At 46.4% G+C, this 70,181-nt stretch overlaps 3 protein-coding genes, 1 long non-coding RNA gene and 11 other non-coding genes across 17 annotated transcripts; 13 read left to right on the top strand and 2 right to left on the bottom strand.

Moving 5' to 3' along the window:
* The first annotated feature begins 39,519 nt into the window (after positions 1-39,519).
* On the top strand, positions 39,520-44,002 carry LOC123065328 (putative aminoacrylate hydrolase RutD). 2 transcript variants are annotated; one of them, XM_044488658.1, is made up of 10 exons: positions 39,520-40,194; positions 40,302-40,545; positions 40,902-41,085; positions 41,213-41,308; positions 41,415-41,468; positions 41,851-41,999; positions 42,107-42,224; positions 43,077-43,164; positions 43,372-43,458; positions 43,554-44,002. In XM_044488658.1, the coding sequence occupies exons 1-9, from the start codon at positions 40,086-40,088 to the stop codon at positions 43,455-43,457; spliced, it is 1,128 nt and encodes a 375-aa protein (XP_044344593.1). In that variant the 5' UTR covers positions 39,520-40,085; the 3' UTR covers position 43,458; positions 43,554-44,002. The 2 variants fall into 2 exon arrangements, with proteins under 2 accessions (XP_044344593.1, XP_044344590.1); XM_044488655.1 differs by having other exon boundaries at positions 39,524-40,194; positions 43,246-43,458.
* LOC123065373 (uncharacterized) lies at positions 42,978-45,287 on the bottom strand. The gene is made up of 2 exons (XR_006431004.1): positions 44,929-45,287; positions 42,978-44,449 (listed from the first exon to the last, which is right to left on the bottom strand). It is a non-coding gene; the product is annotated as an uncharacterized lncRNA (long non-coding RNA).
* Positions 45,288-45,384: 97 nt separating this feature from the next.
* LOC123065360 (60S ribosomal protein L28-1) lies at positions 45,385-51,974 on the top strand. Its single transcript, XM_044488673.1, has 5 exons — positions 45,385-45,570; positions 48,843-48,903; positions 49,357-49,514; positions 49,610-49,776; positions 51,629-51,974. The coding sequence occupies exons 1-5, from the start codon at positions 45,492-45,494 to the stop codon at positions 51,755-51,757; spliced, it is 594 nt and encodes a 197-aa protein (XP_044344608.1). The 5' UTR covers positions 45,385-45,491; the 3' UTR covers positions 51,758-51,974.
* Positions 49,939-50,026, top strand: LOC123072471 (small nucleolar RNA R24). Its single transcript, XR_006435169.1, has one exon. It is a non-coding gene; the product is annotated as a small nucleolar RNA R24 (small nucleolar RNA).
* On the top strand, positions 50,078-50,167 carry LOC123072475 (small nucleolar RNA R24). The gene has a single exon (XR_006435179.1). It is a non-coding gene; the product is annotated as a small nucleolar RNA R24 (small nucleolar RNA).
* Positions 50,222-50,311, top strand: LOC123072479 (small nucleolar RNA R24). Its single transcript, XR_006435187.1, has one exon. It is a non-coding gene; the product is annotated as a small nucleolar RNA R24 (small nucleolar RNA).
* On the top strand, positions 50,364-50,454 carry LOC123072431 (small nucleolar RNA R24). The gene has a single exon (XR_006435143.1). It is a non-coding gene; the product is annotated as a small nucleolar RNA R24 (small nucleolar RNA).
* LOC123072427 (small nucleolar RNA R24) lies at positions 50,509-50,599 on the top strand. Its single transcript, XR_006435142.1, has one exon. It is a non-coding gene; the product is annotated as a small nucleolar RNA R24 (small nucleolar RNA).
* LOC123072459 (small nucleolar RNA R24) lies at positions 50,654-50,745 on the top strand. The gene has a single exon (XR_006435158.1). It is a non-coding gene; the product is annotated as a small nucleolar RNA R24 (small nucleolar RNA).
* LOC123072442 (small nucleolar RNA R24) lies at positions 50,804-50,895 on the top strand. Its single transcript, XR_006435146.1, has one exon. It is a non-coding gene; the product is annotated as a small nucleolar RNA R24 (small nucleolar RNA).
* On the top strand, positions 50,954-51,045 carry LOC123072450 (small nucleolar RNA R24). Its single transcript, XR_006435150.1, has one exon. It is a non-coding gene; the product is annotated as a small nucleolar RNA R24 (small nucleolar RNA).
* On the top strand, positions 51,104-51,195 carry LOC123072456 (small nucleolar RNA R24). Its single transcript, XR_006435152.1, has one exon. It is a non-coding gene; the product is annotated as a small nucleolar RNA R24 (small nucleolar RNA).
* LOC123072466 (small nucleolar RNA R24) lies at positions 51,252-51,344 on the top strand. Its single transcript, XR_006435161.1, has one exon. It is a non-coding gene; the product is annotated as a small nucleolar RNA R24 (small nucleolar RNA).
* Positions 51,387-51,477, top strand: LOC123072423 (small nucleolar RNA R24). The gene has a single exon (XR_006435133.1). It is a non-coding gene; the product is annotated as a small nucleolar RNA R24 (small nucleolar RNA).
* A 2,814-nt stretch (positions 51,975-54,788) lies between the features above and the next one.
* LOC123065343 (jacalin-related lectin 19) lies at positions 54,789-56,171 on the bottom strand. 2 transcript variants are annotated; one of them, XM_044488669.1, is made up of 3 exons: positions 56,025-56,163; positions 55,541-55,780; positions 54,789-55,444 (listed from the first exon to the last, which is right to left on the bottom strand). In XM_044488669.1, exons 1-3 carry the CDS (start codon positions 56,025-56,027, stop codon positions 55,028-55,030), a joined length of 660 nt encoding a protein of 219 aa, XP_044344604.1. In that variant the 5' UTR covers positions 56,028-56,163; the 3' UTR covers positions 54,789-55,027. The 2 variants fall into 2 exon arrangements, with proteins under 2 accessions (XP_044344604.1, XP_044344599.1); XM_044488664.1 differs by having other exon boundaries at positions 54,790-55,444; positions 55,541-55,783; positions 56,025-56,171.
* Between the last annotated feature and the right edge of the window lie 14,010 nt (positions 56,172-70,181).

Below are 70,181 nucleotides of genomic sequence, written 5' to 3'. Positions count from 1 at the left end.
AGGAGGTCGGCTGGGCCAAGGGAAGGTGGACCGGGCCGGCTTGACAGGCCGGGCGCGCTGGGCCTTGCCAAGGCCCGCGAGGTAGTGGCCCACGCGAGCGCCAACGCGGGCGGGCACGGAGCCTATCGTCCTCCCTGATGGGAGCGGCAGAAGAGGGGCGACGCGCCGGAGCGCGACGGGCGGCGGAGATTGGGAGGCCAGAAGGCGGCCGGGGCAGCGGGAATGGGCGGATCCGGCCGGCGGCTCGCCGGATCTGGGGCCGGCGGGATCGGGGCGCACGCCGGGGTCGAAGACGGCGGCGGGAGCTCCGGGCGGCGGTGGCTGCTGTTCATGGCAGCAGAGGAGAGAGTGGGTCAGCGGGAGGGAGAGATGAGGAGAGGGAGGCCATGGGAAGGCGGCGACCTAGCGGAGGTGGCGGCCGCGGACTCCGGCGAGGTCGGCGAGGTGGCGACGCAGACCGGGCGGCGGCGTGTGATGCGGGACGAGCCCGCCTGGCTCGGGCGCCGGGCTCCAGGGAGGTTCCGGGCGGGCATATCACTACTAGGGAAAACCCTATGCATAGAACATTAGCAGTAGCGCGAGATAAAAACGCACGCTGGTGGTAATTAGCAGCAACGCGGTATTTAAAATCGCGCTGCAGATACAGTTATAGCAGTAGCGCGCCTGAGTACAAAAGTGCTACTACTAAAATTTGTTGGGTAACGTAGCAATAATTCAAAGTTTTCCTACGTGTCACCAAGATCAATCTATGGAGTCATCTAGCAATGAGGGAGGAGTGGATCTACATACCCTTGTAGATCGCGTGCGGAAGCGTTCAAGAGAACGGGGTTGATGGAGTCGTACTCGTCGTGATCCAAATCACCGATGATCCTAGCGCCGAACGGACGGCACCTCCGCGTTCAACACACGTACGGAGCAGCGACGTCTCCTCCTTCTTGATCCAGCAAGGGGGGAGGAGAGGTTGATGGAGATCCAGCAGCACGACGGCATGGTGGAAGTAGCGGGATTCCAACAGGGCTTCGCCAAGCGCTGTGGGAGGAGGAAGATGTGTCATGGGAGGGAGAGGGAGGCGCCAGGGCTTGGGTATGGTTTCCCTCCCTTCCCCCCACTATATATAGGGCCAAGGGAGAGGGGGAGGGCGCAGCCTTGCCCCTTCCTCCAAGGAAGGGTGCGGCCAAGGGGGGGAGGAGTCCATCCTCCCCAAGACACCTCGGAGGTGCCTTCCCCTTTTAGGACTCTCCCCTCCTCTTGTCCCTTTGGCGCATGGGCCTCTAGGGGCTGGTTCCCTTGGCCCATGTAGGCCAAGGCGCACCCCCTACAGCCCATGTGCCCCCCCGGGACAGGTGGCCCCACCCGGTGGACCCCCGGGACCCTTCCGGTGGTCCCGGTACAATACTAGTGATCCCGAAACTTGTCCCGATGGCCGAAATAGCACTTCCTATATATAATTCTTTACCTCCGGACCATTCCGGAACTCCTCGTGACGTCCGGGATCTCATCTGGGACTCCGAACAACTTTCGGGTTACCGCATACTAATATCTCTATAATCCTAGCGTCACCGAACCTTAAGTGTGTAGACCCTACGGGTTCGGGAGACATGCAGACATGACCGAGAAGACTCTCCAGTCAATAACCAACAGCGGGATCTGGATACCCATGTTGGCTCCCACATGTTCCACGATAATCTCATCGGATGAACAATGATGTCAAGGACTTAATCAATCCCGTATACAATTCCCTTTGTCTAGCGGTATTGTACTTGCCCGAGATTCGATCATCGGTATCCCTATACCTTGTTCAATCTCGTTACCGACAAGTCTCTTTACTCATTCCGTAACACATCATCCCGTGATCAACTCCTTGATCACATTGTGCACATTATGATGATGTCCTACCGAGTAGGCCCAGAGATACCTCTCCGCTTACACGGAGTGACAAATCCCAGTCTCGATTCGTGCTAACCCAACAGACACTTTCGGAGACACCTGTAGTGCACCTTTATAGTCACCCAGTTACGTTGTGACGTTTGGTACACCCAAAGCATTCCTACAGTATCCGGGAGTTGCACAATCTCATGGTCTAAGGAAATGATACTTGACATTAGAAAAGCTTTAGCATACGAACTACACGATCTTTGTGCTAGGCTTAGGATTGGGTCTTGTCCATCACATCATTCTCCTAATGATGTGATCCCGTTATCAATGACATCCAATGTCCATGGTCAGGAAACCGTAACCATCTATTGATCAACGAGCTAGTCAACTAGAGGCTTACTAGGGACATGGTGTTGTCTATGTATCCACACATGTATCTGAGTTTCCTATCAATACAATTATAGCATGGATAATAAAAGATTATCATGAACAAGGAAATATAATAATAACTAATTTATTATTGCCTCTAGGGCATATTTCCAACAGTCTCCCACTTGCACTAGAGTCAATAATCTAGTTCACATCGCCATGTGATTAACACTCACAGGTCACATCGCCATGTAACCAACATCCAAAGAGTTTACTAGAGTCAATAATCTAGTTCACATCACTATGTGATTAACACTCAATGAGTTCTGGGTTTGATCATGTTGCTTGTGAGAGAGGTTTTAGTCAACGGGTCTGAACCTTTCAGATCCGTGTGTGCTTTACAAATCTTTATGTCATCTCCTAGATGCAGCTACCATGCTCTATTTGGAGATATTCCAAATAACTGCTCTACTTGGAGCTATTCTAAATTGTTGCTCCATTATACGTATCCACTATCTCTACTCCGAGCTATCCGGATAGGTGTTAAGCTTGCATCGACGTAACCCTTTATGACGAACTCTTTTACCACCTCCATAATCGAGAAAATTCCTTAGTCCACTAGTTACTAAGGATAACTTTGACCGCTGTCCTGTGATCCATTCTTGGATCACTCTTGTACCCCTTGACTGACTCATGGCGAGGCACACTTCAGGTGCGGTACACAGCATAACAAACTGTAGAGCCTATGTCTTAAGCATAGGGGACGATCTTCGTCCTTTCTCTCTCTTCGGCCGTGGTCGAGCTTTAAGTCTTAACTTCATACCTTACAACTCAGGCAAGAACTCCTTCTTTGACTGATCCATCTTGAACACCTTCAAGATCATGTCAAGGTATGTGCTCATTTGAAAGTACCATTAAGCGTTTTGATCTATCCTTATAGATCTTGATGCTCAATGTTCAAGTAGCTTAATCCAGGCTTTCCATTGAAAAACACTTTTCAAATAACCCTATATGCTTTCTAGAAATTCTACGTCGTTTCTGATCAACAATATGTCAACAACATATACTCATCAGAAATTCTATAGTGCTCCCACTCACTTCTTTGGAAATACAAGTTTCTCATAAACTTTGTATAAACCCAAAATCTTTGATCATCTTATCAAAGCATACATTCCAACTCCGAGATGCTTACTCCAGTCCTTAGAAGGATTGCTGGAGCTTTGCATACTTATTAGCATCTTTCAGGATTGACAAAAACCTTCCGGTTGTATCACATACAACCTTTCCTCAAGAAAATCGTCGAGGAAACAATGTTTTGACATCCTATCTGCAAGATTTCATAAATAATGCAGTAATCGCTAATATAATTCCAACAGACTCTTAGCATCGCTATGAGTGAGAAAGTCTCATCGTAGTCAACTCCTTGAACTTGTCGGAAAACATCTTAACGACAAGTCGAGCTTTCTTAATGGTGATACTTACCATCATTGTCTGTCTTCCTTTTAAAATCCATATGTACCTAACAGCCTTACGACCATCAAGTAGTTCTTCCAAAGTCTACACTTTGTTTTCATATATGGATCCTCTCTCGGATTATATGGCCTCGAGCCATTTATCGGAATCCAGGCCCACCACCGCTTCTCCATAGCTCATAGGTTCATTGTTGTCTAGCAACATGACTTCCAAGACAGGATTACGTACCACTCTGAAGTAGTACGCATCCTTGTCATCCCACGAGGTTTGTTTGTGACTTGATCTGAAGTTTCATGATCACTATCATAAGCTTCCACTTCAATTGGTGTAGTTGCCACAGGAACAACTCCCTGTGCTCTGCCACACACTAGTTGAAGAGACGGTTCAATAACCTCATCAAGTCTCCACCATCCTCCCACTCAATTCTTTCGAGAGAAACTTTTCCTCGTGAAAGGACCCGATTCTAGAAACAATCCCTTATTGCTTTTGGATCTGAGACAGGAGGTATACCCAACTGTTTTGGGTGTCCTATGAAGATGCATTTATCCGCTTTGGGTTCGAGCTTATCAGCCTGAAACTTTTTCGCATAAGCGTCGCAGCCCCAAACTTCTAAGAAATGACAGCTTAGGTTTCTCTAAACCATAGTTCATACGGTGTCATCTCATCGGAATTACGTGGTGCCTTATTTAAAGTGAATGTGGTTGTCTCTAATGCCTAACCCATAAACTATTGTGGTAATTCGATAAGAGACATCATGGTATGCATCATATCCAATAGGGTGCAGTTATGATGTTCGGACACACCATCACACTATGGTGTTCCAGGCTGTATCAGTTGTGAAACAATTTCCACAATGTCTTAATTCTGTGCCAAACTCGTAATTCAGATATTCATCTCTATGATCATATCATAGATATCTTATCCTCTTTCACGACGATCTTTCAACTTCACCCTGAAATTACTTGAACCTTTCAATAATTCAGACTTGTGATTCATCAAGTAAATGTACTCAACATCTACTCAAATCATCTGTGAAGTAAGAACATAACGATATCCACTACACGCCTCAGCACTCATTGGACTGCACACATCAAAATGTATTTCTTCCAACAAGTTGCTTTCTAGTTCCATTTTACTGAAAATGAGGCTTTCAGTCATCTTGCCCATGTGGTATGTTTTGCATGTCTCAAGTGATTCAAAAAATCAAGTGAGTCCAAACGGTCCATTTGCATGGAGTTTCTTCATGCATAAACACCAATAGACATGGTTCGCATGTCTCAAACTTTTCAAAACCGAGTGAGCCCAAAGATCCATCAACATGGAGCTTCTTCATGCGTTTTATACCGATATGACTTAAGTGGCAGTGCCACAAGTAGGTGGTACTATCATTACTATCTTATATCTTTTGGCATGAACATGTGTATCACTACGATCGAGATTCAACAAACAATTCATTTCAGGTGTAAGACCATTGAAGGTATTATTCAAATAAACAGAGTAACCATTATTCTCCTTAAATGAATAACCGTATTGCGATAGACATAATCCAATTATGTCTATGCTCAACGCAAACACCAATCTTGATGGTAGAGGGAGCGTACGATATTTGATCAACCATGGAAATACTTCCAACACATATCGTCATCTCACCTTTCAGCTAGTCTCCATTTATTCCGTAGCTTTTATTTCGAGTTACTAACAATTAGCAACCGAACCGGTATCTAATACCCTGGTGCTACTAGGAGTACTAGTAAAGTACACATTAACATAATGTATATCCAATATACTTCTATCGACCTTGCCAGCCTTCTTATCTACCAAGTATCTAGGGTAATTCTGCTCCAGTGGTTGTTCCCCTTATTACAGAAACATTCAGTCTCGGGTTTGGGTTCAACCTTGGGTTTCTTCACTAGAGGAGCAGCTGAATTGCCGTTTCATGAAGTATCCCTTCGTGCCCTTGCCCTTCTTGAAACTAGTGGTTTCACCAACCATCAACAATTGATGCTCCTTCTTGATCTCTACTTTTGTGGTGTCAAACATCGCGAATATCTCAAGGATCATCATATATGTCCCTGATATATCATAGTTCATCACGAAGCTCTAGCAGCTTGGTGGTAATGACTTCAGAGAACCATCACTATTTCATCTGGAAGATCAACTCCCACTCGATTCAAGCGATTGTTGTACTCAGACAATCTGAGCACAAGTTCAACAATTGAGCTTTTCTCCCTTAGTTTGCAGGCTAAGAAAATCGTCGGAGGTCTTATACCTCTTGACGTGGGCACGAGCCTGAAATCCCAATTTCAGCCCTCAAAACATCTCATATGTTTTGCGACGTTTCAAAACCGTCTTCGGTGCCTCAATTCTAAACCGTTTAACTGAACTATCATGTAGTTATCAAAATGTGTATGTCAGATGTTCGCAACATCCACAGACAACGTTCGACGTTCAGCACACTGAGCGGTGCATTAAGGACATAAGCCTTTTATGAAGCAATGAGGACAATCCTCAGTTTACGGACCTAGTCCGCATAATTGCTACTATCAACTTTCAACTAAATTTTCTCTAGGAACATATCTAAACAGTAGAACTGAAGCGCGAGCTACGACATAATTTGCGAAGACCTTTTGACTATGTTCAGGATAATTAAGTTCATCTTATGAACTCCCACTCAGATAGACATCCCTCTAGTCATCTAAGTGATTACATGATCCGAGTCAACTAGGCCGTGTCCGATCATCACGTGAGACGGACTAGTCAACATCGGTGAACATCTTCATGCTGATCGTATCTACCATACGACTCATGCTCGACCTTTCGGTCTTCTGTGTTCCGAGGCCATGTCTATGCACATGCTAGGCTCGTCAAGTCAACCCTAAGTGTTTTGCATGTGTAAAACTGTCTTACACCCGTTGTATGTGAACGTAAGGATCTATCACACCCGATCATCACGTGGTGCTTCAAAAGGACGAACTTTAGCAACGGTGCACAGTTAGGGGAGAACACATTCTTGAAATTGTAATGGGGGATCATCTTATTTACTACTGTCGTTCTAAGCAAATAAGATGTATAAACATGATAAACATCACATGCAATCAAATAATAGTGACATGATATGGCCAATATCATATAGCTCCTTTGATCTCCATCTTGGGGCTCCATGATCATCTATTACAAGAACATGATCAATCTCATACATCACATATATCATTCATCACATCCTTTTGGCCATATCACATAACATAGCATACCCTGCAAAAACAAGTTAGACGTCCTCTAATTGTTGTTTGCATGTTTTACGTGGCTGCTATGGGTTTCTAGCAAGAACATTTCTTACCTACGCAAAGACCACAACGTGATATGCCAATTGCTATTTACCCTTCATAAGGACCCTTTTCATCGAATCCGATCCGACTAAAGTAGGAGAGACAGACACCCGCTAGCCACCTTATGCAACTAGTGCATGTCAGTCGATGGAACCAGTCTCACGTAAGAGTACGTGTAAGGTCGGTCCGGGCCGCTTCATCCCACGGTGCCATCGAATCAAGATAAGACTAGTAACGGCAAGCATATTGAACAAAATCAACGCCCACAACTATTTTGTGTTCTACTCGTGCATAGAAACTACGCATAGACCTAGCTCTGATACCACTGTTGGGTAACATAGCAATAATTCAAAATTTTCCTACGTGTCACCAAGATCAATCTATGGAGTCATCTAGCAACGAGGGAGGAGTGGATCTACATACCCTTGTAGATCGCGTGCGGAAGCGTTCAAGAGAACGGGGTTGATGGAGTCGTACTCGTCATGATCCAAATCACCGATGATCCTAGCGCCGAACGGACGGCACCTCCGCGTTCAACACACGTACGGAGCAGCGACGTCTCCTCCTTGTTGATCCAGCAAGGGGGGAGGAGAGGTTGATGGAGATCCAGCAGCATGACGGCATGGTGGAAGTAGCGGGATTCCAACAGGGCTTCGCCAAGCGCTGTGGGAGGAGGGAGATGTGTCGTGGGAGGGAGAGGGAGGCGCCAGGGCTTGGGTATGGTTTCCCTCCCTTCCCCCCACTATATATAGGGCCAAGGGAGAGGGGGAGGGCGCAGCCTTGCCCCTTCCTCCAAGGAAGGGTGCGGCCAAGGGGGGGAGGAGTCCATCCTCCCCAAGGCACCTCGGAGGTGCCTTCCCCTTTTAGGACTCTCCCCTCCTCTTGTCCCTTTGGCGCATGGGCCTCTAGGGGCTGGTGCCCATGGCCCATGTAGGCCAAGGCGCACCCCCTACAGCCCATGTGGCCCCCCAGGGCAGGTGGCCCCACCCGGTGGACCCCCGGGACCCTTCCGGTGGTCCCGGTACAATACTAGTGATCCCGAAACTTGTCCCGATGGCCGAAATAGCACTTCCTATATATAATTATTTACCTCCGGACCATTCCGGAACTCCTCGTGACGTCCGGGATCTCATCCGGGACTCCGAACAACTTTCGGGTTACCGCATACTAATATCTCTATAACCCTAGCGTCACCGAACCTTAAGTGTGCAGACCATACGGGTTCGGGAGACATGCAGACATGACCGAGATGACTCTCCAGTCAATAACCAACAGCGGGATCTGGATAGCCATGTTGGCTCCCACATGTTCCACGATGATCTCATCGGATGAACCACGACGTCAAGGACTTAATCAATCCCGTATACAATTCCCTTTGTCTAGCGGTATTGTACTTGCCCGAGATTCGATCGTCGGTATCCCTATACCTTGTTCAATCTCGTTACCGACAAGTCTCTTTACTCGTTCCGTAACACATCATCCCGTGATCAACTCCTTGATCACATTGTGCACATTATGATGATGTCCTACCGAGTGGGCCCAGAGATACCTCTCCGCTTACACGGAGTGACAAATCCCAGTCTCGATTCATGCTAACCCAACAGACACTTTCGGAGACACCTGTAGTGCACCTTTATAGTCACCCAGTTACGTTGTGACGTTTGATACACCCAAAGCATTCCTACGGTATCCGGGAGTTGCACAATCTCATGGTCTAAGGAAATGATACTTGACATTAGAAAAGCTTTAGCATACGAACTACACGATCTTTGTGCTAGGCTTAGGATTGGGTCTTGTCCATCACATCATTCTCTTAATGTTGTGATCCCGTTATCAATGACATCCAATGTCCATGGTCAGGAAACCGTAACCATCTATTGATCAACGAGCTAGTCAACTAGAGGCTTACTAGGGACATGGTGTTGTCTATGTATCCACACATGTATCTGAATTTCCTATCAATACAATTATAGCATGGATAATAAACGATTATCATGAACAAGGTAATATAATAAGAACTAATTTATTATTGCCTCTAGGGCATATTTCCAACAAAATTTCCACGGCTTAGCCGATAGGCTACACATAGTAGTACCGATCTACATGGAACCGCGCTACCGCTACTTGTTTTGTAGCAGCGTGTTTACGGACAAAGGCGCTGCTGCTAATGAAAATAAAATTAAATGGAAAGCAAATAAAAAAGAGAAGGAATAGCAGTAGCGCTTGTTAGGAAATGCGCTATAGCTACCGTAGCAGCAGCGCACTTCCTGGAACGCGCTACTGCTACTTTTAACTTAATTAACTTCGTTCTTCCCCACGACCACTTCCCCCAAATCCCTACTCCTCCGCTGTCGCCGCCCTACATCATCGTCGGCCGCCGCGCGTGACCCGTTGCTCTCCGCACACCTTCGACGCCACCCCCGCTCCCGATCGCGACCTCGACGCCACCCCGACCCCGACCTCGACACCCTCCCCCTACATCGCCGCCCTCCGCCGTGCACCCGCCGCCCCGACCCCATCCCCAACCTCGACGCCACGTGCCCCTCTCCCTAACTCCGCCGGCGCCAGAGGTGAGCACGCCCTCCTCCTCCTCCTCCCCTACCTCTGCCTAGCTAGGGTTCTTAGGGTTAAATTTCAGAGTTCATCTAATTAGTTAGGGTTCATCAAATTAGATGCTAATTATGACAGTAGTTGTTAAGTAGAATTAGTTTTAGAATTCATTGAATTAGTTAGGATTAAATTTTAGAGTTCAGTAAATTAGTTAGGGTTAAATTTTAGTAAGTGTTTAATAGAATTAGTAAGAAAATTAATATAACTAGTTGAACTAGTTTATTTTTAGTAAAAACTAGTTTATTTTTATTCATAGTAAGTGCTTAATTGAACTAGTTGAGTTAATACAACTATTTTATTTTTGGTACGAAAATTAATAGAACTAGTTTATTTTTTTAGTTAAAGCAACTATTTTATTTTTAGTAAGTAAATTAATAAACTAGTTGAACTACTTTAGTTGTAGTTGAACTAGTTTAGTAAGTAAATTAATAAACTAGTTGAACTAGTTCAATTAATAGAACTAACGTATTTTTAGTAGGATAATTAATGTAACTAGTTGAACTACTTTACTTAAGAACTAGTTTTTTTCTATTTATAGTAAGTTTATATTTAGTAAGAACTAGTTGAATTAATAAAACTAGTTGAACATGTCATATTTGCTCAAATAGGATATGTTGTTGCTCAAGTGGCCGTTCATATTCAGTTTACACCTCCGAGTGGCCTATGTTTTGCCGGAGTGTTGATTAATTTCCGTTCCGGTAAATTTCAGGCGCTCGATTTGTCCTTTTTTAGCAAAAGTCATGCCGGATTTTTCCGTGAATTCTGGCATGACTTGTGCTAGAATATGTAGGAAATATCGAGTGGCCTGGATTTTTTCGAAAAATAATGATCTAATTTAGGTTTTTTAGTACATATATTTAATTGTACAAGTTTAATCTTTGAATTATGAACGTAGGAAATGTCGTACTCGGACGACGACAGTCTCCCGGGGGAGTGCAGCTGGTGCCACGACGATCGAGGTATGTGCGACATGTTCGTTGAGCTGAACGAAGATCAACGCTTCTACATTAAGCTCGAGGAGACCTTCGATGTTGAAACGGTACGCAACAACGACAAGTGTTTTTTTCATAATTAAGCATGATTTCAACTATTTCAACGTCTAATTTTCATCTTTTACAATTCGACTAGCTTATCACATGCCATGCAAGACGCTATGTCTTGGAGATGATGGGTTTTGAAGAGCATGAAAATTTTCAAACAAAGAAAATACACCTAAGGACCCATCATGATATCGATTTTGAAGTAAATCTGTACAATTCTTAGAGTGTAACCCATTTTTGTTGCCAAAATTGGGAAGCACTTTGCAAAATGTATGGTTTTTATGAGGGTATGATTATCACCATGGATCTTGATGATCCTGACATCAAGCAAAACAATATGAACATTTGGGTCCTTGTTGACACGCTTCCAATTCTACCGCAATGTGAGTTTCTCAAACATAGTTATTAACTAATTTATATTATTTATTTCAAAATAGTTGACAGCTTATTTTGAATCTTCAAAGAATGTGCAGAAGATGGTAGACAAAACCCACTACACTAATGGCTCTGAATTAACTTATAAGGAGAAAAATCATCTGATCGCATTTTGTACTTTCTTTGAGAATTACAATACCTATTATCGAACTCCTCCAAATTATGGTGAATACGTGCCACTAGTGCATGTGTTGAACCATGATAACTTCTATGGAGATACCCTGGTAAGATTTTTTACTATTACGACATCCGTTCATCTTTTGCATACTTCTAAAACTAGTACATCATTGCTAACTACGAAGTTATTACTATGTTTTTCAACAGAAAATCCCGATGGATTGTGTGCCTCATCTGATGTATTACAATGGTCGCCTTGAAGTTCTGAACCTACAGCCAGGTCATCCTACGGATTTCACCTGTGCATATCGGATTTCTGAAACCGGTGAACACATGCTAATCAAAGAGTGGAAAAAATGTTTGGACATTCGTAAGGAGGTTCTTAGAAGCAACATTAAGCGAAAGGCAAGAATTGGAGACATGATAATCTGCATTCTCTATAATGGAGAGCCAGGGGCTATCTTGTTTTTTGCTATTTTACCTTAGAGAATATAGTAGGTCCTAAAAGAATGTGGTAGGTCCTATGAGGTACAATAGGTTTATTATGTGGTACAATGTGTTAGAGTTGATGATGAGGAGTAGTTGTGATTATGACTAGTGACCAACTTGCTATGTGATGTCTCATCGATCAAAACGATGATCATGAGGAGGTGTTATATGAAAATGATGTATTATGATGATAAGTTATTAATGATATGATGATGATATTTATTATATCACTGCGTGAAAGAATCGCGGATTAGTTTCAAGTGGATGTCCATCCACTTGAAACTAGTCCATGGTTCTTTCACCCAATGATGTAATAACTCATTATGATGTAAAAACAATCTCTAAATTGCTGTTGTATGAAAACTTGTATAGAGGTGTATGAATACAACATGAAATACAAAAGAAATAAAATACAGAACAATAGTAGTAGCGCGGGCTGGGAGAAGCGCTACTAGTAATTACCAGTAGCGCTCCTCCGGGAAGTCGCTACTACTAAGTCGATTTAGCAGTAGCGTGGGCGGAGGCACGCTACTGCTATACGTTAGCTATAGCGCCTTATCAGTAGCGCATCGCCCCGCGCTACTGATAGGCCTAAAACCCGCGCTGCTACTAGGATTTTCCCTAGTAGTGTATGTTAACTCTCTGTGTTATATAAATAGACTTGTGGCGATAGCATCTCAAAGTGTAACAAAGAAGTTGGGTCATTTAAATATGATCGTGAGAATTGTTCTAACGTCATATTTTCAATGTTGTTTTGGGACTATCATTACACTTAACAATATCTCAAGATCCGGAAAGCATGATCACAAACAACACTTAAGCTAATCCTGGAGCAAGATTAGGAATCTGGTCCTTCCACATGTGCTAATGAACTTTCCATTGAATCGCATATTTTAGGATCATAACATTTATAGCATAGAATTTAAACTCTTAATATAAACATGGAAATAAATAATACAACATTATTGCCTAGGCATATTTCGAACATATGTTGCATGAGATTGTATGGGTATGAGGATTTGCATATAAGGAGGACAATTGTGAAGGCGGACAATTGAGGGAGGACCAGACACCAGACACATCCTCAGATGTATAGGGAGTCAAATTAGACAAGTTTGATTATAGGTACTCTTATAACTCATGGCTTCTGAATATAAAATAAAGACAATGCATGCAGATGCCTCACCCGCTCATCACCGGTATGTCGGCTAGATCCTGCCTCGAAGGGGATAAGATCACTAAGAGCATCTTCAACACGGACTCTCAAACAGCCCGCTCAACCGAGCTCTCATGACACACTTTGTCATTCAATGCGGACCCGTATTTATCCGGGGACATATCTGCGTGTCCTCTTTTTGTAAACTGAATGCAAATCAAGAGAGCTTTATGAGAATTCGGATATCCGTCTGACCAATCAAAACCCCCACATATCCCTGTCCACTTTGTCCGTCCAGGATTTGGTGGAGGCTTTTGTTGTTTGACGGAAGAAGGATGATTAATATGTATTTGATGCATATATTTGACGCCAGGCGCATTAGCATGTATTTGATGGAAGGAAGGCTAGACTGTTTAGCATGTTATATGTTTGGCTGAAAGCTGCTAGAAGTTTGGCCGAACCCCCGCTAATTTATTTCTTTTTTTTTTCTTCAAGTGCTTCTAGCGTATTTGTTTTGCGGCAGGCTACTAATTGTGGTGGTGTAAACTAAAAGATTTGGTGGAAGGCTACTAGTATGAATTAGTTAACTAATCATTTTTTTTCGAAACGGAGGCAAAAGATTTGCCTCATCTATTAAATAAAGAGGACAATAGAGTTTAAGTCGGTTACAGGACCCCACCCCACACGGCATGGCAATTACTCGCTTAATACAATTTTCCCTAGTTTCTTAGCACCGCCAATAACCCAAAGGCTAGCCTCATCGGTAACTATTTTAAGGAGGATCGGGGGCGGCACGCTCTTGTGGTGAGGGAAGCCATAGCTCTCTTGTTAGGATTTGTCATGTCGGTTCTTCTATCCCACCAATCGAAGAGCAACTCATGAAGATGCCAAACGGTGGTGTTCATGTGCACGAGCCCATATTTTGCGATGACCATGTTCTAAAGCCTCCTGGTGAAACAACATTTGACGAAGAGGGGGCTGCCTTTTTCTTGTTCTCTTTTGCAAAGAGGGCATAGGCCACAATTTGGCCAACCTCGGCACTCCAAGCGACCGATGGTCCAAATCCGGCCTTGCAAGGCTAGCCATGCGAAGAACTTAACCTTTGGGGACGTCCAAACCTTCCAAACCATGAAATCCATGGGGGAAAGAGCAAACCGAGGAACTGTGCCTTGTAGGCAGTGGCCGCGGAGTATATCCCGTCCAAGGAGTGCTTCCAAACAATGTCATCTTCGGTAAACTCTTTTTTTTGCGGGAAATAGAAATTCTCATTACTCAAGGTGGCAATTCAGCCATCACCAAGTTTACAACGGCATCCGTTCCTGAATGGAACCATACAGCAGTACGGGGGGTGCGACGACCATAAGACGCAAGTTCATGACTCACTTTATTCTAAGAACGACTACAATGGAAAAAAAAAGGACCTTCCGTCCCTCTGTCATCGCCAGTCTTTTGATATCTTGCACGAGGTTGCGATGGACAGAGCGATCAATCGAAGCGGCCGTGCACATGGCCGCCGCCTCCAAAGAGTCCATCTCGACGACGATCGGCCGGTCGGTCCTGTGCAGTGCCAAGTCTAGCCCCTCCTTACACGCCTCAAGTTCAGCTGCAAGGGCGTTATCACATGCTCAGAACTCCCTGCATGCCGTGAAGATGATCTGCCCAAGAACATCACGGAGGATCATCCCTCCACCTGCTGCGCCTGTCGCCGGGACATGGCTCTCGTCGGTGTTTAGTTTGGTGCTCGCCCTCCCAGGTGGTATCCATCTCCTGTCCTCCTTCGGAGCCGCACGAGCAGCAGATCGCTGCTGAGGCCCTAGGACGACCATCTCCCCCTTCTCCATGTCAGCTTTAGGGTGTTTCTTGATGCACAGCAAGGAGTTGATGTAGCCTGGAGGAATCGCCTAGATGCTTCGGTTGGTGGAGGCTTCTTCTCGTGGGTGATCTCGTTGCGGACGTGCCATACACGCCACAACGTCATCAGGACAATCATGCGTGTGTCCTCATCAAGCGGCTCCAGGAGTGAGAAGAGCCACTCCGGCCCCGTGTTCACCACCTCCTCCACTCTTGGGATATTCCAGTCCCTAGCCATGGCATGCCACAACTCCTTCGCCAGGGTGCACCTACACAGAGCATGGAAGCAATCCTCTCGTTCCATACCACATAGGGGACAAATATCAGTCACCTCAAGTCGTCTAGAGCACTTGTTGGCCCAAGTGGCAAGGGAGTTGGTAACAATTCTCCACGCAAACACACGTACCTTCGGGCGAGCAGAGCACCCCCATATGGTCTTCCAGATGGCGCGACGACCATTCGGTGCCCTGCTCATGTTGGTCGCCGATGGGCACTCGCGCTCATCCATGGCGAACCGGTAGGCGGATCGAACGGTAAATATGCCGTTCTTCTCCGGAGCCCAGGCAATGACATCTTCAATCTCCCGGGCCGTCGTGTGGATGGTGGTGATGGCATGTACGTCCGCCAAAAGGAAGTATCTCTGCAGAAGATCCATGCGCCAGGAACCGTCCTCAGCGATGAGGTCCACCACTCTCCGGAGATGGCATGTCCCCTGTTGGGTGATCGGCTGGCAAGACGGTGGCCGGGGTATCCACCTGTCCTGCCAGATGCGAATTTGGCTACCATCTCCCACACGCCAGATGATACCCTTCTTTAGGAGCTCCAGACCATGTTGAATGGCCTGCCATGTTGGGGACGCATTTCCGGTGAACACCGTATCCTACAATCTGCCATCATGATAGTACCGAGCTTTCAACACCTGCGCACATAAACTGTCCGGTTTCGTTAGGAGTCGCCAAGCCTGCCTCGCGAGGAGGGCTTGGTTGAAGGTGCGAAAATCTCTAAAGCCCAGCCCGCCCTTGGATTTCTGCTCTAAAATCTTGGGCCACGCCAACCAGTGAGTCTTCCTCTTCCCCTTCGCGGATCCCCACCAAAAGTTCCGGACCATTCGGTTCAGATCATCACAAACAGACATGGGGAGCTTGAACACCCCCATAATGTATGTGGGAATGGCCTGTGCAATCGCTTTTATCATCGTTTCCTTGCCAGCAAGGGATAGAGTGTCTCCCCATGCTATGATGCGCTTCAATAACCTAGACTGTAGATTTTGAAACTTGCCTCGCCCCATCCTTCCCTCCGGCGTGGGGAGGCCGAGGTACTTGTCCTCAAAGATGTCCGTGACCACCTGCAGGACCGCACGGATCCTTTCTTGCTCGACCTCGGGGCAAGAGGGGCCGAACATAATACTGCACTTGGCCGGGTTAACACTCTGCCCCGTGGCCCTCTCATAAGTATGCAGAATGTGTTGGACCCTTCTCGCTTGCTCCTCCTCCGCTTTCAAAAACAATAGCGTCTCATCCGCAAAGAGGAGGTGAGATATGCCTGGCGCTCGACGGCATACTTTCAGAGGTGTGAAATCTCCCCTTGCTTCACCATCTTTCAACAAAGCAGAGAGACCGTCAGCGATTAAGAGAAACAAAAACGGGGAGAGCGGGTCACCTTGCCGAAGCCCACGCGACGGTGCAAACGAATCCAAGAGGGTTCCATTAAATTTCACTGTATATCTCACCGAGGTGACACAAGCCATAATCCAGTCCACCCACCGGCGAGCAAAACCCATCTTTTGCATCATTCACTCCAAGAAGATCCAATCAACCCTATCATAAGCTTTAGACAGATCCAATTTATAGGCGCAAAAACTCCGCTCCGGGTCCTTCTCCTGCTGAATAGAGTGGAAGCACTCGAATGCTATAAGAGCATTGTCTGTAATCATCCGACCAGGCACAAATGCACTCTTCTCAGGCGAGATAATCTCATCTAGTAGAGGACGTAGCCGGTTTACCAAGCACTTCGAAACCACCTTATATATGACATTGCAGAGGCTAATGGGACGAAAATCAGTCATCCTTCCCGGTTTGTCCACCTTTGGGATGAGAACAATGGTGGTATCATTCACCCCCTCCGGCATTACTCCAGTCCGAAAGAATTCATTCATGCCTGCAATCACCTGGTCCCTCATAACCGCCCAGTTGCGTTGGAAAAACCTTGCGGGGAACCCATCTGGTCCCGGCGCCTTCAGCGGCCCGATCTGAAATAGTGCATCTGCAATTTCCTTGTTAGAAAATTCTGCACACAAACCATCATTCATGTGGTCAGTAACACGAGGATTTATTAGATTGAGCACGGGGTCCTGGCATAATGATGTATCCGCCATGAACAGCTCCGCGAAGTAGTTTGTGACCAAGGTCGCCATCGCTGAGTGATCCGTATGCACCACTCTGTTGATATCCGCCAATGCCTTGATACGATTCTTCCTTGCACGCCACACCGCTTTCCTGTGAAAAAATTGCGTGTTCCGATCCCCCTCTTTCAGCCAAGCAACACGGGATCGCTGCATCCACATCATCTCCTCCCGGTATAGGAGTTCGTTAAGCCGGTCTGTCTCCTGGCGTATCTCCCTTCTATGTGCATTCATAGACATGAGTTCCTCCAAGCGGGACCGGGATTTGTTAATATCTTTCAGAAGATTACCAAACTTCTTCCGGCTCCAACTTTGCAATTGTTTCATAACAGTGCTGAGACCAACAGAAAACTCACCAAGATTAAGCATAGCTCCCAAATCTTTCCAAGCATTCAGGATTACCTCCGGAAGCGTGGGATCCCTCTCCCACATGACCTCATATTGGCGACATCTTCTGCCCACGTCTCTTCCCCGATCCCCCATTGCACACCGGAGCAAGATGGGAAGGTGGTCCGAGCTTGGGGCGACTAGATGGTCCACCTTCGCGTGCTCAACTGTCCCGCCATGAATTGTTGGTGACCGCCCTGTCGAGGCGGACTTTGACATTACCCGACCACTCCGCTTGTTATCATATGTATATGGCAGTCCTTCAAAACCAAGGTCACCCAATCCACAGACCTCTAACACATCACGGAAATCAATCATCTGACCTGCCGAACGAGGAGTTGCCGAGAAATGTTCGAAGCTCCACATAGCCTCATTAAAGTCGCCGATCACCACCCAAGGCATGTCAGCTTGTTGGTGGAGGTTCCGAAGGATGGACCACATGTTATGTCGATCCTTAGTCCGCGGTTCTCCATAGACACAAGTGAGCCTCCAAGGCGCCTCACCCTCCTTACTCGTCACGCACGCATCAATATATCTTTCATTCATATTCTTTACAACCAACTGCACAGACTCATGCCAAAACAACGTGAGACCTCCGCTGAGACCGACACTATCAAAACCATCAAAACCCTTGAGCCCTAACCGATCACGGTACTTACTCATTTTATTCTTGGATTGCCTCGTTTCACATAGAAAAACGATACTAGGGGAGTGAGTCTGCACGAGACTCACAAGATCACGAACTGTTCGAGGACTCCCCCCTCCTCGGCAGTTCCAGCTTAGGATATTCATTGCTCCTGACGGGGCACCGCCGGCCCCGTCAGTTCTTCGGCGGCCCCTAGGCCGACTGCCTCCAATTCAGCATCCTCCTCCGACATATCCTGGTCATGGACCCCTCCTGGCAAGTGCGATGGCTGCCCCTCCAGCGTCGCCGTGGTTCTGCGTTTCTTTGGAGTACCTGAGATCTCAGAAGTAGCTAGCGCCACCTGAATACTTCGCTGAGGCCCGATGGCCAGATCCTGCGCACTAGGAGTAGCGGCCGAGGTATCCACAACATCCCTAGCAGAGGGCTTCGGGCGGGTAGCATCCACAGAGGGAACCCCATGATCGCCCCCACCGACTGCTAGGTACTCCGTAGGCATCGGCTTAGATCCGTTTCCCGGTGCGCTTGAGCCCACCATCTTCTCCAGTACTGACGGCGGCGCCGACAACAGCGCGTCCAGTGGCGGCGGCGGCGAAGCAGCTAGCAGCGGCCGATCTGGTGGTTCTCCGTGTTTGATTTCCAGCGTCTTCCCCTCCTTTAGATTTAAAGAGAGGAGGCCGAGCCATTCCTTGCATGAGGGATCAGGAAACCTTAAGCTTTCCGGACGTGCAGTCTCCGGAGACCTGATGGCCGAGTCCACTTGGGGGACGACGAGATCGACGGGCGATTGCTGTGAGGACGAGGCCGCAGCGCGTCCAGCCGCCTGCGCCTGCAGGGGACCAGAGGTATTGTCGCACACGGCCGGCGCGGAGGCCGGCGGTGGCGGCAGCGTGGGGGTCGCCCCCGAGTCGCCCGCCCTGGGAAACCCTAGACGAGACATCCGATCAAAAAGCTATTCTGTTTGTTTCACCATATCTTCGGTAAACTCGTCAAGATGAAAATCATGAACAAGCATCAAAAGTGTGAAGAATTCACGAACGTGGTTTCTGGTGATGACGGTGTCTCACTTGATCTTTAGCATCCAATCATTCCCAGTCAGAGCCTCACGCACTTTCCAGATTTTTTTCTCCTCTTGACCTCAAAATTAGTGGGGCAATATCTTTGGGCTTCCGACCAAGCAACCAAGGAGAGTCCCAAAAAGTTGTTTTTGCACCATTGCCCAAGATGATCGTCGTAGAGGCATAGAAAAAATCATGGTCCTCCACGGTGCATGGGTTTCCCAAACCCACCCACAATTTGCTCGGCTATTTCCATTCATACCAAAGCCATCTCAATCGCAAGGCGCGGGCAAACTTGTCGGTGTTGAACTTTGCACTTTGCACTAGTTGTCTTGTCCGATCCCGATCAAAGAAAGACCCTCTCAATCTTGTTTAGATTGTGCAGCGTCCCTTGCGGGACAATAAGGGGCGTGATGGAGTACACGGCTTGGGAGGGGATGACTGTTCTGACTAGGAATTAGGACAGGGTTGAATGACCGGCTCCCGTAGCCAGGTTCACCGACAAGTCCAGACCAATCTATGGACAAATATTGTATTCGTTTGAGGGTCGGCGTTGCCGTAACTCATAGCACGGCAGCTGAAAAATCTCGACGCCTAAACTCAAGACAGTCCTCCCGCAACCCCTTTTGGTGGCTCTACTGGTCACTGCATCTTCAGGTACACTATTCCTTCCCTTTTGCTGGGCCTTCGGTTGTTCTTTCAACAGTTTATCCCCGTGGAACGACATTCATTAGTTTATCTGATTCCAGGGCAGGAAAAACTTCAACGGTAGGAAGTAGTCATGACAGGGATACTTCGACTTCAAAAGTGATAAAGGTGCGTACAAGTTAATCCGGAAAGAATTGGTTTCTGTGAGAACTATTACTTTTTTCTTTGTTCCTGGTTATTAAGAAGCTTTGCTTGGTCTGCCAGAGAGAGATGAATTAATGACAGAGCCGGCCAGTGGTGTTCTGTACACTCTTGCATTGTGTCACACATTCATGATAACTGAGGTCTGAGGGCTAGTGCTGACCAGGCGATTGACTTGAGAGGGTACACTGCAAACGTAGTATATGTTTTCAGATGTAGTGCTGGCTATACTGTGTACTGGTACGTTTGTTTACTTCAGAGTCACACTTGTCTTTACCCTCTCGAGATGCAGAGTCACATACTATACTACACAGCAGGACAGGGGTGGTAGTGACAGGCAGCAGCAATGCTACACGTACAAACAGTTTACAGGCTTTTACAGATGGGTAAGTTTTTATTGGTCAACAAGTGAGCGGGACGGCCCACCTTCCTGAAAATCAGAAGAAGAGAGATTTGTGATTGGTTGTTAGATGAGCTACGACCACGGAGTGGCCCAAACGGACAGGCAGAGGTTATTGACTACAACCACTCCGGACACGACCAGCTGGGCCCGATTCGGGAAGGAACATCTGAGAACCAACCAGCTCTACCCGACGCACCGCACCGCACCTTCTAAAATTCTGCAAGCAACCAGTTTGTAACGGCTTGTGCGACTGCAGCCACATATATTGTCTTAGGCATACGCAGGAGTATCTGAATTTTCTTGAGTGACATGTGATTCTTTGGACTGTGTATCCTCTCCTTGCCTCACCCAGCCCGACGTCTCGCTCGGATCGTTGCGTGGTCAGATAAGAAGTCCAACTTGGCTCGCGATAATCTAGTCTGTGGTTTTCTTGAGGTATGGCTTCATTCATTTTCTGGGGGAGAGGAAAAGAATGCCGTCCCACGCTCTGAGACTTGTGCTGTGCAAAGAAAAGATAGGCGCCGCAGGTCATGGTCAGACGAGATGGCTTGGCTAGGTCGCTGTGCAAATGATGATGGGCCACTCCCGCTCATGGCTGAGCTTTTTGGTTGACGCCTCCTAATTATAATTAATTAAGCAGCGCTGTTAGCCGTCGCTAATCTAATCTGATTCATTTGCTCCGGTTAACCCCGCCGACAAAGAAAAGGTCCAGAGGCTTCCCACCGCCCACGTCGTTGAATTTGCCGGGCTCTCCGGAAACAAGATATCCTCGAAGAATTGATTAAAAAAAGAATTAATTGGTGGATGGATGGAAGTGAAAGGTTGAAGGCTGAAGTGCCGGAGCGTGCATGTCTGGTCGACTCGACCATTCCACTTCCCTCACCCATACGTTTGTGGATCGGATATCTCGCTCGATTTTGTTGCCATCCTTCATGCATGCGTGGCGTGGTTAGCCTGCAGCTTGGACACCTCATGAGGCTGGTTGAAGAGTAACTTATACTAGTGTCATGCATATGACAGTAGTTTAAGGTGGTGTTTGGTTTAGAAGTTCTAGGACTTTTTCATTGTATGTCGAAAAAGTCCCTCCTATTTGGTTTGTAGTGACTTTTTAGAAATTTTTTCTAGTTTCTGGGACTAAAAAGTCCCTCAACCAAAAGTACTACTTCCGTTTCAGTTTACAAGTCCTACGCGTATACCTAGGTTATCAATTTTATCACCCTAATATAAACTATATAACATAAAAATTATATCGTTTGAAAATAGAACATCTAAAGTTTAGGTTGGTCAAATTGACGACCTAGGGGTACGCGCACGCCCTATAAACTGAGAGAGAGGTAGTAACATAATAGTAGTGTCATAGATGACTTCATTTATTAGCCTATAGACTTATCCTTTCTCGGGAAGCGCTATATTACAGTAACATATTATGTTACTCTAAACATCTCTCTTCCTATTAACTACATGCCACATAAGCAAAAAAAAATTAGAGTGCGCTATGTTACTACCTAAGTTATTCCCACTATGACTAGCCTGAATGGGCGGAGCAAAAGCCGGTGGACCACGATTTTGTGCCGCCGGGCACGAGATCGTATTGTTTTATTTGAGCTCGTGCTGCAGTAGGTCGGCCATTAAGATGTGCAATAACTAGACACATCCGAAAACACTTAAGAAAAGGATACGGCGACATGGATGCAACAACTCCATTTTTCTTGGTGCCGAGCGAGCATGCACTGTTGTTAGCTCGTCTTATTCTCACCTACAAATTATTGTCAGTGGACTATAAATGTAGGCACGTCCTTCATGAGAAACGGGGAAGATGAAGAGAAGAAGCGGGTCACTGTCACTTGAACACTTCTCGCGTACACTCAATTGGATTCCTTGGCCATTGGAAGCTTCAGAAATGGCTTCCCGAAAGAGAGAGAAAAAATCTCTAAAGGAAGCTGTTGAGGATATTACCGCTAGGCGTAAACCGATTTATTTGGGCTGGGTTAACTTTATTAGTGGTATAAGCAGATAAAGGCCCAAGGCCTGTAGTCGGTTAGAACATGTAGCCGTAAACCGGCCGGATGTATGACTTGTATTTTACGTTAGGAATAGAGAGATACCAACCGGAATACGAGTATGAACCGGTTGGGACTCTATGGACCGACGGGCGTCACCCGTGTATATAAGGGGACGACCCGGCGGCGGTTCAGAAAAAAGGACAGACAACAACTCGAGTCTATGCGAAACTTGTTTGCTCCCTAGCCATCGAGACCACATCAATTCCACCACAAGTAGACGTAGGCTTTTACCTTCATCGAAGGGGCCGAACTAGTATAAACCCCTCGTGTCTTTGTGTCCGCTTTAACCCCTTCAAGTAAACTCGTAGCGATGGCTCCACGACTAAGTCCTTTCGCTAGGACATCTGCCGTGACAAATCCACGACAGTTGGCGCCCACCGTGGGGCTATCGCACGATGGTTTGACGATCTTGGAGGGCAAGCTCAAAGGAATCGAAGGCTATGCTGTGGGCCAGATGACCAAGAGTCGTCGTGGCAAGATCTACATCGACGATGCAGGATGGGGTCCCGAGGCCGATTCGATTGAGTACGGGTACCGGGTCCCCTTCGGCGGCATACACGTTTTCATTGGCAAGATCGGTGAGCCAGGGCCTGAGCCGGACATCTGCACCGACCTCGTCGAGATGGCTCAGCGTGCGAGATCTACCCAGGCTAAACCGGCCGTGAAGCGTGCCTTCGTCGGAGTCATCCACGGAGGAGGGCGTGAGGACGAGTCAGAACATGGTAGCGAGGCCGTCATCTATTCCGGCGACGAGTCCTCGACCGGAGAGACCGAATCACTATACCAGTTACAAGACGACCAGGTTAGGGGCTGTTCCGATGGCGACAGTATTCCGGACCCCCCAGGCCAGGTCAACCGGGTTGGAATATTCATGGCCGGCACACAGGCGGCGAATCACTCTTCGACCGCCGCAGCAATGCTCTCCGGATCAGCAGGGGTAGGAGGCCTTGTGCGCCCGCCGGTTCAAGTTCTATCTGATCTATTTGATACACTAGCCGCGCTCATGGCAGAGGACAATCCAGCGGATCAGGAGGCCCATAATACAGAAATTGCAAAGGTGAGAGAGCAGATCGTGCAAGCCAAAGCGGATCTGGCCGCAGAAAAAGACAGGATGACCGCAGAGCGGGCCGCTTTGGACGCCCAGGCTTATAAACTCATGCTTGACCAAAACGCATCACAGGAGGTCTTAAGGCGGAAGCACAGATCACGCCTGCCGTTAGGGTTTGATCCCCGGAGTCTCTTTCACACTCCAGGAGCTGGACCCAGTAATCCGCCGCAGCACCTGGAGGCAAACCGGATTGAGGCACCAGGACCAGGGAGGACGGTCCAACCTCGCCTGATGGAACCTCCTCAGCAGAACATTGTGAATTTTCCGCCGGTCCAGACGCCCCCAGGTCATTATTCTAATCCTATGGACAACCTTGTTGCAGCTGCCGCGCGATTAGAGGCTATCCCAGTTGAAGGGGACTCTCCGCAAGCGATAGAGATGCGCCGGGTTAAGGAGCTTCTCCGGACCGCGTTGATTCAGCAGGAAGCATATTCATACAGCCGTGATCGGATTCACTCTACGCCCCGTCCAAGCCGGAGCTATAGCAGGCGCATGGATGAACCGGCCATATCGAGCAACGTGCGAGGCCGTGAAGCAGCCTATGGCAATAGCCCGGCAGGCGGTGTTCGCGGTGCTCAGGATGTGGTGGACCGGGCCCGGGCACGAAGGGAAGCCGAGTTAGCAGCGCAGGATGATGCGGATCAACTTACACCGGTTCGCCCTACCACCTTCACCGGACCAGGAGTCGCATCCACTTTGGGAGTGCCTTGTTTAATTCCCGCTTTACGCAATGTGCGCCTGCCCAAAGATTTCAAGGGTCCACGCAAGGTGCCGAGTTACACCGCTGATTTATCCCCTGAAGCGTGGATAGAGAGTTATGAGATGGCCATGGAGATGTTAGACGTGGATGAGGCCGCCTGTGCAAAATACTTCACCATGATGCTTGAAGGCATGGCGCGTACCTGGTTGAAGAGCTTACCGCCCAATTCTATCGACTCATGGGCCCAGTTGCGGGCCCGGTTTATCCAGAATTTCAAGGATACGTGTAAGCAGCCCAAATCCATAGTAGACCTGGCGGCTTGTGTCCAGGGGGAAGGAGAATCAACGACCCATTGGGTGCGCCGCGTTTCGGAAATTTTGCACTCGTCCGACAGGATTAATGCTGACTGCGGTCTTAACCCTGGAAGGCAACTGCCGGTTTGAGCCCTTAAAAATTGAAATTGGGACGCATGAAGCGGTTCTGTAATGACATGGGAACCCTCATGGCCGCTCTAGTGAAGTATGCTGATTCGGACAATACCAAGGATCCCGAGACTGATGATGATGAAGCAGGGAAGGGAAGGAAGAATAGCAACTCCAAACAGTAGCAGTACAAACCGGCGGGTCACAGAAACGGGGGCAAGCGCAAGGCAGATGGCAGCATGGACTTTGTGGCCAACACTAATGCACAGGACAGGGGGCAGCGGCGCAGAGGTAAAGCAGCAAATCGTAATGAGGCTCCCAATCCTAACGCAAGCCGTTTGAATTATTTGCTGAATCAGCCTTGCCCGAAGCACGGGACGAAGGAGGCGCCGGCTAACCACCTTTGGAAAGATTGTTATATCATGCAGGAGTTCAAAAACTCTAATGCCTTCCGGTATGATCACGGATCAGGTGGCGGTTCAGGATCCGGTTTCCACGGGCCGGATCACGATGGAGCTTCCAGTTCAGGTCGCATTCAGGGCGGTCACAATCACCAGAATAATCAGAACAGCCAGCAGCAGCAGCAGCAGCAGCAGCAGTCGGGTTATCAGAGCCAGCCAAAACAGTTGAACAATGGGCAATATCATGTTTTCACAACTAGTTTGGATAAACGCGACCGAAAACTCCGCAAGCGGGCAGTGAATTCTGTTGAACCGGCCTTACCACGTTACTTGCGCTGGTCGGAGCAGCCTATCGTGTGGAGCAGAGAGGATCACCCGCCCCGGGTTGATAATCCGGGCCAGCTAGCATTAGTGGTAGACCCTCAAGTGGGGGGTTATAAATTCACCAAGGTACTCATGGATGGAGGAAGCAGTATTAACATACTGTACTATGAGACACCGTATTCGACGGTCTGAGATCTTTGTCTGTTAAACCCATGCGGCGGAATGTCTCATAGTAAAAGGGGGCAGCCCCAGTGCATGTAGCTCCCGCTTGCGCAGGGTCAAGTGGTCGGACCCTTCCCCAGACCCTGCGCAAGCGGGAGCTACATGCACTGGGGCTGCCCCCTTTTACTATGAGACATTCCGCCGCATGGGTTTAACAGACAAAGATCTCAGACCGTCGAATACGGTGTTCCATGGTGTGGTGCCTGGCAAATCTGCATATCCCGTTGGTAAGATAGCCCTGGATGTGGCTTTTGGGGACGAGCACGACTCCCGGTCGGAAAAACTAACATTTGAGGTGGTGAAGATCCGGAGCCCGTATCATGCCTTGTTTGGCCGGCCGGCTTACGCCAAGTTCATGGCGCGGCCTTGTTATATCTACTTGCAGCTCAAGATGTCGGGTTACAAGGGGACAATAACGGTTCATGGGAGCCGTAGGATCGCTTTGGAATGTGAGGAAGGTGATGCGGCTTATGCAAAGTCGGTCTGTGCCACGGAGGAGTTAAAGTATTATAAGGACAATGTCGATCCGGCGGATATGACTCCTTTGAAGAAGCCAACTACAGAGCATGATTCAGATCTGAAGTTCAAATCGGCAGCTGAGACCAAGCTTGTTGACTTCGTGCCCGGCGATTCATCCAAGCAGTTCACTGTCAGTACTAATTTGGATCCCAAATAGGAAAGCGCGCTCATCGAGTTCATCCGTGAGAATCGGGATATCTTCGCATGGAAGCCATCCGACATGCCAGGTGTACCGAGGGAACTCGCTGAGCACACTCTTAATGTGGATCCTAAGTATAAACCGGTGAAACAATTTCTCCGCCGGTTTAACGAAGAAAGGCGAAAGGCCATTGGAGAGGAAGTGGCCAGGCTTTTGGCAGCTGGCTTTATCATTGAGGTGTTCCATCCAGAGTGGCTTGCTAATCCGGTGCTGGTTCTTAAGAAAAATGGCACTTGGCGTATGTGTGTGGATTACACAGATCTTAACAGGGCCTGTCCAGCGGATCCTTTTGCCCTCCCCCGCATTGACCAGATCATTGATGCCACGGCAGGTTGTGAGCGTTTGAGTTTTTTGGATGCATACTCTGGATATCATCAGATCAAAATGGCGGTTAAGGACCAGGAGAAAACAACGTTTATTACTCCCTTTGGAGCCTTCTGCTATGTGTCTATGCCCTTCGGACTCAAGAGTGCCCAAGCCACCTACCAACGGTATGTACAGAATTGCCTGCATAAACAGATCGGCCGCAATGTGCATGCTTATGTGGATGATATTGTAGTAAAGTCAAGGCAGAAGGAGACGCTGGTGGATGACTTGAAGGAAACCTTTGACAACTTGCGGGTTTACAAGATGATGCTTAATCCAGCCAAGTGTGTCTTTGGTGTTCCGGCAGGCAAGTTACTTGGTTTCCTGATGTCTAATAGAGGAATTGAGGCTAATCCGGAGAAGATTGCAGCCATCACCTCCTTGGCTAAGCCGAAGTGCATCAATGATGTTCAGCGTTTGGTGGGCCGAATCGCCGCACTAAGCCGGTTTATCAGCCGCCTCGGAGAGAAGGCCATTCCTTTGTACCAAATGTTGAGGAAGACAGACCATTTCATTTGGAGTCCAGCTGCTAATGAAGCATTTGAGGACCTGAAGCGGCAGTTAGCCAATCCGCCTGTTCTTGCAGCTCCGGTCGACAAGGAGCCACTGTTATTATACGTAGCGGCCAATGCTCGGGCAGTTAGCGTGGCTATTATGGTGGAATGCAAAGAGGCGGGCAAGGAATATCCGGTTCAGCGACCGGTTTATTATATCAGCGAGGTGCTTATTGAATCGAAACAAAGATATCCGCATTGGCAGAAGCTGGTCTATGGTGTTTTTATGGCCAGTCGGAAGTTGAAGCAGTATTTTCAAGGGCACCCCATCACAGTGGTCAGTTCAGCTCCCTTGGGTGATATTATACAGAACCGGGAGGCGACTGGCCGGATTGCCAAGTGGGCTATAGAGCTTGGGCCACACGGACTGAAGTATGTGCCTCGGACGGCAGTGAAGTCTCAAGCACTTGTTGATTTCATCAATGACTGGACGGAGTTACAAGCACCAGAGGAGAAGCCGGATCACACATATTGGACTATTCATTTTGACGGATCCAGGCAATTGGAAGGCTCGTGGGCTGGAGTCGTATTAACTTCCCCACGAGGTGATAAGTTTTGTTATGTTCTCCGCTTAATGTTCCCTTGTACTAATAATGCAGCTGAGTACGAAGCCTTGCTCCATGGTCTCCGGATGGCCAAAGAGATGAATTTAAGCCGGGTTAAGTGCTTTGGTGACTCGGACCTAGTGGCTCAATAGGTGTCTGGCACTTGGGATTCTAAGGACCCGCTCATGGCTGCATATCGTCGGGAAGTGGATAATATTGCGGGTTGTTTCAAGGGTTATCAAGTGGATCATGTGGACCGTCGGAAGAATGAAGCGGCGGATGCTTTAAGCCGGTTGGGCTCTCAGCGTAAACCGGTCCCGCCTAACGTCTTTTTGGACGTGTTGCACAACCCGTCAGTCAAGCTCCCAGGTGAAGCGGATTTGGCTATTCCTGATCCGGAGGCTCAATTGGTGGCAGCCCTGCATGTTATTCCGGATTGGACAGTTCCTTATCTTGCGTACATGAGCCGGGGGGAGTTACCAGAGGATGAGATTCTATCCAGGCAGATAGTCCGGCGATCCAAGTCTATGACGATTGTCAATGGTGAATTACATCATTGCAGTGTATCAGGGGCGTTTCAACGTTGTGTTTCTCCTGAGGAAGGCTGTGAAATCTTAAGAGAAATCCATGTAGGGGATTGTGGACACCACGCCGGTTCAAAGTCTCTGGTGGCAAAGGCGTTTCGTCACGGGTTCTACTGGTTGACATCGCATGCTGACGCGGAGGACTTGGTTAAACGGTGTGATGGATGTCAGAAATTTTCAAGGCGTGCTCATGTGCCGGCTCAAGAATTAAGGATGATCCCAATAACATGGCCGTTTGCAACTTGGGGGCTGGATATGGTTGGGCCTTTTAAAAGATCCAAGGATAAGAAAACCCACCTTTTGGTGGCAGTTGACAAATTTACCAAGTGGGTTGAAGCGGAGCCTGTCAGCAAGTGTGATGCAGCAACAGCGGTGCAGTTCATCAAGAAGGTGATTTTCCGGTTTGGTTTTCCACACAGCATCATTACTGACAATGGTACCAATTTATCTAAGGGCGCTATGAGGGAGTTCTGTGAACATGAGCATATCCGGCTTGACGTGTCGTCAGTGGCACACCCCCAGTCCAATGGACAAGCAGAACGAGCTAATCAAGAGATCTTGCGAGGCATCAAACCCCGGCTTATGGTCCCATTGCAAAGAACACCAGGATGTTGGGTTGAAGAGCTACCATCTGTGCTATGGAGTATCAATACTACGCCAAACCGATCCACATGATACACGCCATTTTTTATGGTCTACGGAGCGGAGGCAGTTCTCCCTAGTGATATCCGGCATGATTCGCCTCGAGTGGCAGCTTATGTCGAAGCGGACAATGAGACAGCCCGGCAAGACGCTTTGGACCTATTGGACGAGGAGCGTGATGTAGCAGCTGCCCGTTTGGCAATTTACCAACAAGATCTTCGTCGCTATCACAGTCGCCGGGTTAGAACCAGAACTTTTCAAGAAGGAGATTTGGTGCTTCGGCTCATCCAAGACCAAACAGATATGCACAAGTTATCCCCACCTTGGGAGGGACCTTTCGTGGTCAGCAAGAATCTGCACAACGGGTCATATTATCTGATTGATATTCGAGAGCATAAAGACTCACGTACATCAGACGAGGAGACCAACAGGCCGTGGAATATAGCTCACCTTTGGCCTTACTACACTTGAGCCATCGGCTCTATCTATGTACATATCATGACAGTGTATATATTATCTTTGATATAATAAAACTGGAGCCCCAGCTAAAGCGGGGTCTCTGTCTTTCTCATCATGTGAGGTTACACGGAGTGGTTCTGTTTAAAGCGGCCTCCGGTTTACCCCTTGACATTTGTTTTTTATATATCACTGGGGGCCTTGGTCGTGTCCGAACCAACGCGACACCCTTTGATAGGCGACAGCCACCAGATCATTGGGGACATGGTCAAGTCTGAACCAGTCACGCCTCTTGGTCGGCCTAAGGCCACAAAATCACTTGGGGGCATGGTCAAACCCGAACCATTGCCACGCCTCTTGATCTGGCATATATGCCACGAATCATTTGGGGACCTGGCTGACTTGAATCATTGTCACTCCTATTGGGGGCCTTGATCCTGTCCGACCATGGTAATACCATCTGATCAGCTCAGTATAGCATATTTTTGTAAATGGTTTTTTATCATTGCCTTTGTTTCCATGTTATTTTCATGGTTTGTTTTTTCTTTGCTTTTGTCGGATTTCTTTTATGTCGACAAACACCTTTTTTCCGATTCAGCCGATGGGTTTGATTCCCCTTTAATCCGGAGGAGTATGCCCGGTTTACCTTTTTTCCTGTTAACATCATGGAATAACAAGGGGGCTCGTATTGATTCAGTACGATTTATACGGGAGCTATTTTCTCCCACCTTTTTTCTTTTGACGGTAATGGTTTATAAAACCGCCGCTTCAGGCTCGGCTAAGCCAGCTTCATACCCAAACATGGCAGTTCAAATTTTTCTGATTGCAGGAAATATGAATTGGAGTTCTTCAAACGAAAGCTTCAGTACTTATGCACGAAGGCATATTCCAGTTAGAAGCATTAACTATCCTATTACAGGGCAGCACGGTACCCAAATAAGATCATTGTTCTTTTCGGAAGATATCACAAACAGCTCTCCAAACCGGCTTCTGGTTCAAGCTTGCTCCTCATCCTCCGCCGCTTCAGCTTCCTCGTCTCTACCCATTGGCTGGAAATCAACAGTGGTCCAGTCGATTCCCATTAAAGCTTGGAAAACAGCCTCTTCATGGATCAGGGAAGACGGTTCAATATCAGGGGCATAAGTGTGCTTACGGATTGGAGGGATCAGATTCTCCGCTTCAATAGTTGGGGCAGGCACTCGCTTGTTTTGCTCGTTATATTGCGCTTGGTAATGCGTCAAATCTGCCTCTTCAGCTAGCTGGCAAGCCAGAGGGTGCACTGCACGGTTTATTGCCCTTAAATCCTCTTCGTTGAATTCAGAGCCATCTTCTTTCAGGCTGGGATAGCCTTGAGCTGCTTCCACAGGATCAAAATCTGGCACCCATGCCTTTGCCCGGATTAAGGCATTGATGGCTCCGGTTCGGGCAGCGGATTTTTTCAGCTCCTCAATCCGGGCTGGAAGCATTGACAACTTGCTAAGAGTGTCCTGGATTAAAGAGGGTGCCGGGTTGTTGTGAGAAGCTGTGGTGATGATCCGTTGGGCTCCGGTATACAATTGTTCCACCAAGGTGTAGGCAGCTTTCAATTTCTTCCGCACATCATTTCCTAAGTGCCCAATACGTGTTCCTACAACAAGATTGGAATGGTCTCAAACCGGATTTACGCTACAGCGGGTTCAAATTATTACAGAAGTTACAAGGAGCTTACCAAAGATTGCAGCAGTCATGGAGTGTATTTGCCGCTGTACGGCCGTCAGTTCATCCACCACCGGTTTAAGGGCAGCTTCAGCATTTTCAGCTCTTTTGGTTAAACCGGCCTTCTCAGTGGCCCAGTCAGCCCGCTCTTTCTTGAAGCCTTCTTTCAGCCGTTCAGCAGTGCTCAAAGCGCTGGTTAATTCTTGCTTTGCCTTATCTGTTTCAGCCTGCTGGGTTTTCAAGGCCTCCTGCAAATCGGCAACTCGATCCTCCTTGATTTTCACCTCAGCCTGCACACAGACAGCGTTTAAGCTTTGCACAGGCGATCCAAGGAGTTGAAGTATCAACCACATAACAAAGTTATATGCCTGACACTTGGGGGCTAATGTACCTTCAATTTTTATATATTACTCGATCACAAAGTCCCAAGCTCAATACAAGTATTCAACTGGCACTTGGGGGCTAATGGCTATTTGATCAAGTTATGTTCTAAGGACAGTTCTCTATTGGAGCCCCGGTTTACTTATGCTAAGTTAGACCGGTTCTTGCGGGCTATACCGATCGGTTTCAAGAATGTTCAGGATCAAGTCACGGTTTGACCAACGTTACAAACCGGCCCTTGGGGGCTAGAAGGATGGAGGTAATGGCAGCAAGGAAAGAAGTAAGTTACCTCAAATTTATCCCTCATCATTTTGACCAGGCCAGCTTCACAGTCACGGCTAGTGTAAAGCCGGTTTAAATAGCCAGAGTGAAGATCTTGGGCACTCAGAGCAGCATATGTCTCTAGTTCAACATCCCATTTTCCTTTGTTCAAAGCGGAAAAATCCTCTTTGATGGTATGCTTGGTAAGGGTGACAGGATTCCCGGGTTCAGAGCGGCCCACACCGGTAATCACAACATCATCATCTTTGGACTCGCCAGTTTGTGTTGGTGCGGCCGTTTGGTCAGCAGGAGTGTGGGATTTCTCAATTTGGATGGAGCTGGCAGGCGGATCGGCAGAGGCTGGAGTATTAACAAACCCTTCTTCAGGAATAACATCGTCTTGCAAAGGAGGATCATTGGGGATATCTTCAGAAGTAAACATTTCACGATCCGGCGCTTGGTCATGTTCTGGGGCCACATCTTCTTCAGCCGCTTTATCCAGGCGGGCCTTCTCGCTTGGTTTCGGTTTAGCCCTGAAAGAAAAACAAAAAGTCAAGGAAAAGCATAAGCCATTATGCGGTATACTGGAAGTATATGTTCAGTTTAACTTACCCAGCAACTGTTTTCAAAGGTGGTAGCTGAGTGGCTGACGATTCACCAGACGATGAATGAGAAGTGACCTGATAATCGGAGTCGGATGGATTAAGAGGTTGACGGAAGAAACCCGCTTTAGGATTTAAATCAATAAAAAGGTCGGAGACCTCAGAGCAGCGTTTTCGAACTGGACTGTTCGGTAAACCGGCAGAGGTAACTACCTGGCCACTGTGCCGGGTTGTGCGGCGAGCTTCGTGTTGCTGGGTCTTCATAAGAAATTGGGAATCCAGATAAGCAAGAGGATGAGAAAATTTAACTTTCCGGTTTGCCCGGCGAAATTTTGGCAAAGGCAAGATTTCTGAATCGGAAGAGAGAATGATTACCTCAACGAATCCCGCATTGCTGGCTTCAGCGTCATCCTGACAAGCATCATCATCAATAAGGCGTGTAAAAAGCAAGCCAAGTGAATCAAGTTCTACCTCAAGATCTGGATTACCCACATCATCATCAATGGCTGGGTCAGATGAAGCGGTGGTTTTTCTCTTATGAGCTGGTTTCTTGATAACCTTGGTCTTGGGCCGGGTTGGCCGTCCTGCCTTCTCCGTTTTATCTTGCGAAAGCTTCTTGCTCCAAAACGGATTATCACTCTGAGTCAGCAATAATTAAAGGTCAGGCAGATAAAGCAGTAACAGGTTCAATAATAGAGCAATTAAAATCTTACCGCTGGCGGTTTGTTGGTGATGCAGTAAGGAAGCAGACCGGTTTGGGCACAGAGGTGCTCCGGTTCATTCAACATCTTCTTTACAGATTCGGTGACTTCGTCGTCGGAGATTTGAATTTTGATATGTCGGAGTGGGTCATCAACGCTGCCAGTGTATGTGCACATCAAACCGGGGCGCCGACTTAGAGGCAGAATGCTCCATGATATCCAGCAGCGTGCAAGGTCTATTCCTGTTGAACCATTGGCCATGAAGGCCCGGAGCTTGGACAATTGAGGAGCATATTTAATTCTCTCCTTGGCGCTTAGCCTTTGTGGAAAAGGGTGAGTGTTCCTGAGCCGTTCCGGACGGAAGCCAGGCAAGGGATTTTCATTGTCAGGGGAGGTATCCTTGCAATAAAACCAAGTTGCGTTCCACTCCTTGGGGTGAGTATGGAGTTTGACGTGGGGATAGGTGATTTCCTTCCTCTTCTGAATGGCCATACCGCCCAGTTCGGTGTTAGGGCCGTCGGTGAATTCGGTACGGCGGTTCAGATGAAAGAGATCTCTAAATAACTCGACTGAAAGCTCATCTTGAAGGTATGCCTCAGAAAGTACTTGAAAGTGACATAGATTGGTGACGGAGTTGGGGCTAATATCCTGTGGACGGAGTTGAAAGTTGGCTAACACATCCCGATAAAATTTAGAGCCGGGCGGTTTGAAGCCCCAGGCCATATGATCAGCGAAGACCACAACCTCTCCTTCCTGGGGCGTGGGAGGACATTCATCTCTAGGAACCCTCCAGTGGATCGTATCTTTACTATCCAAAGCACCGATCAGGACTAGATCGTCCAACTGTGATTCTGTGACGCGAGAGGGAACCCAGTTGCACTCATACACTTGTTTTGCCATAATGAGATCTACAAGAAATAGGTAATCCGGTTCAAGGACATGCCGGATAAAAAGGTGTTAATCTAACTACGATAAACCGGCGGCCGTGCCTATAAACCGGTTTTCTACAATGCGGCGTCAAATGGATTCTGGCGGTTCAACCAGGGGACTAATGATATATACCGGTTTAGCAATTTTTCTATGGTAAAGTTAAACCGCCTGACCTACGCGTCGGAAGCAATTGAAGCTATGGATAATTATGTATGCAGAAACAAGTTTCACAAAATCTTGTTACAGCCGCGGATCTACAGCAAGCTCACAAAACAGGAAATCTCTCGAAGAGTAAGACGGAAACAGAAGTGAACCATTGAGCGGATATGTGCGGGAGATCTATGGGATTAGATGAGAAGTTGCAAGCGGAGGCGTAGGGATCGCTACTGAATACAGCAAGAGTTCGCGGATTCATTCAAGATCAGAGAACAAATATGAAGCGCGTGATGAACACAGCACGAACACGGAACCCTAAGAACGGATCTAGGTTAAGAAGAGGAGAAAGCTTACCGGGAACGGAGAAGATGCGGGAAGGTGCCGCAATACTCTGGTACGTTCAGGTTGATGCAGCGGCCTGAGGCGAGGCAGAGGTCGACGGCGGTGGCGGAGCTCCAAAGCCGGCGACGTGAGGAAGAAGAAGAAGAAGGGACGAAGGGGAAAGGAAAGAAATGACCCTTCGGTCTTATTTATAAGGCAACTGAGCTAGGTCAAGCGCGCGGACCCAGGAGCTGTTATTAAGAGGACGTTATAAATTTCATGATGACGTCATGCCGGTTTACAGCAACCAAAAATGATGACGACATGAAGGTTTACCAATTACCAGAAGATATCCAAGATGCAAGGTTGTGTGAAGGATTGACATGAACCAGTTCAAATCAATCTGGGGGCTAATGTTGGGGATATTACCACTAGGCGTAAACCGGTCTACTTGGGCCGGGTTAACTTCATTAGTGGTATAAGCAGATAAAGGCCCAAGGCCTGTAGTCGGTTAGAACATGTAGCCGTAAACCGGCCGGATGTATGACTTGTATTGTAAGTTAGGAATAGAGAGATACCAACCGGAATACGAGTATGAACCGGTTGGGACTCTATGGACCGACGGGCGTCACCCGTGTATATAAGGGGACGACCCGGCGGCGGTTCAGAAAAAAGGACAGACAACAACTCGAGTCTAGGCGAAGCTTGTTTGCTCCCTAGCCATCGAGACCACATCAATTCCACCACAAATAGACGTAGGCTTTTACCTTCATCGAAGGGGCCGAACTAGTATAAACCCCTCGTGTCTTTGTGTCCGCTTTAACCCCTTCAAGTAAACTCGTAGCGATGGCTCCACGACTAAGTCCTTTCGCTAGGACATCTGCCGTGACAAATCCACGACAGAAGCCGTAGATTTCGAGTGCTGGGGAGAAACCCCGACCGACAATGCGCGGCGACGCAATGTCGAACGGCACGAGAAAAGGATCACTGCCACTGGGATCGGCCGGTGGCTGGTCGTAGCGCCGGTAGCGGCATCGCGGCGAACCCGGCCGCCACCGACGCAGACGCACGTACGGCAGCGAACGCGTGGAGACGGAGGAGCGGCGGCACCGCCCGGCCCCAGCCTGTGGCACCGGTGGGTGGACGGACGGATAGGGAGATAGCGACGGTGAGCGGGGCGGGGGGCAGCAAGTGGACGGCGACGCCTCGTCAGCGCCCGCGGTGCGCGGCCGTGTGAGTCCACCGCTCGTGCGCGTTCGTTCCGCTTTTCGTGGCCCCGCCCGGCGCACGCACGCGGTCATCGTGTCGTGTCGACCGATAGCCAGAAGCTGGAGATCTCTGAGTGATGGACGACTGGGCAGGATGACTCAATCTTGTCTCTCCGCGGGTGAATGCTTTTTTTCCCGTCACTTGAGCAGTCGAATGCTTTGGGACACCAAATTCGCTTCCCTATTTTGCCATCTATTAAACGAGAAATGACTAATCCGTATTTCTAAGAGCATCTACAGCCGACATGTTGCAAATTTGGGCACGCGCCCGCAGACAGTGACCGAGCCGGCCTTAAAATTTATCATTTGTAACTATATACCCTATTTCCAGAATATCTATTACATGCAGGGTCATGCATGCACGACCATCATCTTGTCCGTCTTGAGCCGGCTAGGCTGTCAAAACACACCCAAAAAAATGCTCATCCTAAGATTTTCACATCTGTGTTAGTCCCACCTCGCCACGTGATGAGCTAGTCGACCGGCTTAAATAGTTGGGTCATCATCCGCAAAAAGAAATAGCTGGGTCATCCAAAAGTATATAGCGATAAGCTTTTGACACCATTGCATCCTTTGTTAAGAAGATGGACTGTCACTGTGAATCTCCTATGTTTACCACACACTTATTTGTGGACGGGGGAGTAGATGATACATAATCAGCTTCTATTCCTTGACAAGGGAAACATTCATGTTAGTATTGCTTTTTATGAATCACAATGTGTTGATAAAAATCGATGAACAAAATAAAAATCTACTATCACTGTAGTAGGGGTATCAACGTACATGAACGAGACGAACTTGACACTCGATGAACAACCATCAGTTGATGAAATGCAGTCTAGTGTCAAGTTATCTCGTTTACGCAGCGAGATTTGATAGACACGATGAAAGGATTCCAAACATAACGAGACTTTTTGACGATTTTTTCTAGACATTGATGGCCCGAGAATTTGTGATGTTTTAGTAGTGATTTTTGCTCGGTTTCACTACAATTCTTCTTACACTTTGGATATTTCTAACGCTAATCCCTCAAAATAGAAAAAAAATCCACCTGTCAATGTCTAACGCTAATTCTTCTAACTGACATCAATCGCATTCGTAACTTGTCAACCAAGAATGCTTTTGTTCCTCCTGAAGCATGTCGCCAAGCTTGGAAGAGCCTCACATTGATGTGCTCTGAAGATGATCTTGAAGTTGATGGCTTCACTAAAAAATTCAAGTTCTGCTCCACATCGCCTTCCAATGCTAAATGGCGTGAGACGCCATCCAATGAGGCCTCTGACTACTCTTCATCCTACAATTCATGCACATGTTATTGATGATGAAGATGATGTTACCTCACCAGTTTCTCCTGCATTGCTTCAAGATTTAGCGCCAGGCCCTTCTGCTCCGCCCATCAACAATGTCGACCCGACTGCACCAACACCTTCACCACCTCCCGGAAAAGTTTAGACACTCTGTGTCTTCAACCCCTTTTGGTCATTTGATGACACGGGGGGAGAAGTATACGGGTTGATAGTCTTCGAGCGGGCATATTGGGTTGGGTTGTCTATATTTTGTTAAGTTTGCAACTCCCGTTCTACTCATTTGATGTTTTGGGTTATAAACTTAAGTCTTGATGGACATCGGCTACATTTGCTACTTTGGTTTCTTTGTGCGCTGCTTGAATTTGATCTTATGCGCGTGGAGTCATTCTGCAGATTCCCATATGTCATTGTGCATTTCATTATCTTCAAATTATCTGGTATGCACTATGATTGGATTCCATGATATAGGGGGAGTTCTCCACAATCAAAACCTACCATGTGCATTTGCCTTCAAAGCAAAATCTTCATATGTTCAGGGGGAGTTCTCTCGATATCATGAAATCATAATCTCCATGTCCTTACTCCTTACCTTCGTGTTTTTATATCTCTGTTGAAAACTTCAACTAGATTGTCATCAATCACCAAAAAGGGAGAGATTGTAAGTGCATCTAATGTCACCCCTTTGTTGGTTTGGGAGTATTAATGACAAACCTTGTTGAGGGACTAATGTGTTTGTGAGATTCACAAGATAACATAGGTAGAAGTCCCTGGAGATTCGGTTTAACTGTCGTAGACGATCCCTAAAAATGTCTGAGGACATTGAAGTCAATGGTTGCCCATGAAGATAATGGAATGCGAAGAGTTAGCTTCTTTGTAGGTTTCATTTTCTTTTTATCGAGTCATAGGAACCACTGCACTATTAAGTGTGGTCGAGGTGGAACAAAGACAACTGTTGAAGTAATTACTCAACCAAAAGCCTACATCTTCCGTGTGAAAATAATGAGAGAAAATCTTCTTCAGAGTTGGATGAGTCAGCTTTGCTTGTAGTCCAAGCCAAGCTATCGCGTGTGTTTGAAATCCGACTGTTGGACACGTGTCGGTTGGCCACTGACCCAAGGTCGGTTCGGTCATATCATGTTGGGTTGCCTACTGACTACAAATAGCCCGCCCCTCCACCATCGAAGACTTTGAGTATTGCACAACTTTTATCTTTTGAGAGCAACCCACCTCCAAAGCCTTTGAGAGAAATTTTCTGCCAGAAAAAACCCAAACATCCAAAGCCCAAAGTGATTGAGCATCACTGAAGACATTCTGTTATGCGTGAACTGAATACTTGTTACCCTTGAAGACTACGATCTTCCAGTCGGTTAAGCGTCGCATTCTGAGCCCGAAAGTCATTGTGGATTGCCGATGAACAAAGTATGTGAAGGTTTAGAAGTCTACCTTTGAAGACTTACTTGAGTGATTGGGTGAGGTCTACAGTGACCTTAGCTCAAGGGGAATAAGTTGAAGACACGGTATTTTAAGTTTAATCTTAGCCTTCTAACTAGACGTACAACTGTTACACCATGTGGAACTAGTCCAACAAATCACTTGTCTTCTCTGGGCAACTAGTTCTATCACTCCAATTCCCCGCTTACTGTTTTGCATTGTGAAGGCTTCGCTTGCTCATTCTGTTTGAAGTCATTGTGTAGGATAATCTCTTTGATTACATCTTTGTCTTCACATTAACTGTTTCTGTATATTGTTCTCTGCTACCTAGTTTGCTGTTTGCATTCACGTCACACATCTTATGTCAACATGTCTAGCGTAGTTATTGTTTTGCTTCCGCGTCTTCGAAGACATTGCCTGTTCCGAAGACAGTCATAAAAATCGCCTATTCACCCTCCTCTGGTAGATAAATAGCACTTTTAGTTCTCCTCTTTAGAAAGTGTAACATTTCATAAGCCAATATTGTATTATCAGAGATAAGCCTACTCGGAACAAAGGCGCTTTGGTTACCCAAAATGATCTCCCCCCGAGATGCACTTCAACCGGTTTGCGATGTTGTTGGAACAAGTTTGTACATAATAATAGTACAAAGGCTAATTGGGTGTAGGTCTTTTGGACTTTGAGGGTTCTTCACCTTTAGGATAAGGACCATGATGGTGTCATTCCATCCCTCCTGGATACAGCCGCCACACAATATGTGTAACACTTTTTTTTTTTGAACGTTCGTATGTGTAACACTTCATGCACCACACCACCACCTTCTCTTGTCTTTATTATGGAATCGCACAGCACAACCAGACAATCCACCGCCGCTTCCCCATCGATCGATCATCATCACGAGTTCGTCCGTCCACCCAGAAAAGCAAAACAAAATAGCACAGCGCTACTCCCTGCCGCCGAGCACCACTCGCCAGCACGCTCGCAAAAAAGAATCGCCACCCAAAAATCGTGGACCTCAATCCCCACACCCCCATCTTCCCGCGAGCGCGGCGTCCCCTTTGACTCAGCAGACGGCGACACGCCGACGTGTCCCCGCCGGCGCGCCGCGCAGGTCGTATCCATCCATCCACGTGTTCCAGGGGCGGGCGGGAGGGAATCCGTCTCCCCCTCCTCCCTCCTCCACACCCGTTTCCCTCGCGGCCCCGACTCGGCCACCGGCCCGGCTGTACGACTCCGGCTCGCGGGCGGCTATAAATCGCCCGCCCTTCCCCTCCCGAGCTCCACTCCGTTTCCCCCTCGTTTTTAATCCGATTCGGCAACCAAACCCACCTGTTACTTCTAACCAGAAGCTAAATAAATCCATAAATCCGCCGGAAGAGAGACAGAGAAGAGAGAACCCACCGAACAATCGCGGCGGCGGCGAGAGGCAGGCGACCGGCGGAGCAATGCCTTACTGCGAGGTGGATCGGTACCAGGCCGGCGACAAGTGGGAGGGCGTCCGCCTCTTCTACCGCCGCTACGGCCGCGGCGCCACCAAGGTGCTCCTCGTCATCGGTAAGCACGCCGCCCCGCCCAATCCGATAGGAAAATTCAATCCTTTTTCTGGTTCGGAGGAACTCTTCTCTGAGAAATGGTTCTTCGCTCTCTTGATTGATGCGCAGGTTTGGCGGGGACGCACGACTCGTGGGGCCCGCAGATACGGGGGCTGACCGGGTCCATGGAGCCGGCCGACGGCGGCGACGAGCTCACCGCCGCGCGGACGGACGAGGAGGCCGGCGCCCCCGCCGCCGCGCCGGCGACGGCGACGGTGGAGGAGGAGGACGTCGGCGAGGGCATCGAGGTCTGCTGCTTCGACAACCGCGGCGTCGGCCGCAGCTCCATCCCCCCGCACAAATCCTACTACTCGTGAGTCTCTCTTTCTCTCCACCGTCGTCTCCTAGATCCAATTTTCCGTCGGTTCCGATCATCGGCGGGCAGAGTTAGGTTAGGTGGACGACATCGACATTGTTGGTCTCCCAAGATCTGCAAGGAAGATTGTAGCTTTCGGCGAGAATAAATGCACGTTTTACTCGATTCATCCTCCCTTCCTTCGCGATTGCTTTCATTCATGAGAAAATAATACTCTACTAGTAGTACCACGCGTGCGGCCGAGAGGAAGAAACAGAGGGCGACATCTAGCTCCATGAAACGCGTTGAAAAGTCAACGGCCGATGGTTCTCTGTACTGACCGTGTGAATGAACGACCTTCTCTTCTCTTTCAGGACATCGATCATGGCGAGGGACGCGCTGGCCTTGATGGACCATCTGGGGTGGAAGAAAGCCCACGTCTTCGGCCACTCCATGGGCGCGATGATTTCCTGCAAGCTTGCAGCGATGGCGCCTCACCGGATGTCCTCGCTGGCGTTGCTCAACGTCACCGGCGGTGGGATGGAGTGTTTCCCCAAGGTACTGCGATGTTGCAACCTGCTTGTTCATTTGGGGAGCTCTGAGTACCTGAGAACAGGCCAAGGGGTTACTTTGTTTGAGATGTGGAACTTTGCCTGTGCTGACTGATATGCTGCCAATTTTTCAGGTAGATGCACAGATGCTATCTCTCGCATTCCGGTTCTTAAGGGCGAGAACTCCGGAGCAAAGAGCTCTTGTGGACTTGGAAACCCACTATACCAAGGTGAGAAATTGAGGATGCACTGTTTGTCATTGCCTGAATAATGTGCAAACTAGTTTTTCTGTGCATGCTTTTTGTTCCAGTGGTAACATGTGTCACTCAAATGCAGGAATACCTTGATGAGGAAGTTGGATCCTGCACAAGGAGAGCAATCCTGTACAAGGTGAATGCCATATACTTGCACGGAGTATTCATTATTCTTCCTGCTAGTTTTACCGTGTGCATCAGACTAATTTTTTTGGATTATATTTGTTGATTATCATGCTGTTTGCTGGGGGTTGTCCTGTTAAGGAGGTCATTCAAGAATTCTGTTAAAGCATCTTGTAGGTGTCTGGCTAGGCCTTCTTTTTGTGGAAGTTTGGCATTATGCTTTTGCATTTCCTGCTTTAGAATATAAAGACAATGCACCGCATAGGGATAAACTGTTGGATCTTTTGTTTGGATGAAAGGAAGCTTTTGTTGTATCCACTTTGGAACATTGTCTGCATATATTTGGCTCCTTTTGTTATGGAAATTTCATCTGTACTTGTACATTGAACTTTCAGGAATATGTGAAGGGCATATCATCTTCAGGGATGCAATCTAATTGCGGGTTTGAAGGTCAAATTAACGCATGCTGGACTCACAAAGTGACAACTAAAGAACTGGATACAATACGTGCTGCTGGTTTTCTAGTTTCAGTTATTCATGGAAGGTTAGTCTTGAAATATCCAGAGCAATATGCATCCGTTTCTCAGAATCTGCACGCTTAATGTGTGTTCCTCTTTTTTCTACGTATACCTTGCTTTACAAATAATACAGGCATGATATTATTGCGCAAGTATGCCATGCGAGATGGCTTGCACAAAGGCTTCTTCCTGCTGCTAGAATGGTGGATCTTCATGGTGCACATCTAGTCAGCCATGAAAGACCAGAAGAGGTAAGCATCAAGTTTGGTAAAGTAGTAGAGCTGGGTAGATCGAATCATTGAAATACTCACAACTGTCGTAAACCGAGCAAATAATTTCAATAGAGTTTGCATATAAATGATCATGATGGAGCTTTTTAGGATGTGCATTCGTCTGGTAGGCTGAGTTTCACGATTTAAAGCTGCATTTTCCGCTGAGATGTGAATCATGGGATCACATTTAAATTAGACATAGAAGAGTACGCATCCTGAACTTATGCGAAATGAGAATCTTATTGCTTGATGCTGCAACCTGGATGAAGAATTCCAAAGATGATCTCTGAGAGCATCGTTGGAACATGCTACTTTTGAAGATATTTTTTATCTGTCTTTAAAATGGCCTGTGTGCCCATTGCCCAGTAGAAGTGTTAATGAGGACCAGATTTTAATTTTTAACTTAAACTATGAGTACATCTCATAATTCCTTAAGCGATGTAAGCAGACATACAAACCTACAAAGTGAGACAATTGCCCCTTTCAGACACCAGTATGTTTGAGAAAGTTGTACACATTGACTTAACTATTTAAGTTGCCAGACATATATGGTTACAGTAAGACATCTTAATAGACTGACCGTCAAGACTCTCCTCAGACCTTGACCTGTAAGAACGGCTTCTTTTTGTTCCAAAGAGAGCCTTACGAAGTTACAATAAAGCATATGAATGAAATACTGATACAACTAGGTCGTCGTCAAATTCATGTTCCAAAGAAAAACAAGAAACACAATTGTGATAATGAGCATTGATTTCTCCTCTCATTCATCTTTACAAGTGACCGTAGAGCATAAGAAAGTAAGGAACTGATGTGATTATCAATCTATGACAGGTCAACAACGCCCTAATGGATCTGATAAAGGCCACAAAGTATGCGATGGCACCTCAAGAGTGGTCGTCCCAGCCGGAGAACACATCAGGTATGCTTAACCGGCTGACGGTCACAAAATTCATTCGAAGGCTTTGGAAGGCACACCTCTTACGCTGATCTTTACAACCAGAAACCGGGGCCCTTATTTCTGCGAGGCCTGTAACCCTCACGATACGAACAGGCGAAGCTGGCAACGCTGCCGTAGCAGCGTATAACCTACTTGCAAAGTTGCAACTAAGCTTTCTTTATGTCATAGGCCTGATAGTGATGGCGTTTGAGCATGTGAGGAACATTGTAAGAGTAACGAAGCCCGTGAGGGTCGTGGCGATCCAGTCATCATAAGGTAAACAAACTCTTCCTCCACTACATACATAAGTCGTCGTATTTCCTAATTCCTGGCAGATTCGCTTACCGCAGTTGGTGTGTTTGATTTTGCAGAAACAAAAGACATGTAAATTATACCCCCGAAGCCGGCGAGGAGATCATATTTCATGTCTCCTCCGTATACCATCTGTGGAGATGAGACGAATTTAGAGTAGCATCTCCGCAAGAATTGAACCTATTTTTCCTCCTCCCTTGAGAAAGGCCCTCTGCTCTCGGCAGAAACAACGTTTCAAGACTGAAGAACAGAGGAGCTATACCTGCATTGCGCGCACCTGGGCAGAAGCGTCGCAGGGCGTGGTGATTGAGATGTGCTGCCATACATTGTACTATTACTGTAGCTCGGAGAGAGCAAATGGATGTACCTTGTGTGATGAGTGTAATTAAGCTGTGACCAATATGTACACGGCCGCATGTTGCGTTGCGTTGTTGATGTCGGCGTTGTTGTGTACTCCATTGTTGTGCTGTGATCATCCCTTTGAATAAATCGACTCGATCTTCACTTCTCTGCACCCTTCTGGGGTAGGTGAATATTTTCTTACCTGTGCAATGTTAGTTGCGGATGTACTCGTATACAACAGTGGCACATACTCCATCCATTTCTAAATATAAGATTTTTTTAGAGATTTCAATACGAACTATATAAGATGTATACAGACGCATTTTAGAGTGTAGACTCGCTCATTTTAGAGCAATGGCAAATTGGAAGCCGGTATATACAAGAAAATGAAAATCACAGGTTGAAGAACACACGCACGGCGTCATAGTTGAAGAAGGGGCGGATTGATGGAAAGGAATGTTCAAAAGCTTGAGCAAGTAAAATAAATCCTTAGGAAATCACGGATAAGATGATTTGATCTTACCTCAGCAAGCGAAAGAGCAGCGACCTTTTTCTTCCTGGTGCAATGCAATACGAGCTCGAATGTTGCGCCGAAAGGCCCCCTTCCCCGCTCCTGCTGATGATACATGCGACAGAATGAAGGTGTCCTGGTTAGAAGGATGATGATACAAATACATGCACACTCTCTTTGCATCCTGCTTGCTTCATCAATCTGTGTCTGCCATCAAATGCTCCCTTAGGTCAGTGCCGTCTTCCGACATCAGTGCTCTCAATCTTCATAACTGAACAGGTTATCATTTCCAGCCATTCTGTCAAGATGTAGCTCGAGTCTCTCAACAAACTGAACAATGATGGCAAGATGCGGAAAGCCGATTTTTTTTTTTTTTTTTTTTTTTTTTTGCGGGGAGATGCGGAAAGCCGATTAGCCGAGGACACAAACTAATCTTAAGGACGATGCGAGGTTCTCTCCAGACACACGACCCACCAACCAAAACAGCAGTCTTGAAAGGCCGGAACTGGCTTGACATGTCGCAGAGGACAGGACACGACATGGCACGGAGATAACAAGCTGCTACTAGCAGATAAGCTGACCTGGTGAAGCGGTGATCGGCGGCGACGCGGGGATGACCGGCGGCGAGGGCACGGGCGAATGAAACGAGCTTGGAGAGGGGCGCACGCGCGGCAGGGACGGACGAAGAAGAGGACTGCGGGTGGCCGTGCGTGCACTGCAAGCAAGGCAAAAGCAGCGACAGAGAGAGAAAGCGGACGGTACATTCGCTGGATCTTCTCGCCCAAATATTCGCACTCGCGGTCGCGGGAGCGGATATTCGCCGGCGCGCACGGAATAATCCCGAGTACGCCTCCTCCTTTTTTTTTGAGACAAGAGTACGCCTCCTCCAGTCGAAGGCGCCTCCACCCACCACACCGTTCGACCCAAGTTGGGCTTTGGGCCTCTCGCTGTTACAGCGGGCGGGCGGGCGGCCCGGGTGGTGGTGGAAGGAAGGAAGTTGGGCCTACGAGGTACGCATCTCTCTCTCACTCAGCCCCTCCCTCTCCCATTCTGCCCAGTCCACCCACCCACCCGTGTCTGCGTCCGGCGACGACGGCGAGGAACCAAGGAAAGGAAAGGGGATCGCGGAGCAGCAGCAGCAGCCATGGGCGTGATGGGCAGGCTCAAGATCTTCGTCGTCAAGGAGCCCGTCGTCGCCGCCTCCTGCCTCATCGCCGGATTCGGTACCCCCTCTCCCGCCCCAACCCTAGCATCCTATGCCCACCAACCCGTACGCGCCCCCGCGCGCATCGCTAGCCTCCATTTCTCCTCGCGTGCGTTCCTCCTGAGCACCCCCGCCCGGCCAGGTCCCCAGGATTTCGCAGGACGGGGATCGGTCCTCCGGTTGGACGGACGGATGGATGGATGGGGCGGGCCCTGAGCGCTTCCATGTGGTTTTCGCCTGCTAAACTCTGTTGGATCTATACACCTTAGACCTTGCATCGCAGTTTTGCCGCTCGATCCGTGACTCATGATTCATGAGCTATACACCTTAGACCTTGCATACATTTGCCCCTATCATCAGTATAATGATTCAACCATTGCTACCCATCCATTCCATTCCAGCCAAAGGAAGAGTACTAGTATGCATTTCTTGTGGTCATATAAGTATTGTTGATTGATGATTCGACTGTATTCTTCCTGCTAGATTTGGTCAGAACAGGTGCGGGCTGATAAGGGTTGCTCGGGGTTAATGCCAAAAACGTAGTCGTGTGCTGAGTTGCGCTACACTTTTCTGTTTTTATTTACCAATACATGTCCCCAAAGATTTACTCCATCACCCTTATGCCTGTGTACCTATAGGCTACAGCCACAAGGCCCGCCTGTTGTTATGCCTATCCATTCATGAAACTGAAATGTGACTACAGATTGGCACATACGAGCTGACTACCTAGCGTTGGGTGCTGACTTAGCTAGACCATGTGCGTTCATTTCCTTGGAAACTGAATCACACTTTCTCACAGCTTAAACTTTGTTTACTGCTTAAGAAAACCAGATTGTGTCTTTAACTGTTTAAGATATGAAACACATTTGGACTAGCTGCAAACAAGATTGGCTTAATGTCTCGAATTCAATGTTATTTCCTAGACCATATTACTATCAGTGTACACCCGATGTACTTCATTGATTATTTGTATCCTCTATACTTCTTGACATTCATGATTGCTGTTCATTCATCAAAGTTCAGAAGTAGTGTGAGTTACCTCTGTATTTTAGCCATGTCATGATTTCCTTAGTTATACTTGTCAGTTGATCTTAAGCAGAATTTTTCCAGCAATCTGTGTGTTAAATTGAACAACCATAGTGAAGGGTTTTACTGGAACTTAGTTGGAGGTGTACGGTAATATCAATTGCATTTTCTTCCAAGTGTTTGCTTAGTTTCTCCTTCATTGAAGTGTTTATGACCGCATGACAGCCATTATTGCATATACTCTATGTGTCTGTTCTTTTTTCCCCTTTGCAATAGGATTCATTTTGTTTACAACTAGTGTGGTCAAATTTAGTGTGAAACATCACAAACAGTGGGCAGCAATTATTTTGTATTCTACTTTTCAACCAAAAAACTAAGTGCATAAATTGTCGAAACCAAAAACATTTCGTCTGTTGTGCCACAACTAGTGTTTAATCAAACTGCATGCTTTGGTGGTGTAGTATAGCTGTTGGATGGGCATAACCATTCTGAGCAGTGGGCAGTTGTAGCCTTTTAAGGTCATGAACCAACCGTTTGCATGTTTCTCTGACAGTGCAAATTTAGTGCATGGTTTGTAAGATCTTCTGATTTGGCTGTGATAGCTTATGTGATCATATCTGATGCTATGATATGCAATTTCAGGTCTATTTCTTCCAGCGGTTGTTAGGCCAATGTTGGATTCTTGGGAGACTGAGAAAAATGCCAAAACCCCGGTTGAACTAAAAGATGTATGTTGATCCCCTACAATTTTTATTCGTTTCTGTGTGCTACCACTTCATATAATTATGAAAATCGCTTTTATCACTTAGCCCTCTCAAATGTTCTAGCCACACCATTTATCATTTCCCAGTTTTATCATGTTCTTTGTGCACTAACCAAGATATTGGCGAGTCAGTAAACTTACAAATTAAAGTTTGTATTGTAATGAGTTACAAACTCCTGGAAAAGAGTACCAAGGTCTCCTTTGTAAATGTGGAATCCTCTGGTTGGAATTGAGCTCTTTCCCATGAAAATCCTGCTTTCCAGACATGCCTTAAATAGCTGATTCACAGATTTGGCTGAATTGCACAGGGTATCTTTTGAAACCCTGCATCACACCTTTTGTTGTCAGTCACATGATTTGTCATGGTCCATCGGACCATTTCCAGGTTCTCATGCTTCTGAATAATCAGGCTGAAATATTGGATCATTACCCCTGTCTTTCCTCCAAACTGTGCCTTTTTATTTACTGAGATGAGTTCGTGTATGAGTGAGCGTTATCGACTAAGACAAGGTTTAACTTTTGTTCTCTTGGTACTTCCTCAGGTGGTCGCAGGGGTCACTGGCAAGAAAGCTTAGTGATCAACGTCTCTTCACTCTGCTGATGTTGTCTACACATTTTGTTCCGCCTGTTTTTGGTGCCCAGACGAGGGGGCTCTCTTCTGGGATGTAGTCGGATCTCGGCCAAAATAATCATTGTGTCTGAACCTATTTTTACCATAGTGCAATGAGATGGACTTGTTGTTTCAGTGATTCCAAGTTGTAAGAAAGTGAATGCATGGAAGGCCGTTGTTACCCTTTTGATCGAATGCGTGCCATTGTCACTTGTTCTTGATTTGTCTGGCCAAGGCAAAGAATGCTTGGCACCATGACTCCACCCCTGTTCCGTTTAGGCGGCGGCGATGAACTTGGTGGACGTTGGTCCTCCTTCCATAGCCATTGCCTATTCCTCCGCAGGTAGCAGCAGCTGGTGATTGTCTCGTCGTTAATCTCCCATTTTTATACACTCTTATGATTGACGTGCTGGAACCACTTTGACAGAGAGGTTGTAGAGGGAAAAAAAAAAGAGTTGCTTTGTTGCCTTTCATGAGACCCTTGTTTTTTTTTTCTTTTGATGGGACCCTGTTTGACGGAGAAGATGTAGGGAAAAAGATGACGTTGTATTTTTATTTTCTTTTTGAAGGGAGGAAGATGAGGTTACATTTTTTTAGGGATGGAAGACGAGGTTGCATTTTATTAGTCAAGAAAGACGATGTTACATTTTTTTTTTGAGTTGGAAAGACGAGCTTACATGAATGGCTCCACTTCGTTTTGGGCTGTGCCAATCGCATTGCGATGTGTATGGGCCAGTATTTAGTTCGGGCCGATGTGTACTGGGTTCAAAGCTAAAATGGGCTAGAGGCCTCCGGCCCAACTGACCACACAAAGCGTGCACCCAACCTAGGGTTTTATGAGCCGCCGCCGAGTATAAAGCGCCGAGCTCCGGGCTGTTCCAACCTTCCGCAGCCACCACCACCCCCAACCCACCGGAGCAGACCAAGGCGGCGCCGCGGCGACCTCACCTCCGGTAAGCGGTGGATCTCTTTCTCCCCTCACGTCCCTCGTGTACAGATCTAGGTGCTCGAATCGCTGCCTGCTTAGATTCGTCGCCGCATCACCCCGTCGAACCCTTGCTGGTTCTAGGTTCCGCGGTTCATGATCTCGTCCGCTGTTACAGCATCTCCGCTGGAAGTGTTTGGAGTAGCTCTTTTGCGTAGGCGGTTCGTCCTTAGGCTAGATCCAAACCCGCGTTAGAACCGCGCACTATGATTTCCTCTTGTCAGTAGTCGTTGGGACGCTCAAGCTTCACTGATGCTTGTGCGGTATATTTTTTGTAACCCATGTTTCCCCTTGTAAATCAGCGTCCATTTTTGCGTCAAATGGTCGAATGGTGCCTTGATTCTGTAGGATTATTGTCTCCTGTTGCTTGTTGCTAGCTGTATGATCTGACTGACGTTTGGGTGTTGTTTTGGTGATGTAGGCCAAGGGAAATGACTACCGTTCCGGGGTCTCTGGTCTGGGAGCTGGTGAAGAAGAACAACTGCTTCTTGATCAAGCAGTTCGGCAACAGCAACGCCAAGGTGCAGTTCAGCAAGGAGCCCAACAACCTCTACAATGTCCACTCCTACAAGTTCTCCGGTCCGTAGCTCTTTGCTCTGTTTTTTACCCAATTGATGTGTTTGTGAGTGTGTCTGCAAGGAGCTAACTTGTTGTTGTGTTGATGTGGTTTTCAGGCTTGGCGAACAGCAAGACCGTGGCGGTCCAGCCCTCTGCAGGAGAGGACAAGGCTGTCGTCCTGTCCACGACCAAGACCAAGAAGCAGAACACCCCTGCCAAGCTCCAGCACAAGACTCTGATGCGCAAGGAGTTCCGCAAGATGGCCAAGTCCGTCAAGAACCAGGTATTAACTCCAGCTTTTTGTACTTGAATTCCACTTATGCTTGGATTCTAAGCTACAACTCTTGTCTGTTCACATGCTTTACACATGTACCGTAAGATTTAAGATGTATCTCTGTCAAGTTAAGTCTGTTTTGGTCTTTGGGTTTCATTGGTGAGCCAATGTATTGCTGTGATGAGCCGTAACAATAAGAATACCAAGTGATCAATTGGTTATTCGATGAAATATCATTAACGCTTGGCTTCTGAGCTGAACCTGCTAGGTTTTTTTTTGTATGTTTGTGTTTAATTAGCCACCCTATGATTTTGCTGTGATGAGGCGTAAACATTAGAAAACCAACTGATCAATTGGTTCTTCAGTGAATACTATTTTATATACTTGGCTTCTTAGCTAACTTGTTAAAGAATCTATTTTATTTTTGTGTTTGTGTTTTGTTGCCAACAAGTTTTTTGCTTTGGTGAGTCGTAACTCATAATAAGCCCAACCGTTCAATTGGTCCTTCAGTGAAATACTAATTTACGCATGGCTTCTCATCTGTACTGTTGGAGAATCTGTTTTATTTGTGTTTGTATTTTGTTGCTGAACAAAATTTTGCTGTGATGAGCCGTAACACTTCAGAAGTCCCAACCGATCAATTGGCCCTTCAATGAAATACTAATTTACGCTTGGCTTCTGAGCTGAACTGGTAGAGAATCTGTTTTATTTGTGTGTTTGTATTTTGTTGCTGAATATTTTTTTGCTGTGATGAGCCGTAACACTTCAGAAGTCCCAACCGATCAATTGGCCCTTCAATGAAATACTAATTTACGCTTGGCTTCTGAGCTGAACTGGTAGAGAATCTCTTTTATTTGTGTGTTTGTATTTTGTTGCTGAACATTTTTTTGCTTTGATGAGCCGTAACACTTCAGAAGTCCCAACCGATCAATTGGGTCCTTCAGTGAAATATTCTTTTACGCTTGGCTTCTGAGCTTTACTTGTTAAAGGATCTGTTTTATTTGTGTGTTTGTGTTTTGATTTTGCTGACCAAATATTTGCTGTGATGAGCCGTAACACTTCAGAAGACCCAGCTGATCAATTGGGTTCTTCAGTGAAATATTCTTTTACGCTTGGCTTCTGAGCTTTACTTGTTAAAGGATCTGTTTTATTTGTGTGTTTGTGTTCTGATTTTGCTGACCAAATATTTGCTGTGATGAGCTGTAACACTTCAGAAGACCCAGCTGATCAATTGGGTTCTTCAGTGAAATATTCTTTTACGCTTGGCTTCTGAGCTTTACTTGTTAAAGGATCTGTTTTATTTGTGTGTTTGTGTTTTGATTTTGCTGACCAAATATTTGCTGTGATGAGCCGTAACTCTTCAGAAGACCCAGCTGATCAATTGGGTTCTTCAGTGAAATATTCTTTTACGCTTGGCTTCTGAGCAGAACTTGTTACAGTATCTGTTTTATTTGTGTGTTTGTGTTTTGTTGCTGACCCATTTGTTTGCTGTGATGAGCCGTAACACTTCAGAAGTCCCAACCGATCAATTGGGTTCTTTCAGTGAAATATTCATTTACGCTTGGCTTCTGAGTTTGAACTACACACTGTTTGCTTTGGTTTGACTACTGGTTTAAGGTATTGCTGTGACGAGTCGTAACTCATAAGGAAACCAACCGATCAATTGGTTCACCGATGAAATATTATTTTTACGCTTGGCTTCTGAGCTCAACCTTCGGATCAGTTTTCCTGTATTGATTCACCGATGAAACCAACCGATCAATGTATTGTCCTTAATTGGAAGATAATTTCATTACCTTTTGACTTGAAGATGCCCTGAGAATTGTTTTGGCTTTAACGGGTTGTTCTTCTTGTTCTCTAGGTCTGCGACAACTACTACAGGCCTGATCTGACCAAGCCGGCCCTTGCAAGGCTGAGCGCCGTGTACCGCAGCCTCCAGGTTTCCAAGTCTGGAATCAAGAAGAAGAACAGGCAGCCAACTAAGCTGTAAACTCATTGAGATTGCCTTTCAGCGCACATGTTACCATGTCTGTTCCGACAGTTTTGAGTCATAAGTGAGACCCTTGGAGGAACCATGTTACAAACCCGCCCTAGTTTGTACCCTGACAGTGTTAGAAGGATGGTTTGTGTCGATCTATAATTATTGTTTGATTTGCACTGGTGATCGCTGCTTGTTAAAATTGGTGGTGCCTGCTGTTGGATTTGCACATGCTGCATCTTCTATTTATCTTCTGGTCTGCTTGATCTTAAAATTTCCAACATTGAAATAACACAAACATGTGACGTTATACAAAGTCTCTGACTCCATAACGAAAATATTACCTTGGAAACTACAGATTCCGATTATTCTGGAAAACAAGCCATATAATTGCCTTTGACAGTTTGACACTCCTGATTGCTGAAGTAATCGTAACTATCTGGATAAGTCGCCAAACTCTTCCATTATACTATGATACAAAAAGTTAACTAAGAGTGCCACGTCTATCATTCTAACTATATTTTTGTGAATTTGCAACCAATGAACACCACACCCAAAATATTGAAAACCAACACAGGAGATGCCACAAGCCGTGCAGGGATTTTGTCCTGGTCTATTTCCAAACAAAACTAACTGATGATTGTTGATGGAGAAATTTTCGGGTTGCCTTGGACATCCCTAAACTTAAGCTCTTGCATCTACTTCATTCTTATATCACAGTCTCCCTCGGGTCTTAAAAACGTCATTCCCGCAAAACTCCTGAGATAAATCAGCTCTCTCCATCCCAAACTAGGAGGGTTTTAGGCCCCCAAGTAAGGGTTTGTTGAACCAAAGGGAGTTTGAGTACACAACCAATGATAACACCTGCACATATAGATACAACATTATGTTGGCTCCAACGAAACTATCAAGATTGTCAATCTCACTAGTTTTGCTAGTTACAAATATGAAAAAGAATGAGTGTATGAAAGAATGAATTGTAACAAGAAAGTAATCAGAAAAACTAAAAGAAAGTGTTGCTTGGACCGAGATCCGGAGGTTCACTAGCGGTTTCTCTCGAAATTATAGCATGGTGTGGTGAACAAATTACAGTTGCATATCGACTAAATTGCAATATTTATGTAAATGCATCTAAAGCTTTGCACTACCTTATATCATGTTTAGTTTTGTCTTCTGTCTAGCTTACTCTAAGTTAGTTTGCCTGCCTTGATCTATTTTACATAACTTTGTTTTGGACTATTTTGCATGTGACTGTTTACTCTATTCTTCTTCGAGGAATTAGCTTCTTTCAAAGAATTTGATAAAACCCTCCCATTCACCCCTCCCCCTCTAGTTGATAAACGCTCTTTCAATTTATGAGCATCACATCCCAATATCGATAGACCATTATCCAACTGCATCTATATGTAATACTCAACCCAAGACTGCTATATATCGAGCATACATCTTAAAGTATTAAGTAAAAATAGAGTATTGCAATAAGTAAGATGACATGAAGAAGATGATATATTGTCTTCACCATGCGTTCAAAGGACAACTACGCAGTCATGTTTTTATCCCTAGTAGCAACAACATAATACAAGCCTTTTCTGCTTTCTTTCACTGCGGTAGATTACTTGCAAGGTTAACCCAACTATCAAACCCCTGCAGTGAAGTCAAAAGGCAACTACAATTTGATGCCCAGGCGAAGAGCATCATATGTGGTCATATGATCGAAGGATAGTATGGTCGTGTTAGCTCTTTGGAAACCTCAAAGATGATCTTGGGACCGATCTCAAAAGTCAAGGAAGGTGTTTTCACTTACAGGGACTCTCTAGTTGATACTCTTTAGAATCTTTTCAATCACTAGTTCAAATTCGAACCAGGGTGACTTACTAAGGAGGGATTCTGTAAGAAAAGCAGACTTAAACTCCTCTTGAGCGGCACCATAAATGGCCATCAGGCTCCATAGGAAATTACCAGACTTATTTCGGAAGTGAAACTTAATATGATATTCACCTAATAAAAGTTCCAATGTCGAGTGGATGCCCAACAAACTTCTACGGACCTCCCAGACGGATAAAACATGCCATACACAATCATGGCCTCACGAAAAAGGTCTAGATCACGTGTCTGGAAATCATGTTTACCTGGCTTGATTATACCCAGAAAGCCTAACACATTATCCCTTACATAATCGCAATGCGTTTGTGCTTAGCCAAGTACCCAAGACTTCTACCATTTCGAAGCATATGCCTCTCATGATGAACCATTATCAAATTTAGAAACCTTCATCCTCTTTGCTGAAGTACACTTGTTTTTTGTTACACACGCTATAAGCTCACATAACATGGTACTCCCTCCTATATCCAAATTAATTGACACGGGTTTAGTATAACTTTGTACTAAAGTTGTACTAGACCAATGCCAATTAATATGGATTGAAGGGGGTATCATGTACAGTATCAGTTAAGTCTATTTTGGTTGTGTCATTAACCAGGTGGAAGAAATGCGTGTCATCATATTCGCAAAAAAAAAATACTTGTCATCATGTTTGGGATCATTATCCTCCTCATCTGACAGTGAGAGGGTCCTCCACTGAGACTACTCTGTAGTGGTGGTTAAGAATGAGACAGAGCTTTCAAGGGGCGGATAGGAGAGGCTTTGACACCTTGGTAACCGCGGTCCTATGGGTGTTGTGGAAGCAAAGGAACGCGAGTGTCTTCAATAGGATGGAACCGCAAAAGGCACCTTCGGAGCTCGTCATTTGTACCTTACGAGAGGTACAGAATGGCGGCAAGCAGTGGGCGGTGTTGGAAGGTTACAACGTTTTGTGAGGACTTAGTCTAAATTTCTCTTGGGTGGGGTTGGTGTTGGTGTAATCGTGTGCACTGAATGTTCGCATTCGTGCCACACATCTTGTAAATACGTTTTCTATCTTATATAAAAATATGATACGCCATTGACGTATTCTCAAAAAAAAAAAGAAAAGCAGCGAGAGGGTCCGAAAATGTTGACAACGTCGGCGCAAGCTTAAGCCGGTCAAACTCCAACTGTTTAAATACCGGTGACGTGTTAAAGTCATTGTGGCCGTAGTAAATCTCCTGTATTAAGCATATATTTTTGGTTTCATATATACTACTCCCTCCGTTTTAAATTACTCGTCGTGGTTTTAGTACAAATTTGAACTAAAACCACTACGAGTAATTTGAAACGGAGGGAGTAGCTGAATCAATCATATGCACAACAGAGATGCAGCCATGAATTTGCCATTCTAGCTAATGACACACTGACCAGTGACCACTAGTAATTCTTGCGACTTTTCTGAACCACACTGCCGTTCTGATGCTGATGCTGCACTCTCGCCTCCGGCAGCTCGTCCTGCGGCGGAGCCGGCGCCGGCCCGAGACGGTGCATGACCGAGCGGTAGGCCATGAGCCCCAGCTTCTGCACCTTATCATACAGCTTCTCCGGCCGCAGCGGCGTCACGTACATCCCGACGGCGTCCAGCTGCCAGCCGCTCCGCCCGCACAACCCCACGATCACGCCGCCCTCCACCGCGAACTCGAACGGCGTGCCCTCCGCGGCGCCGAACGGCCCGTACGCCGCGCGCTCCGTCCTGAACGCCAGCGACCGGATCACCGGCGAGCCGCCGGGCGCCACCGCGCCGTACCGGCCGCTCACGGCTGTCAGGTGCTCGTCCGGGAAGCTCAGCTTGATCTACGCATACGCACGCAGCAGTCCAGTCAAGAAAAAGCACGGCTGTGAAGGTGATCTTGCCGATCGAGTGTACCGACGTACGTACCAAGTACCAACCTGGGTGGTGTGGTTGCCTCCGGCGCCGCCGTGCCGCTCGCCGGGGACGGCAAGGCCGCTCCTGTCGTACTCCACGGCGATGGAGACGACGCAGCGGTGGTCGTACGACAGGGTGACGCCGCGGATCCCGGTGTGCCCGCCGTCGTCCCACGGGTTGCCCCCGGTGCCGCCCCAAGGCCCGACCTTCATGAGCTTCTTGGACGCGACCATCTTCCTCGGAGGCGGCGGCGGCTGCTGCTGCTGCTGAAACAAACGGTGCAGCTTGGAATTTCAGCAACGGAGTGAATGCTTTTTTTAAACCAAAATCTATATATTTTCTCTGGACAAAACAAGGCTAGCTTTTTAGAATTTTTAAGGAATGTTTACAGAAGAACGTAAGTACAAACAAACATGAAAGGAGGACTAACTAAGAATTCAGATGTGATGAGAATCCGATTTGCTTGACTGAAAATGAAACTGAATACTGGTGAGATCACTAGTGTACCATGTTTGCCTCCACTCCAGATATGTGCAGCAGGTGGTAAGTGGTAAGATGAGCAGCTAGCTAATCTTCTAAGAACAAGTGTACTTATATGGGTTAAAGTAGCTGGTGAAAAAAAAAGGGCAGGTCCAGCCAAAATGGCAGCTGGCAGGATTGTAGTATACATGATGATGAGAAATGTAAGTGGAGAACGGAACTGGATGCTCTCTCTTGAGAGATCAGTAGGCATACTGCTTTGCTTTCCATAAAGCTAGGCGTACAGGAACATGTTCTTCTTCACCTAAAGTATGGTAGCAAAGAATCAAGAAATTTGACGTTCGGTGTGTTGACGTATAAATGTATTGCCTAATAATCTCTTTCATCAAATCGGTCTTTTGGTTGGATTGACTAGAGCATGAACTTCTACATAGTGTTAGCATCTCCCAAAAGGCCAAAACTGCGTAACATTTTTTGAATTCATTACCTCCATGATCGCAACGTCTGGAGCCAGATTTTTTTGAATTAATTGGGAACTTTTCATTGGAAAAGCCGGAATGCCCAGGGCTCTTCTGAATTTTGATCGCAGCGTCTGCAGCCAGATGTTGCTGCTAAGAACATCGCCGCCGATATGCTTGTGGCGTTGGGGCTGTTCAGGCTCAATCTGCAAATCCAACCTCGAAGCTTGGGTACGAAGCTTCTCAATGTCGTCTTTTGGGTACAAAGCTTCTGTTGCAAGTAACATTTTAAAAATTCCTTGAGAAACTTCTATGTGTTTTGTAATCAACCTCTACTAAATTACTCCCTCTGCTCCAGATAAAATGAAGTTATAGATTTGTCCTGGGTTGAACTTGTTGCATCAAATATATATGGTGCGAACTAATTTGATGTTGTAGATGTTGATATATTTTTCTATAGAAACAGTCAAACTTAAACAAGTTTGACTTTGGACAAAACTTGAACTTCAATTGATTTGGAACGGGGAGAGTACTTTACATTTGTTACATGCCCATCTTGTGGTGATGGGTAATGGACAGAGACGATATGGATTCCCAACTTTGTTCAAAGGTAGGAGGAGTAGAGAAGGTATGGATTCTATGGTAAGTATAATGGCCAAACCGGAGAATATGATGCCGATTGGTAGAGGTCATGACAGGGAAGGGAGAACAACTTAATTGATGGCATATAAAGTTGTGTTTCAGAAATTCGTTGGCTCCCAAATCCATTTTGTCCTCGGAGTATCCGATGAACCGGTTCATCGCAACAAAGAAGTGAAAATGCACAATTGTGCCCATCGACATCCAACTGCCAATAAATTGATTCTACTACATGTCTACATCGATAGGTGATTATCCTTGACACGTACCAAATCCGTTGTCTGAAGCTAAATGATTGTAGTAAATCTTTGTGACGAGGAGTCACATAATTCACTCCTCATTTATGTTGTTAGTTCTCACAACTCAAATTACGAGTCGGCATTCTACCATCCAACACCCATCCACTTAGCTGCAAGATTTAATTCTTGGAGTGATTCAACTCCATTGATGAAGTATACCGTGGTAGTGTGAGTGCTTGCATATGGAATTGCGATTGACTACATCGTGAGTACATTCGCATTGGAGAAGATATCATCCTCGAGTGTGTGATTAGATTCAAGTAAGTCGTGATCGAGAATTTTGTACCAGAGTACTTAAGGGCACCCAATGATGAAGACATGCAAGGCTCATGGCTCTAGGTGAATCGGATGGCCAAGGATGTTTGAACCCATTGATTGATGCATTGGACATGAAAGATTTGTCATGCCACATGGCATGGGCCATATAGAGGGCCTTGCCATGATCCAACCATAATTCTTGAAGCAATTACATCGTACTTTGGAGCCTGACTCTCACAATGACATCAATGTTCTGCAGAGATCTCTATTCGCAAGGTTTGCTGCCGGCCAAACTCCACCTTGCAACTATGTTCTCAATGAAGGAAATATACCCTAGAGGCAATAATAAAGTTGTTATTTATATTTCCTTATATCATGATAAATGTTTATTATTCATGCTAGAATTGTATTAACCGGAAACTTAGTACATGTGTGAATACATAGACAAACAGAAAGTCACTAGTATGCCTCTACTTGACTAGCTCGTTGAATCAATGATGGTTCCTAACCATAGACATGAGTTGTCATTTGATTAACGGGATCACATCATTAGAGAATGATGCGATTGACTTGACCCATCCCTTAGCTTAGCACGATGATTGTTTAGTTTGTTACTATTGCTTTCTCCATAACTTATACATGTTCCTATAACTATGAGATCATGCAACTCCTGAATACCGGAGGAACACTTAGTGTGATATCAAACGTCACAACGTAACTGGGTGACTATAAAGATGCTTTACAGGTGTCTCCATGGTGTTTGTTGAGTTGGCATAGATCGAGATTAGGATTTGTCACTCCGAGTATCAGAGAGGTATCTTTGGGCCCTTTTGGTAATGCACATCACTATAAGCCTTGCAAGCAATATGACTAATGAGTTAGTTACGGGATGATGCATTATGGAATGAGTAAAGAGACTTGCCGGTAACGAGATTGAACTAGGTACTGAGATACCGACGATCGAATCTCGGGCAAGTAACATACCGATGACAAAGGGAACAACGTATATCGTTATGCAGTTTGATCGATAAAGATCTTTGTAGAATATGTGGGAGCCAATATGAACATCCAAGTTCCGCTATTGGTTATTGACCAGAGACGTGTCTCGGTCATGTCTACATAGTTCTCGAGCCCGTAGGATCCACATGCTTAACGTTCGGTGACGATCAGTTTTATGAGTTTATGTGTTTTGATGTACCGAAGATATTTCAGAGTCCAGGATGTGATCATGGACATGACGAGGAGTCTTGAAATGGCTGAGACATAAAGATTGATATATTGGACGGCTATATTCGGACACCGGAAGTGTTCCGAGTGATTTCGGAGAAAATCGGAGTGCCGGAGGGTTACCGGAACCCCCTCGGGGAACTAATGGGCCACATGTGCCTTAGTGGAGAGAGAGAGGGCCGGCCAAGGAAGGGTCGCATGCCCCTCCCCCTCTAGTCCGAATTGGACTAGGGAAGGGGGGCGGCGCCCCCCTTTCCTTATCCCTTCCTCCTCCTAGTTGGACTAGGAAAGGGGGAGTCCTACTCCTACTAGGAGGAGGAGTCCTCCCCTCCTTGGCGCGCCCTAAGGGCCGGCCGGCCTCCCCCCTTGCTCCTTTATATACGGGGGCAGGGGCACCCTAGGACACACAAGTTGATCATTGATCCCTTAGCCGTGTGCGGTGCCCCCCTCCATCATAATCCACCTCGGTCATATCGTCATAGTGCTTAGGAGAAGCCCTGCGCCGGTAGGTTCATCATCACCGTCATCACGCCGTCATGCTAACGAAGCTCTTCCTCGACACTCAGCTGGATCGAGAGTTCGTGGGACGTCACCGAGCCGAACGTGTGCAGATCGTGGAGGTGCCGTACTTTTAGTACTAGGATCGGTCGGATCGTGAAGACGTATGACTACATCAACCGCATTGTCATAACGCTTCTGCTTACGGTCTACGAGGGTACGTGGACAAGACTCTTCCCCTCTCGTTGCTATGCATCACCATGATAGATCTTGCGTGTGTGTAGGATTTTCTTTTGAAATTAGTGCGTTCCCCAACACTCAATGGTCACGAGTGTTGAAGATTTGAACATTTCCAATAAGTTGAATCTAGGAAAATAGTAGTAAGACATGATAACCACGATAACCGAATCAAGAAGCATAGTGATGTAACTAGTCATCCAATCGGATACAGAAAAGATAAACATCATATCCATATCGATTGTTGGCACAAGATCCAGAAACAATCCCTAACATAAGGGATATGAGAACGTACGACGTGGTGGAAGAAGAACCAGGTGCATAGATCGCCATGTCTTTGAGGAGGTTATCGACGTCGAGAAGTTGTCGTCCGCAACCACGGTAATGAAGAATCCAGTAGTCGCATGGAAGTGCTCCCAAAAACCGTGACCACCCCTTTGCCGTACAAGATCACAAGAGGCAGGGTTTCAAAGGCAAGTTGTCTCTCTTCAAGGTGTGCGCCAAGGAGCAAGATGGGAAAGTGGCAGGCGACACAACGTTTGGAACCCAGAGGCATGCGAGATAATATGTTGGTGTCTATGGAGGATCGCCCTTATAGATGGGTTGCAACTGGCCCACCAGGGAGAGGAAGAGAAACGACTACCTAGCTCGGCTCATTCACAACGCACGTGTCAGATGGGTGACGGAGGAGGAGCACACGTGTATGTGCCCTCTTCTCAGCCTCTTAGGGGTGTGTGAGACCATCCAACCTTATATGTTGGTCCAAAGCCTCCTCCCCAACCAGGGTGGGACTAAACTTCATACAACCCTTGTCATGCATGAATGGGCCACATGGGCCTCTAGGATTATCAAAAAATATTGGTAACAATAAATGGGCTAAAAGCCCAATGATTCCCATAACAAGTACAACTGTACAACATTGGCTACTACCTTGATGATGGCATCTACCCTTCATGGGTCACATTTGTGAAGGCAATTGAACATTCGGAGGGCAACAAGAAATCTCACTTTACAAAGTGAAAAAAATCTATGTGAGAGAATGTTGAGAGAGTTTTTGGGGTGCTTCATGCTTGCTTTGCGATATTAGGTGACCCCGTTGAGCACTGAAACCCAAAGATATTGTGGGATATCATGGCAACAAGTACAATCTCGCACAAACATGATCATTGAGGATGAGAAAGGTCAGCGGGGGGACCTTAGGTACGTCTACAATGGGGAACATGTGGAGCCAGAACATGAAGCAACCATGATCCAAAGATTCCTCACAACATGGGATCGAGAAGCAAGAAACTCATCGCCAACTCCAGATGATCTTGCTTAGCACTTGTGGCAACTTCACGTCACTTGATTGTTGTGCATTTTGTCATGTTTTATTTGTATAATTACTTCATTTGGGCTCTGCGTTGTCTTTGAATTTGAAATGTTGTTAAAATATATGCATTAGATATATTAAGTTCCGAATTAATGTGTTGTTCAAATGGGATTTGTATGCAACATGATGGAAGAATGTTAGCAACACACTAGTACATAGATCAATTGCTCAAGGATTTGAACTACAAGCCATGGATTCACCAAGGTTTAGCTAGTATAGAGGAGGAGAGGAGCACGAGAGGAAGAAGATACAGAAGCAGAGGAGGCCGAAGCCGTCCAAATCCTAACCGAGTAGTCCGTAGCCTGTTCACTTGTATTTGTAGTCGCTGCCTTCCAGTAGCCCAGGCCCAATATGCGCGCCCAATAGTCCAGCCCATGACGAGAGTAGGGGCGGTCGCTAACATTCCCCCTTCCTTGAAATCTGGCTTGACCTCAAGCCGATGCCATGTCGAACCTCCTGGATCCCATGTTACTTGATGCTTCATGATTTCGCCCAGGTCGCGGTGGGTGTCGTAGTTGAGGTGGAACTTGGCAAGATTAAGGGAGCAGAAAACGCCGACTTGCTCAAGGAAGTAGTCGTCGCTGATGTTCACTTGGTCACAAAATGCGTCGAGGTAGTAGGGGTGGTCGACACATGCATTGTCTGAGTAGAAAGCTGGAGCTGCAAGATTCCTCCTTCCTGTTACTTCAGTTTGAGCAAAAAATACGAAGAAATAGAGAAGGGCCCCGATGCCCGGATCCCATGACAACTTCCCTTGACAAAACTCAAGGCTCCGGAAGCTCCTCATGGCAATAGAAATAGAGAACTGAAATGGTACAATATTTTCCATGTCAGCACAACACACTGAGTGAAGTGACCATGTAAATTCCCAAGCAAAACATTCAAAATTATATTGTGTAGCAGCTTCTACAATGAGCCTTTTGCAGTTTAGGCAGCTGACCTCCACCAAGAGGATATGTTGTACTAGGACATCGCCTGGGTGCCACAGAAAATACAACTTAGGGTATGTTGTGGCAAGAATGTTTTGCTCGGACTGGTTGACAACATTTAAGTTTTTCAAGTTAAGCGACCATGCAATCTTCCATTGGATATGCCCCAGACCAGACTGAATAACATGCCCAGTTTTTAGCTCATCTGGTCCACACTTAAATATCTCCAGAAGCTCAAATCCTTGTAATGCAATGGAGAAAGTATGCCCAGTTTGAAGTGTCTCCAGAATGTGATGGTAACAATAACATATGCAGCAGGAATCAATAGACTGTCACCTGGATCCAAAGTTACTTGCGAAGCTTGGAACGTTAGCACCCAAGGAATCACAATCGGAAGCAAGGCATTTGGTTGAGTCAGTACAAACCAATGAGTCAATTTTATAAAGGCTGGACACTGGAAGTTGCAATCCTCGATAGTAGACAGTGAACAGAACACCCAAGCAATCCTCCATACCATCAAGTGAGAAACACTAGCATGAGAATATTTACTGATGACCATCTTAACAGGATAGCACTCAGACACAGACTGCAGGTATGTATTGTCAGGAACAGAGCATGCAGAGGAGTAATCAGCTGGGATACTGACAGTGATGTTGAAACTAGATATCTGCCATGAGTTCATTTCTGTGGAAGAAAATTCAGTGGTCTGTAGCATAACCAAACATGCAGTAATAGGTTTATCTTCAGTTATCCTCCAAATAATTAGTCGCATGTAATGGTGACCAGGAACATGCCGCACTGGTGGAGACCAGGCTTTCAACTCAACTGAAGTCCATAAACAACTGAGGGGTCGAACACAAATAGCTGCAGTTACTTCAATGCTAGCTAGGTACTTGGGACCAGAAATTGCTTGCTGTTCAGGATTCCACGGAAATGTCAGTAATTCCTCCAAACTGTACCAGATACCAGCAAATAAGCTAGCCATGACAACATGAGCTGTAACAAGTAGCTTGCTACTTGTGTCAATTCCATTTGTGTGTGACCACTTAGCCCATCCTCCTGTCAATAGGTAGAACCTAGAACAACCAAAACTCCAATCTCCTACATCCCATGGCCGTTTTAGTAACTTATAATGCATACTAGAAATGGGTTGATCTGCCACTAATACTACCTCGTGGAGCCTTTTTTGTGACTTGAAAACTATCCACTGACCCAAATATTGTTGAGCACTAAGATTGCCAATAACAAACATATCATCCAATTCCTTTGCTGCTTGAACATGAATCATATCACTTCTATTGCCTCTCGGCGCAAAAAGGGAAGAACCACTCACATCCAGTAAGCTGCACTTCTTGTGCCCATACATGAGAGCAGGTGGCGGCGACACACACTTCTGAACATATTGCAATAAAGCTACGATGACAAGTGGTGCAAGTCTAATTATCGAGGCAGATTCTCGTTGAAACAAATTTTGAGTTGGTGACCATGTAAGTGGTGACTTGTTGAAAGAACATGCGGTGCCCCCATGTTTGGTTTTGGTAATTGATGACAATCTCTATGGACTAATGGTTGCCTTGAGTTATATTTGAAGGTTTTGTCCATAGGCTTTTCTTGGATTACATGTATTGGTTTGAAGGAGAGTTTGTGTCGACCAAGGTGCTATTCAAGGAATTATCCAAAGATTGGTCATTTGAGAGTTGAGCTTATTGCAAGCATGTCTTAAAGAAGAAGATTGTTTGATCATTCATGTTTACCTTCAAGACATCATCCAAATGAAGAGAGTTGGAAAGAATCAAGGTTGATCAAGACTACGTCAAGAGTGAATCAAGTTGATCAACACACAAAGCGTACAAGATGTACAGAGGGATCAAGTGATCCCATGGTATGGTAAGCATTGTCCATTACGCTTTGTGTACTAACACATGGTCTTCGTGAGAGTTCTTTGTGAGGTTAGGTTGCGGTGTGCAAATTCAAGTGAAGCATCACGAAGAGATCAAATGCTTGAAGCTTGCCATCCATTGTGGTGACAATGGACTTGTGAAGATGTGCGGAAGAGTGTCTCACCCATAGTGGATTATGGGGGAGCAATCAACTAGTCTTCATCGAGCCAACGCAATCAAGAAAGGTGGTCCAACTTGAGGGAGTCAAGATCGTCATCATCTAGCTCAAGTGGATCATGTGCAAGGCAAAGGTTTACCCTTGGTAGGTTTTCTATTTTACTGGTCTCATGATGGTAGTTGGGAGACCGGGTTATAGGATCGATTGTCGTACTATCAAGGGGGGCTCTCAAGTGAGTAGCTTGATCGTATCGTTCGTCGAGAGCTCAAACCATTGCATCCTTGCATCATGTTTCTTGGTTCTTATTTGGTTCTCTTTGTGAGTCTTAGAGCTTATGGTCATCTTGATGACAAGCTTGAGTTCATCGAAAACAGAGTTTGCATGCGTCTTCTATGATGTTTTCGGTGTTGGAGGTTTTACCGGTCTTTTCCGAGAAAGGGTTCTCACCTTTTTATTTTGGGCCTTTTCTCATTTGCTTCTTATTGGTATTTATTTCAAGATTGTGTTAGCCCTTGTCGCTAGCTTTCCAACAAATTTGGTTTCGTCGAATTCGGAGTCCGTTTGCAGAAGTTGTGGTAGTTTTGGTGTTCTGAAAAGGCTGCAGCGGTACTACCGCGGATAGGAGCGGATGTAATTTTTTACTACCGCTCTTGGGAGCGGTACTACCTCTCTTGGGCGCGGTACTACCGCTTGGAGCAGTACTACCGCGGCTACTTCCGTGGCTACTTCCGCTCGGGACCAAAAACTCGTCACAAGTCCAGCGGTGGTAGGCACGGATGCAATTTTTTAGTACCGCTCGCAAGCAGTAGTACCGCTACCCTTAGCAGTAGTACCGCTACCCCTAGCGGTAGTACCGTGAGGTCAAGCGGTACTACCGCTCCGACGGTTCTTCTGGCTTTTATGCCTCCTCGTTGTTGTGTTTCAAAGGGCTACTACCGCCCTAGCGGTAGTACCGCTCCTTGGAGCGGTAGTACCGCTCGGTGCGCGCTGTGAGCATAACGGTTGGATTTTTCCCCACCTATAAAAGGGGGTCTTCTTCCCCAATGAACTTTATCCTTTGAGCTCGTGTTCTTTCCCCATTGTTGACCTTCTTCGAGCTTGCTAACTCTCAATCCCTCCAATGATTCTTGCTAGTTCTTGAGGTAAAAGAGAGAGGAGATCTAGATCCGCGTTTCCACCAATCACTTTCTCCTCTAAGTGAGGGGAACCCCTTGGATCTAGATCTTGGAGTTCTTCGTGTTCTTCTTTCGTTCTTCCTCTCATTTTCCTCCCTAGCATTAGTTGCTTTAGTGGGATTTGGGAGAGAAGGACTTGGGCACTCCGTGTGCCCTTGCCATTGCATTTGGTGCATCGGTTTGAGTTCTCCACGGTGATACATGGAAGTGAAATTTGAGAAACTTATTACTCTTGGGTGTTTGGACACCCTAGTCCCTAGAGCTCGTTCCTCTTGGTGCCTTGGCGCCCTAGACGGTTGGTGTTGTTCGGAGCTCAATCATTGTGGTGTAAAGCTCCGGGCAAGCGTCGGGGTCTCCAATTAGGTTATGGAGATCGCCCCGAACAATTTGACGGGCTTTGGTGACCACCCCCAAGGGTTGCCAAAGTGTACGGGTTCGGTGACCGCTCCTAAGGGTTGCCATTTGTACGGGTTCGGTGACCGCCCACAAGGGTCCCTTAGTGGAATCACGGCATCTTGCATTGTGTGAGGGCGTGAGGAGATTACGGTGGCCCTAGTGGCTTCTTGGAGAGCATTGTGCCTCCACACCGCTCCAAACGGAGATTACCATCCGCAAGGGTGTGAACTTCGGGATACATCGTCGTCTCCGCGTGCCTCGGTTATCTCTTACCCAAGCTCTTTACTTATGCACTTTACCTTGTGATAGCCATATTGTTTTTGTCATATATCTTGCTATCACCTAGTAGTTTATCTTGCTTAGCCTAAGTTATTGGTGCACATAGGTGAGCCTAGTTGTTGTAGGTTTTGTGCTTGACAAATTAACCGCTAGGTTTATTCCGCATTTGTTCAAGCCTAAACCGTAATTATTTTAAAGCGCCTATTCATCCCCCCTCCCTTCTAAGCGACATCCACGATCTTTCACTTGTCCTGCTCCTTGGTGACACTGATGTTGTCGTTATTGTTGAGCAACTGGAACCTGTTGACCTTCTGGACATGAGCACTCCTCAAAACTGTAGCACTTAGTGGCATAAGACTAGAGTGTAAGTAGGCACACGCTACTCTAGTGGGCGGATATACGCCAAGTGAAGGTTCTGGTAATTCCATGTTGGTGTCTTGGTCTAAAATTTTTGCAGAACACCTGGAAGACGTTGACATAGGAACACTTTGGAACATGCTGATGGCACCTGTGTACAGCTTGAAGTGGAGATCACCCAGGCAAACCAATGGGGCGGCCACACTTGGAGCGATTTCGATTGCTGTTGATGCCTCCACAGCGACAGAGACAAGAGTTGTAGCATTGTCCCCTCCTGGGCTCGCGGTCGAGCAGGTGGCGGCCGACGCGTCAACAGAGTACATGTCACCCAATGTAGAGGTGTGGGTTGGCATTGAGATATCCATGGCCATTGCCTGCACTACCCCTGGCGCTGGAATGATGGTGGTGGAGATGGCATTGTGCGTGTGGGAGTTCGCTGCTGTTGAGCATGCACCCAAGACGTCCAGTGTGGTGGTCGGCGTCGAGGTCGAGGCCGCTGGCTCGAGGCCGACACAGTACCGCTCTCGGTGCGGGCTGTGAGCATAACGGTTGGATTTTTCCCCACCTATAAAAGGGGGTCTTCTTCCTCAATGAACTTTATCCTTTGAGCTCGTGTTCTTCCCCCATTGTTGACCTTCTTCAAGCTTGCTAACTCTCAATCCCTCCAATGATTCTTGCTAGTTCTTGAGGGAAAAGAGAGAGGAGATCTAGATCCGCGTTTCCACCAATCACTTTCTCCTCTAAGTGAGGGGAACCCCTTGGATCTAGATCTTGGAGTTCTTTGTGTTCTTCTTTCGTTCTTCCTCTCATTTTCCTCCCTAGCATTATTTGCTTTGGTGGGATTTGGGAGAGAAGGACTTGGGCACTCCGTGTGCCCTTGCCATTGCATTTGGTGCATCGGCTTGAGTTCTCCACGGTGATACGTGGAAGTGAAATTTGAGAAGCTTATTACTCTTGGGTGTTTGGACACCCTATAGCTTGTTCCTCTTGGGTGCCTTGGCACCCTAGACGGTTGGTGTTGTTCGGAGCTCAATCATTGTGGTGTAAAGCTCCGGAAAAGCGTCGGGGTCTTCAATTAGGTTGTGGAGATCGCCCCGAGCAATTTGACGGGTTTTGGTGACCGCCCCCAAGGGTTGCCAAAGTGTACGGGTTCGGTGACCGCCCCCAAGGGTTGCCATTTGTACGGGTTTGGTGACCGCCCACAAGGGTCCCTTAGTGGAATCACGACATCTTGCATTGTGCGAGGTGGTGAGGAGATTACGGTGGCCCTAGTGGCTTCTTGGGGAGCATTGTGCCTCCACACCGCTCCAAACGGAGATTACCATCTGCAAGGGTGTGAACTTAGGGATACATCATCGTCTCCGCGTGCCTCAGTTATCTCTTACCCAAGCTCTTTACTTATGCACTTTACCTTGTGATAGCCATATTGTTTCTTGTCATATATCTTGCTATCACCTAGTAGTTTATCTTTCTTAGCCTAAGTTGTTGGTGCACATAGGTGAGCCTAGTTGTTGTAGGTTTTGTGCTTGACAAATTAACCGCTAGGTTTATTCCGCATTTGTTCAAGCCTAAGCCATAATTATTTTAAAGCGTCTATTCACCCCCCCTCTAGGCGACATCCACGATCTTTCAATTGGTATCAGAGCCTCATGTCTCTTTATAGGGCTTAACCGCCTAGAGAGTAAGGATGTCGACTAGGGGTTTAGGATTCTCTGACACTCTTAGTTTCGATGGCACAAATTTTGATGTTTGGGTAATTCGCATGCTTAATCTCTTTAGGGTCATGGACCCAAATTTAGAGCAAATGGTAGATATGGGGTTTCTCCTCCAAAGGATCCACAAAGATTATCTTTAGAGGATGAGAAAAATGCTTATCTCAATGCTCAAGCTTCTAATGTGTTTTTTGATGCTTTGAGAAATGTAGTTATATTTCAACTCATGCCGTTTCGGGATGCTCATGAGTTGTGGACAAAGCTTCAAGACAAATATGGCATGTCCAAGATTTGTGGAGATGATTGTCCTCCTTCCACCTCCGATCGTATAGTTTTCTCAACTTCTTGTACTTCACCTACATGTGGTTTGCCACAAGGTAATGATATGGTGAGTAGTGGTGTTCATTGCAATGATTATAGTGAGCTTATTATTGATGATCCTTCATCACTTTATTATTGCAATTCTTCACCTTTGGACTTTAACACTTCGAGCACTCTAAATGTTTCACATGCTTGTGTTAAAAGTTCTTGCATATCTTGTAGAAATTGCTTGCTCAAATCTCATGATGATATGCTTGCTATGTCTTGTTGCCATGATAAAAATGTATCTATTTCCTCGAGTTGTTGTGCTAACAATGTAGATGAAACCCAACACTCCATGGAACAAGATGTGGTCTTGAACGGTGCTTCAAGGGATCCTACATCATCATCGATTGCTTTTGCCTTATGGCCAAGGCTTCAAAGGTATCTCCCACTTTGAATCCCAATATATCTTGTGATAATATTGATGATGGCAAGAGTGATGATGATGTCGATTATGATGAAGAGAATGATGATGTTGCCTCCTTAAAAGTTAAGGGGGAAATAATTTTATAGCTCTTCTTAAGAATAAAATTGCCCGGTCCAACTTCATGGAAATCATGTCTATTGCTATTGAGGGCAAGAAATATATTGATGAGTTGGAATCTCATCTTGAGGAGCATGAGGTCACCATTGATAAAATGGAAGGTCATGAGCGTGATTACGCTAATGAGATTGCGGACCTCTCTCAAGCTCTTGAACTTGAACAAACCACCAAGGAATCTCTTGAGGAGACTTTTGCTCTAGAGTTATCTAGAGTGAAGGAATATCATGATAGAGCTCTTGAGGTGGCCAATGTTTTTGAAACTAAAAATGCTAAGCTTGAAGTTACTCATGCTGGACTCCTTGAGGATTCTGAGCACCTCGTAAATGGCTCAAGGGTCATCAAGGGTGAGCTCATCAAACTCACCGAGTCTCATGCTCAACTTGAAGCTACTTATTTAAAAGAGCTTGCCAAGTTGCCTTCTCCTCTTGTTGTTAATGATGATGCTTGTGCTACTAACTCTATTTCTTGTGAAGCATCCATTTTAAAGGAGAATGTTGAGCTAAGGGCTCAACTTGAGTTGCTATCTAGCAATTATGGGAAATTGGAAGAAAGTCATGAAAAGCTTTCTAGCTCTCATGATGATCTTCTTGTATCCCATAATGTGCTAAAAATAGCTCATGAGGCTATGATTGCTAAGGTAACATCTGAAGGAAATATGCCCTAGAGGCAATAATAAAGTTATTATTTATTTCCTTATATCATGATAAATGTTTATTATTCATGCTAGAATTGTATTAACCGGAAACATAATATATGTGTGAATACATAGACAAACGGAGTGTCACTAGTATGCCTCTACTTGACTAGCTCGTTAATAAAAGATGGTTATGTTTCCTAACCATGAACAAAGAGTTCTTATTTGATTAACGGGATCACATCATTAGGTGAATGATCTGATTGACATGACCCATTCCATTAGCTTAGCACCCGATCGTTTAGTATGTTGCTATTGCTTTCTTCATGACTTATATGAAGGAAATATGCCCTAGAGGCAATAATAAAGTTATTATTTATTTCCTTATATCATGATAAATGTTTATTATTCATGCTAGAATTGTATTAACCGGAAACATAATACATGTGTGAATACATAAACAAACAGAGTGTCACTAGTATGCCTCTACTTGACTAGCTCGTTAATCAAAGATGGTTATGTTTCCTAACCATAAACAAAGAGTTGTTATTTGATTAACGGGATCACATCATTAGGAGAATGATGTGATTGACATGACCCATTCCATTAGCTTAGCACCCGATCGTTTAGTATGTTGCTATTGCTTTCTTCATGACTTATACATGTTCCTATGACTATGAGATTATGCAACTCCCGTTTGCCGGAGGAACACTTTGTGTGCTACCAAACGTCACAACGTAACTGGGTGA

This window comes from Triticum aestivum, chromosome 1A (genome assembly GCF_018294505.1).
Source record: "Triticum aestivum cultivar Chinese Spring chromosome 1A, IWGSC CS RefSeq v2.1, whole genome shotgun sequence".
Classification (NCBI taxonomy): Eukaryota; Viridiplantae; Streptophyta; class Magnoliopsida; order Poales; family Poaceae; genus Triticum; species Triticum aestivum.
Note: the sequence above shows the minus strand (reverse complement) of the source record. Positions and strands in the feature narration are given on the sequence as shown.

Bases quoted from the DNA above. Each gene is read 5' to 3' on its own strand.
- LOC123065328 (XM_044488655.1), top strand. From the start codon at position 40,086: ATGCCTTACTGCGAGGTGGATCGGTACCAGGCCGGCGACAAGTGGGAG. The intron at 40,195-40,301 runs GTAAGCACGCCG...ATTGATGCGCAG, and splicing joins CAAGGTGCTCCTCGTCATCG to GTTTGGCGGGGACGCACGAC. The intron at 41,469-41,850 runs GTGAATGCCATA...TTGAACTTTCAG, and splicing joins GGAGAGCAATCCTGTACAAG to GAATATGTGAAGGGCATATC.
- LOC123065360 (XM_044488673.1), top strand. From the start codon at position 45,492: ATGGGCGTGATGGGCAGGCTCAAGATCTTCGTCGTCAAGGAGCCCGTC. The intron at 49,515-49,609 runs GTCCGTAGCTCT...TGTGGTTTTCAG, and splicing joins CCACTCCTACAAGTTCTCCG to GCTTGGCGAACAGCAAGACC. The intron at 49,777-51,628 runs GTATTAACTCCA...CTTGTTCTCTAG, and splicing joins CCAAGTCCGTCAAGAACCAG to GTCTGCGACAACTACTACAG.
- LOC123065343 (XM_044488664.1), bottom strand. The intron at 55,445-55,540 runs GTTGGTACTTGG...GCGTATGCGTAG, and splicing joins GAGGCAACCACACCACCCAG to ATCAAGCTGAGCTTCCCGGA.